The sequence below is a fragment of the Carcharhinus amblyrhynchos genome, chromosome 8, assembly GCF_965287045.1.
Source record: "Carcharhinus amblyrhynchos chromosome 8, sCarAmb.v2.hapA, whole genome shotgun sequence".
NCBI classification, from domain to species: Eukaryota; Metazoa; Chordata; class Chondrichthyes; order Carcharhiniformes; family Carcharhinidae; genus Carcharhinus; species Carcharhinus amblyrhynchos.
In genome coordinates, this window is record NC_137331.1 from 65,208,152 (window position 1) to 65,270,819 (window position 62,668).

At 41.0% G+C, this 62,668-nt stretch overlaps 1 protein-coding gene, 1 non-coding gene and 1 pseudogene across 2 annotated transcripts; all 3 read left to right on the plus strand.

Moving 5' to 3' along the window:
- Window positions 1-20,320: 20,320 nt before the first annotated feature.
- LOC145347020 (large ribosomal subunit protein uL15-like) lies at window positions 20,321-22,395 on the plus strand (annotated as a pseudogene).
- A 1,332-nt stretch (window positions 22,396-23,727) lies between these two features.
- Window positions 23,728-60,275, plus strand: sdr16c5b (short chain dehydrogenase/reductase family 16C, member 5b). Its single transcript, XM_080194204.1, has 6 exons — window positions 23,728-24,235; window positions 30,893-31,024; window positions 43,452-43,551; window positions 44,279-44,423; window positions 48,514-48,639; window positions 58,167-60,275. Exons 1-6 carry the CDS (start codon window positions 23,915-23,917, stop codon window positions 58,258-58,260), a joined length of 918 nt encoding a protein of 305 aa, XP_080050330.1. The 5' UTR covers window positions 23,728-23,914; the 3' UTR covers window positions 58,261-60,275.
- LOC145347111 (U2 spliceosomal RNA) lies at window positions 34,946-35,135 on the plus strand. The gene has a single exon (XR_013887769.1). It is a non-coding gene; the product is annotated as a U2 spliceosomal RNA (small nuclear RNA).
- Window positions 60,276-62,668: the final 2,393 nt, after the last annotated feature.

The following is a 62,668-nucleotide window of genomic DNA, read 5'->3' on the forward strand; positions in this document are numbered from 1 at the left end:
CGGCGAGCAATTACTGAAAAAGCTACATGATGACATCAACAAGTTCCACCCGATTATTAGACTCATCATGGACTACTCTGCAGAATCAGTTGCATTCTTGGACACGTGCATCTCCATCAAGGATGGTCACCTTAGCACTTCACTGTACTGCAAGCCCATGGATAACCTCACAATGTTCCACTTCGCCAGCTTCTACCCTAAACATGTTAAAAAAGCCACATCTATGGGCAAGCCCTCTGTATACACAGGATCTGCTCAAATGAGGAGGATCACAACAGAAACCTCCAGATGCTGAAAGACGCCCTCATAAGAACAAGATATGGTGCTCAGCTGATCAATCAACAGTTCTGATGAGCCACAATGAAAAACTGCACTGACCTCCTCAGAAGACAAACATGGGACACGGTGGACAGAGTCGTCCAGTATTTCCCTGGAGTGGAGAAGCTACGGCATCTTCTCCGGAACCTTCAACATGTTATCGATGAAGATGAACATCTCGCCAAGGCTGTCCCCACACCCCCGTCATGCACATGAGAGCACCATCTACCAGGTACACAGTACATACTCATGTGACTCAGCCAATGTTATCTACCTGATACGCTGCAGTTAAAGCTGTCCCGAGGCATTGTACATCAGGGAGACCACACAGACGCCACGACAATGGATGAATGGACACCACTCATCAATCACCAGGTAGGAGTGTTCCCTTCTTGTTGGGGAACACTTCAGCAGTCAAGGGCATTCAGCCTCTAATCTTCGGGTAAGCATTCTCCAAAGTGCCTTCAAGACACACAATGCAGAATTGCCAAGCAGAAACTGATAGCCAAGTTCCGCACATGAGAACGGCCTCAACCGGGATCTTGGATTCAAGTCACATTTCCTATAACCCCCACGACTTGCCTGAGCTTGCAAAATCTCACTAACTGTTCTGGCTTGAGACAATTCACACCTCATTAACCTGTACTTAACCCTCTCTCCACTTGCAGTATCTGCACCTGTAAAGACTTGATCACCTGTTAAGACTCACATTCCAACCATTATCTTGCCATTGAGTTTGTATCTTTATATGTCCTGTGTGTGAACCCAATTCTCCACTCACTTGATAAAGTGGCTCTGCTCCAAAAGTTCATCCTACCAAATAAACCTGTTGGACTTTAACCTGGTGTTGTGAGACTTTTTACTGTGCCCACCCCATCGCCACATAAATATTATAAAATCATACAAAATTATCTTTTGAAGTCAGTCTAGCTATGCTGAATTTCTACCAAAAAGATCTCAAATAATTTAAATTTGACAAGTTAAAACACATAAGGGTTAAATTTATAATGGATTATTTAGCTTCTTATATCTTTATATGTAAAATCATCCCAGAGTAATTACAATCAAACATAATAACTAAGCAATGGCTTTATGGGAGTGAAAGCATGGTTCCCTTAAAATAAATACTTATTCAAAAATGTAATTGCCTTTGCAACTGCTCAACCACCATTTTCTACTGACCATATTGTAATTGTTCCACTAAGCTTGGGATGGCAGCAAGGTACTGCAACAAAAGACCTGTTTCATCAACAGTACTGTGATACTAATTCAAAAAGTTCTGTGTAGATAGTAAAGTGCAGAATAAGATGAGGATATCCTTCCTTTTGTACGCTGGCTTTTATTGGATTTTAAAATTATTTGTGCAACATTGCATAACTTCTAATATGGAACACAATATTATTAAGAAAGGGGAATAATTTATCTGCCTGTTTATCATAAATATTGTGAATTTAAACACCAAAATCTTAACATTATTTAAGTTCTTTTATTCTTGGTAAATTCAGTGTAACTGAACTGATCTCAAAAGCTTTTCTTATGTATATTTGGTACCCAGAACTTATTGGATACTTACATCAAAGTTCTCCATAGTTCAGTTAATTAGCATGAAATTGATTTTAGCCACCTTATGATACATTTTGTTGCAAATGTTGTTAGATGAAATGAACCTGAATTGAACCACCTCGCTTATGCTCAGTTTGCAATAACAAAACTGCACAATACTAAATTAAATGCAGAGCTTTTATCGTCCACAGTCTGTTTTTGTTATCTTCCAGTTGTGCCAGCAATTTTAACTATTTGACATTGCGTGCAAATCAGATTCCCACAAACACTAGGCATTCAGGCTTTTGTAGAAGATCTATTCTTGATGACAATGGCACTGGGACAAATGCCATGGTGATCTATAAAGATTCAAGGGCACCATCCATTAACATGGATGATGTTTTGATCTGCATGACAGAACTTGGTGGGTACAGCCACCTCATTTCAATAATACAATGCTGCCATTTCTGTATTTCAATATCAGCTATCCAGAATTTTTCTCTGAATAACATGGAATCAACAATTTGCCATTTGTATAGATTATATGAATTGCCCCTTTGGCCCTTGACTAAGACTTTGGAAAGGAAATTCAGAATTTTAATGTAGTTTTTTTAACTAAACAAGAAATAGGGAATGAAATCAATATTTTAATAAAGGACAAGAATATTTTCTGGATGTGTGACAAGTATTAGCCTCCTGTGATCCCATGGGTGGCGCTGTGATACAGCATATTGAAGCTCTAACACTGCAACAAACAAGATAATACCCCTGACAGTTCCATACAGTAAACTTTTAACTCTCAGGTATGTGAATGTTGAAAAGTAATTTCTATTAGAAAGGATGGGAAATTAGACAAGAAATTAGAGAGGAAGTAACATAAGGCAAAATAGTTCCTCTCCCAGTGGCCAGTTTTGACAGGCTGGAAACTGTGTAGAGCTTGGGGAGTCTAATCAAAGAAAAATCACTTTGAATACTTCTTACAAATCTTATTAACTTTTCCCTATCTTTACTTTTTCTTAAGATTGCATGGTGCTCCTATTTATTGTTGCCTGTGTTTATTCGTTTCACAGGTACAACTCTAACAGAAATGCTGGAAGAATGTGGAAATCAGGAGAAATGTGATTATGCTGGTTGCTTTTAAATTACATAAAACTTAATTAATCTTATGTACTTGATGGAAATTGGTTCTTGAATTTACATACAGCAGAAAGTATTCAACATTGTAAATATTAAGAGTTCTATACAAAAACAGCTGAATAATGTAGCTTTGAATAGCAAGAGGAAATCTGTTTGTAAAAGTTTATGGTTCTCATTAAAGCCGTAACTTAATGTCTATAGATGTGCTGCCATGATTAGTGAATTTGGGGATGCCTAAAGAACATTCATTGAATTATATTATTCTTGGACATTTTAAAAATCCTTCTTGATTGTCCATTACTCCTATAACACCCCAACCTGTTTGCAAGAGCCCCAGTAAATTCTGCCCAATTAAACCATTTATCTGCTGTATATGGGAAATATTTCTCCAAAGTTTTCAGTGTAATACTTCATACTAAACTTGAGTGTTCCCCAACCAGAGTAGATAGATCACATACATTTTTGCTTAAAAGGGCCAGCTAACAAGAATCTTCATTAAGGTTGTGACTATAATTAGATATACTTGAAACAGCAGCAGAAAATCAGCACATTGTCTATTCAGTGGCATTGTTGTGCATGAAAACAATTATTGGATTCAACTGCTCTTTCAATGCATAATTCGTGAGGAGTGGCTTAATTTTATCACTGGCTCACAAATAACTCTTTAAAACTGCCAGATATGTTGTCATAGATTGTTTCTTCAAAATGCAACAATACTGCAATAATTGAACTACAGTATGAATGCTATTATTGTATCAATGATACAAACTTGATTGATAGTGAGTAAAACCTCAAAAATGAGCAGAATTATACAGCCTGGTCATCCCAAAACTGTAAAATCCCAACCGAGGTCAATGGACCTTTTCATGGTCCACCCCTCGCCTGCTCTGATTCCTGTGGTGGGTGAAACAGTAAAATTCCAGCCAATATGTCCTCTGAAATAACATAAGATATTAGGAACACATTCTTAACACATAGAGTGGCTCAGTGGTTAGCACTGCTGCCTCACACCCTGAATAAGGCGCTCTTTCAGAGAGTCAATGCAAACCAAATGGCATCCTTCTGCACTGTAAGGATTCACCTGAAATTCACCTCCATACTAATTTTAATCAAACAAATTAATTTGTTTAAAATTAAAGGGTGAATAGCTAAACTAAAATAATGGAAAAATGAACTTGAATGATTATGTTAAGTGTTTATATATTAGTTATCGCTTTGTGTAATTTCAAGACAGGTGGGGGGGAATGGGCTGTCAGCAGGCAGGAATCCACTTCATGATAAATAGGCATTTGTAGCCTGGGAACAAGATAATGGTTACAATTTGCTGAAGCATTGCATGTCAGGATCTTGATTCCATATGAACCCTTCATTAGAAAATTATCATCTCCAAGGATACATTGGACAGAATTGATAGCCTGGCAGCTATGATGACAGTATATTGTGTATTGTATACAAGTACTCAGAGGTACTGCCATCTTAATGTGCCTGCATTGTCTCCTAGATATGGCAGCAGCGTTCATCTCACTAGTCCTGCTGCTCGCTGCCACCATTTGGGCATTCCCACCAGCTTCCATGGCTGTGAAGTCTGTCTGACAGCTTCAAGTGAACTGGCTCTTAGAAGGTCGCATCTTAATTGGCTGCTTTCTCAAAAATTTCTAATAGGGTCGTGCCAGGCCACCTCTGGGTTCCCAACCCAGAATTCAATCCCATGTTGGGATTGGACCCTGGAACTGAAGTTCTCAAGTAAGGGGTCAGTGCACCTGATTTTCATTTCTTTTCGTGCTACAAATAAATGGTCATTCAGAAAATTAAGGGGACACAAAGTAGGCATTATGTTTTCAGTGTCTGATCGTCCAATCTACCCTTAATCAAAAAGGTGCACCCGAGAATGCTAACTTGCCAGCATCATCCAACATCATCATAAAAACTGTTAGACACTTGTTTCAAGCCCCTCTCTTTCTCCAAACAAAAACATTTGGCAAACACTTTTACATGAAGGTAGTGTCTTGGTAAACATTTGCTGCAAAATTTTCTTCTGAAGTAATTTCCAGCTTTTAAGGCTTTGTATTTATTACTATACATAAAAGAGTTTGAGCAACTGACGGGGGAAAAGAACAAAGTAGGTTGCTCTTCCAGACTAGATGATATGTGCACAATAGGCAAAGGGTCTCCTTCCGTGCTACATAATTCTATGGTTCGAAGTAGTGGGGGCGATCCACAAATTTTATGGCAGGTTGGATCGGGAGATGAGCATGTCAGCCATTTTGTGGGTTCCCCACAAATGTGTATGACCCATGCGCATCTCCCAAAATGAAAAAAATGGCATCATCAGGACTGTGCTGAAAACCAGCACACAGTTGATTTGCATTACATAACACACTTTAGCATGCCGTTATCAGGATCGTCACGGCAATCTCCGCCCACGTTAGCACCTTCCACCTCTTTGGCGTGATGTCACTTTAGCGTGAATCAGAGTAGGTATATAGAAGTCTCAACCTAGTATGGCAGCCATGAACTGCATGAGGAGGTAAGTGCTGCTAGTGGAGTGCGATAGATATTGCAGGCAGGCCCTGGAGATGTCTGATGGGTTTCCTCTTACTGTCTTCAGGTGCTGGCCCATGGACCAGTGATATTTGGTGGAGAGGGGGTGGGGGAGAGGGGCTTCTATTTTCTCAGAGCTCTCTGGGTGAGGTTCTGTGAAGGAGTCCTGCTCAGTCCTCCCCTCCAGGGCACTTTGCAGTGGCATTGTGTGATCAGGGACTGCACTGAGTGCTGGGGTTCTGGGGTGGGGGAGGACTGCACCTTGCGCTGACTGAGGCCTAACCAGAAGCAGCTGCTGCTCCAGGCCGGGGTGCAGAAGTTCAGACATGAGCTGCATGGAATCTGCTGTCACTGAGTGCACGTCTGGTGCTGCTTTGCAGAGTGACTCTGCCCTGTGACATGGATCAGTAACACATGCCTGTAATGGATGCTGCTGTTGCACACATAGCAATGGCTCAAGGATGCACATTGCCCATGTCTACACACCGACCTGCATAATCGATGCTGGCATTTGTCATGATGGGAATCTCCCACAGCCTTAATTGGGCCACACATGGCACCATGGATTGTGTGGTGTTACCAGCACTCACAAGTGGAGGTACTGGCCAAGTGAGGGATTGGAGAGGTGCTGGGTCTATGCTGCCAATGAGAATAATCCATCATTCTTTGCTCTTTCCAAACCCCACTGTGCAGATGGATCTCGGACTGATTGATCAGGATCTGGCCATTATGGGGACAGCAGGGGCAGGGGAGGAGGAGGAGGTGGCTCAGAAGGTGGCAGGTGTGGAGAGACCATTACAGGAGCAGCCACGACCCAGTTCCTCAGGAAGGAGGGCAAGGGGCTGCCGCTGAGGGTCAGGAGGTGGATAAGCAAGCTCCCAAGAGGGTGCACAGAAGGCAGAGGGTGCCGAGGGTAAGGAGGTACAGGCCCTGCAATTCATTTGAGACCCTCTCAGAGATGTGCCGTTCACAGTGCGACACCTTGGTGAGATGCTCGCACATCTGGCACCTCAGAGAAGGGGCGGCCACCCGCTCCCTGTTGATGTGAAGGTTACGGCTGCCCTGAATTTTTATGCCTCTGGCTCAATTCAGGCACCCAGTGGTAACCTAGTTGGGATCTCCCAGGCCTCCATGCACAGATGTGTGCAGCAGGTCACAGATGCCCTGTATGCCTGGGCAGGGCAGTTCATCCATTTCAATGTGGGCCGTGCACAGCAGGAGGCCCAGGCTCTCGGCTTCGCTTCCATTGCTGGGATTCCCAATGTCCAAGAAGCAGTGGATGGGACACAAATCGCCTTGCAGGCCCCCCATGCAGAACCGCAGCAATTTGCGAACAAGAAGGTGTTCCACTCCCTGAAAGTCCAAATTGTCTACGACCATCAAATAAGAATCATGCAGGTCGATGCACGCCATCCAGGGAGTGTCTATGGCAGCTTAGTGCTCAGGCAGTTGGACATCCCTGGGCGCTTTGAAGACCAGCCCAGGCTTGTGGGATGGCTACTGGGTGACAAGGGTTACCCACTAAGGTCATGGTTGATGACACCTGTGTGGAGGCCCGAGACTGAGGCAGAGACCTGCTACAACAAGGCCCATGCAGCCACCTGGTCTGTCACTGAGTGGTGCATCATCCTGCTGAAGATGTGGTTCCGTTGCTTGGACCGCTCTGGGGAGGCCCTCCAGCAAGACCCTGTGCGTGCTTCATGCATTGTTATCATTTGCTGCGCTTTTCACAACATTGCCCAGCAGCGGGCAGACCAGCTGGAGCAGGAGGAGGAGGAGGAGGAGGAAGAGGAGGAGGAGTGACAAGGGGGTAGGGTGGGAGTCCTGCCATATAAAGGGCCGGAGGAAAGAGAACGGGGGGGGCGATGGCAAGTATCTGGCAGGGAAGGGCAGCGAGGGACACCTTGATTGCAGCCTGCTTCACCGAGCTGGTGTTACGCTGTGAGGGGGGTGCAACTAACACACCTCCACCACACCCCAGGAGCAAGTGCTATTCCCCTTCCAAACCGACTTGGGCCCTCAAACCACCACATCACATTTGAGGGGATGGGTTACCCCAGGATGCACATTGGAGGTGGAGGTGTGCAGCTATGAGGCATGCCCCGTTGCCTGTGATGCCCTTGACAGATGTCCCCTGGATGGCAAGAGCTTGGAGGGCCCCGGTTGACTTGCGGATGGCACTGTTTCAGTGCCATCCTGTTCATCTCACTGGCCCTGAGATGCTGCACTGTAAGGAAGGGGGGAGTCGCAAGGTCTTGGGATGTCCAGGGTCTCCTGGGTGGAAGATCCTGGCATGAATTCAAGCTCTTCCTCTTCTTTTGTGATGTCCAAAGGTCACAAGGATACTCCACGGGACACCAAGATAGCAGGACCAAGGTCCAGAAGCTCCAGCATCACCTGGCTCTGCCGTTCCTGGAGGCCTAGATGCGTCAGCCCCATGATGAGTGATGCCTCACCCTTGGCCCTCTGAGACTATGCAATGTGCGCATATACAGGTTCCCACTCATCCCGCTGATTTAAGGCTCTTTGGTGTGAATAGGCTCCTGACCTTTTAATAATATTCACCACTGTGACCTCTGCATTGCACAGAGTGTGGAGATTCGAGTCTGAATTAGCACTGAAAAAACAGTCATGATCTAGACCAGTTTTCTTGCCAATTCAGCACTTTTGGGAGAATCACTCCCAGTGCTGTTGTATAAATTCAAAGTTGTCTAACAATTTGTGATTCTCAATATCATTTCTATTTTAACAGTACTACTACATACAGGCTTGAATAAAACAACTGCTATAAAGCCTTTGAAGAAGAGTTGTCTGTGATAAATGCTTCATAACTTATTAATGTTGCTGTTGCATTCTTAAATAATGACCTAAAGTTTAAATAACTATCAGAATTTTATATCCTATATAATAAATACACAGTTTTTGAGGTCGAATACACTAATATTCATTCATTAATCACTGTTAACATAGAACATAGAACATAGAACACTACAGCACAAACAGGCCCTTCGGCCCACGAGTTGTGCCAATCACATCAACACCTACCAACCTACAGACCTATCTATAACCCTCAATCTCATTAAACCCCATATACTCATCCAGAAGTCTTTTAAAAGACCCCAGCGAGTTCGCCTCCACCACCACTGACGGCAGCCGATTCCATTCACTCACCACCCTCTGAGTGAAAAACTTACCCCTAACATCACTTCTGAACCTCCCTCCCCGCACCTTAAATCTGTGTCCTCTCGTAGCAACCATTTCAACCTGGGGAAATAGCCTCTGAGAGTCCACCCTATCTATTCCTCTCAACATTTTGTAAACTTCTATCAGGTCGCCTCTCAACCTTCGTCTCTCCAGGGAAGAGAGTCCCAGCTCCCTCAACCTAACTTCATAAGGCATGCCTCCCAGTCCAGGCAACATCCTTGTAAATCTCCTCTGTACCCTCTCAATAGCTTCTACATCTTTCCTATAGTGAGGCGACCAGAACTGCGCACAATACTCTAAATGAGGCCTGACAAGGGTCTTATAAAGTTGCAGCATTACCTCCTGACTCCTAAACTCAATCCCTCGATTAATGAAGGCCAGTACACCATACGCCTTCTTGACCACCTCCTCCACCTGCGAGGCCGATTTAAGAGTCCTGTGGACCCGGACCCCAAGATCCTTCTGCTCTTCAACACTACTCAGATTGATAGTGTACTCGTTCATCCCGTTGGTTCTGCCAAAATGGACGACTACACATTTATCTGCGTTGAAGTCCATCTGCCACTTCTCCGCCCAGTCCTGCATCCTATCTATGTCCTGCTGCAACTTTTGCCATCCTTCCAGACCATCCACAACACGACCAACCTTCGTGTCATCAGCGAACTTACTTACCCATCCCTCCACTTCCTCATCCAGGTCATTTATGAAAATGACAAACAACAAGGGTCCCAGAACAGATCCTTGAGGCACTCCGCTGGTGACTGACCTCCATTCAGAAAAAGCCCCATCCACAACCACTCTCTGCCTTCTGCAGGCAAGCCAGTTCTGGATCCGCAAGGCCAAAGGCCCTTGGATCCCATGGCCTCTCACCTTCTCAAGAAGTCTTGCATGGGGGACCTTATCAAACGCCTTGCTGAAGTCCATGTACACTACGTCCACGGCACTTCCTTCATCAATGTGTTCAGTCACATTATCGAAGAACTCAACTAGGCTTGTAAGGCACGACCTGCCCTTGACAAATCCATGCTGACTATTCCTGATCATGTCAAACCTCTCCAAATGTTCGTAAATCTTGTCCCTCAGAAGCCTCTCCATCAGCTTACCAACCACTGAGGTTAGACTCACCGGTCGGTAATTTCCCGGGCTATCTCTGTTCCCTTTCTTGAAAATAGGAACTACATCCGCAATCCTCCAATCCTCCGGAACCTCTCCTGTCTCCATTGACGACGCAAAGATCATCGCCAGGGGCTCTGCAATCTCTTCCCTCGCCTCCCACAGTATCCTGGGGTACATCCCATCTGGTCCCGGCGACTTATCTACCTTGATGGAATTCAAAAGTTCCAACACATCCTCCTCCTTAATATTCACGTACTCAATCCTTTCCATCTGCTGGAAATCCATAACAAAATCTCCCAGATCGGCTTCCACTGTGAATACTGAGGCGAAGTACTCGTTAAGCACCTCTGCCACTTCTTCTGGTTCCACACAAACCTTTCCCCCCTCACCTTTTATAGGTCCTATCCCTTCTCTTCTTATCCTTTTACCTTTCACATATTTATAGAAGGCCTTGGGATTCTCCTTAATCTTACCCGCCAAGGTCTTCTCATGACCCCTTCTGGCTCTCCTAATTTCCCTTTTAAGTTCCTTCCTACAGTCCTTATACTCCTCAAGATCTTTAACCTCTCCTAATTCCCTGAACCTCTTGTACACCTTCCTTTTCCTCCTGACTGTTCTATTCAAAACAGTTAAAACTAATGGAAGGATCAAGTTAAGTGTCCATGGTGTTAAGAGTAAGATCCTGACATGGATAGAGGGCTGTTTGACTGGCAGAAGGCTGAGAGTGGGAATAAAGAGGTTTTTCTCAGGGTGACAGCTAGTGACTAGTGGTGTGCCTCAGGGGTCAGCGCTGGGACCACAGTTTTTGACAACATGCATTAATGATTTGGAGGAAAGAACTGAAGGCACTGTTGCTAAGTTTGCAGACGATACAAAGATATGTAGAGGGACAAGTAGTATTGAGGAAACAGGGGGCAGCAGGTTAGGAAAGCGGGCAAAGAAGTAGTATTTAGAATATAATGTGGAAAAGTGTGAGATAATGCACTTTGGAAGGAGGAATGGAGGCATAGGCTATTTTCTAAATGGGAAAATGTTTAGGAAATCAGCAACACAAAGGGACTTGGAAGTCATTGTTCAAGATTCTCTTAAGGTTAACACGCAGGTTCAGTCGACAGTTAGGAAGGCAAATGCAATGTTAGCATTCATGTCAAGAGGGCTAGAATACAAGAGCAGGGATGTACTTCTGAGGCTGTATAAGGCTCTGGTCAGATCCCATTTGGAGTATTATGAGCAGTATTGAACCCCATATCTAAGGAAGGATGTACTGGCCTTGGAAAGGGTCCAGAGGAGGTTCACAAGAATGATCCCTGGAATGAAGAGCTTGTTGTATGAGGAGCTGTTGAGGACACTGAGTCTGTACTTGTTGGAGTTTAGAAGGATGAGAGGGAATCTTATTAAAACTTACAGAATACTGGGAGGCCTGTATAAAGTAGACACGGAAAGGATGTTTCAATTTCAGCCACAGAGTGGTGAATCTGTGGAGCTCTTTGCTGCAGAAGGCTGTGGAGGCCAGGTCATTGAGTGTCTTTAAGATGGAGATAGATAGGTTCTTGATTAATAAGGGGATCAGGGGTTATGGGGAAAAGGCAGGAAAATGGAGATGAGAAAAAAAATTAGCCATGGTTGAATGGTGAAGCAGACTTGATGGCCGAGTGGCTTCATTCTGCTCCTATGTCTTATGGAAAACGGTGAATGGATGTTTTTAAATAATTATGTTTCTTAGTGAAAAGTTTATCAGGTATTGTGCAATTCTGGAAATTGCTTGCCTCTGTGAACATTTGCAATTTTGTAATATTCTTGAACAAATAAAGATTTCTATTAACAACTGCTATGGTTCAGTGGGAGCATTGTGTCTCTTAGTCAGAAGGTTTTCGGTTCAAGTCACACTTCAGAAATTTGAACAGATAATCCAGGCGGTCACTTCAGTGCAGGGTCCATGAGAGTGCTTGTTAAAGGTCTTGTCTTTTGGATGTAAAGACCCCTAGGCACTATTCAAAGAACAAGGGAATTCTCATGATATAATGGGCAATATTAACCTTCAACCAACAATACTAAAAACTGATTATGTGTCCATTCTCAAATTGATAACTTGTATGTGAAAATTGATTGTCATGTTTCCTACATTACAACACTGATGACATTTCAAAATTACTTTAACTATAAGGTACTTTAGTACATTCTGAAGAAAGGAAAGCTTTGGTATAAGCAAGTCTTCTTTTCTTGAGTTAACAAAAGGTAATCTTGCAATTATATTTTCAAGGGCTCTTTCACTCAATAATTAAAACACTTTTAGGAACAATCTTATATATTACTAGATCTACTTAGATAAGAATTAGTTTTATTTAATGATGTAGATGTAACTTTTAACACGTTTTAACTTGTAAAATTAGGGTTAATTATTTATTTAGCTCCTGTTCAAATTCTGTTAGCATTCTGGCATTTATAACATCTGGACCTGATAACTTTCAGTCTGTTAATTTTGTTCAATATTCATCAATGATTATTTATCTTCAGTAAAGACTCTTCAGACACTCCTTCTTTCCCACATCTCTCACCGTACTGAAAATATTGTGCCAAACAATAATTAGAACATCGTCAAAAGTAAACCATATAAAGGTAATTTTTAGAAACATAAGATTAATTTTAGGTCTGAGTAGAACCATTCATTGAACAAACCTTCCGCTTAATTCTTAATTCAATCTGAATGATGCCGCCTTTGAAAATTAAGTAAACAACAGATTTAAACAGTAACCCGATGCTCAAATATTCATAGATAAATCTTAGTTCAATGCAAGGTAATGTGAAATGGTAGAGGCCTTCAGTTAAAATAAAAGCCTTAAAACAACAAAAGTTCAAAGATTTTATTTTACATATATAGTCTCAAACTCAAATCCGACAATACATTGATGTATTTGAAATATTTACTTCTGAAACAATTCCAACAACACAATAACAAACACTTCAACATCACACTATACACAAAAAGTAGTAATACTGCAGTAATAACAGAGTTAACTAATAGTCAAACACTCAAACACAGTTAAACAAGCCAACAACACTTTTAAAGTATCATATCAACAAAGACAAATTCTGTTGTGAACGTCAGACCTTATCAGACCTGAAATTGGCAGACAAACTGAGATTGCAAATACATTTATGTTTGTTCAGCATGCCTTGGCATATGTGGCATAATACTTTGAACTTTGAGATTTGACAGATGGATCACAATAGCCCTTCCTAATCCTTTGTATCCCTTGTTTTGTGCCAACTGATTATATGTGCAAGCACTGTTGAATAGGGCACATTTATCATTGTCAGTCACCTCAATTTCATGTTTAAAAATGCTTCTTTCAACATCAAAAGTATCTACAAGAACGCAAAGTATTGAATATATTTTTGGAATTGTTATGCTCATGTACACAATAATATCAATAGTGAGCTTTGCTCAATGTTCTTCTGGCCAGGATTTATTGAAGTGGTATCTTAGAGCAGAGAGAGTTGCATTATAGATTTAATCTGATGGCTAATCTGATAAATTGTAGTTAATGCTGGATTAAAGATATAGGGAGTGATTCTCCCAACCCTCTGCACTGCTTAAGAAGTGCAACAGGCCAGAAGGCAGCAGCGGAGGCCATTTCACAGGTTTCCTGCTGGGTGTCACAAACTCCGCAAGTCTCCACGACTAAGATTTCCAGAATAATCAGTTCTGTGACGATAGCTGATTACAATATAGAAATTCCTATTTACATTTCATTCGTGGGCCTGGGATTGAAGTCTGGGTCCACTTATATCTTTTGCTCTCTGTTTCTTTAACACACTCGATAAAGCATAATTCTGTTCAAATATTACCAGACTCTGTTTACCAGAATGATAGGGAGTGAGATAGCTTGACCTTGGGTTTGGACATAGCTCGGCACAACATTGAGGGCCAAAGGGCCTGTACTGTGCAGTACTGTTCTATGTTTTATAAATCTTTGTTATCTGTTCTAATACTTCCTTATGTGGTTTGGAGTCATTCTTTTTGAGAATATTCCTTTGATGTGCCTTATTGGGACATTTTACTATGTTAAAGATACCATATAAATACAAATAGCTGTTGTTTCCCATTCCCAGATTATGGAAGTAGTGTTGTTGACCTCCCTTTTCTAATCAACTTACTTTTAACATGCTTTTATAAAATCCCCTAGGTTCAAAGATGAAGGGTGGGATTTTACGGCTTCTCTCATCCCAAAACTGTAAAATCCCACCCGAGGTCAGTGGACCTTCCCATTGTCCGCCCCTCACCCACTCCGAGGAAGAAGCACGTGGAAAAAATAATTGATTTCCAAAGAGACTTGGGGTCCATATATGCATAAATCATAAAAAAAACCATGGATAGGTAGAAAAAAAATCAACTATATTAATGGAATGCTGGCCTGTATACTCAGAGAGCCAGAATTTGCTCAATTAAGAAGTTTTATATCGTGGCTGTGCGTCCACGGTATGTAGAATGGATTGGCTAAAATGTTACATGGACTCTTTAAGTAAGGAAAACTTTCAGGTTTGGTGGTGGTAACACAATGAAATCATTAAGATGTATCGTAATTGTGTGTAAAATAGCAGGGGCAGATCACTTTATCAGTATTTATGCTGTACAGAATGAAATATCTTTACTGTTAAGTAAGCATTTAATAAAAAAGGGCCAAATGAAGTTGGACATGGAGCACGATAAAGTGATTGTTTTTGGGAGATCTGTAGATTTGCAATTTATACAGTATTGTTATTATTGTATTCCTTCAAGTCCTAACATCTCCAGACAAAATGTTAAATAGGTATTAACGGCAGATTGGGATAGTGATTTAGAGATGAAGCAAATTATCATAAAACTGCATCAACAATTTACCATCCCTCTAGCCATAAGTTGAAGATTCTGTTAAAGAATGCAGAGGTATTGGATGAGGAATACACTAGATTTGTCCAGGACGTTAGTGAAAACTGTCATAATTGTAAAAAATAGAGGAGAATGTTATCATAATCAGTAATAAGTCTTCCACTGATGAGAGGCTTAAATGAAACTTAATAAGAGTTGCAAAGTATAAGGTTAGGTAAAAAGATCTTTCTTCCACATTTTGTCAATTTAGCAACTAGATTAAGTCTGTTAATGGTAATGTTAAGACAAAAAAGTAATTTTCAATAAGATGATGGAAAGATGGATAGGAATAGAGCTGGGAACACCAGCTATATTCTTAATGGACAAGGGGAGAGAATTTGCTAACAGTGAATGTGGCAGTATGTGTGAAAATTTGAATATTGCAAATTGGTAGGGGCTGTAGCCCCTACCAATTAGTTCACTGCAGGAATCCAAAGATACCTTCAATAATGTGAATCCATCCCCAAGCTTTGGAGGGATGTTAAATTAGATTTGTTCGATTTTTGCAGAACATGCCATGCGTGCAGAGAGAAGAGCATTTATTAAGGCAGAGGTTTCAGAAAAAATAAGGAGAGCTTTGAGGTATTGAATCAGGCCATCAGAAATTAAGTTTAAGCTTGGGGACATGGTGTATTATAAAAAAGAAGGGCAGAAAGAATTGAAAGTCGAGGAAAAGTTATAGGCACTGATGTCAAAATGATAATCTTGCAACATGGTAACCAAATTGTGAGAATACATTTCACATGGCTTATGGAATTCATTCCATATTGATGGATGATGGAAACTTAAGATGCACCATGCATTTCACTCACATATATGTAAACAACAGATTGTGACAGTTAGTGGGCTAATGGAGAGTCGACCAAGTAATTGTGAGGATTAGGATAGGGTCATTAACCACAAAGATCGACTATTAAAAGTTGGAACTAGAACATATATGCCAGAAGGGGCCAATGAATGGAGGGCAGCCACCATAGTAGGAAGGCAGGAAAGACCACAGGTAAATATACAAATTGGTTGAATATGCAAGGCAAGGGACAAAATGTCAAAAAAATGGATTGGCAGAAAGATGTATAAATGTGGAAAGCCAGAAAACATAGTATAAGTTCAGACACTGGACCTAATGGTGCCCATAGCCCAAGGAAAAGATCAAAAACTGGTGAAAAGAAATTTTTGTCACAGGAGAGACGAGTCAAGTAGTAGTAGTCCAGATAGGAACAAGAAAATCTAGTGGGGAATGCAATTTAACAATGGCAAGGACCAAAGAACTGGTGAGGAGCAACACGAAAAGTAGGCGTCCCTGCGATAGAGAAGCTCTAGTGGTTACTGACAAATTAGATCGTAAAGGAGGCAAAACAAATAGAACTTGATATTTGGAGAATTAACATTGACATGGAAATGTCAGAGAAAGCACAGCTAGCATTCTTCTGCAGATAGGTATATATAGAGCATGTACTCCTCAGTGGTACGTATAAAGCCTTACGTGTAGCTCAGAAATTTGAGGAACAACTGGATGACCAGGCAACTAGAGTGGACTCATCAACAGCAGGAAAATTAAGTTTGAGGATTTTCCTAGCACTTTTCATGACATCTCATTGGAATACAAATCCATTAATGTCAAAGAATCATACTTTCAAGAGAGACATTTCAAAAAGTATTCTTAAAACTTCCAAAAGAAGCTGGAGCTATAGAGGGGAAATTAGGGAGGCTGAATAAATGCGTTCACAGGCTAAACAATGCATCTACGATTTGATATTTTTCAGTTAACTCTATCCTACAAAGCCTGCTTCACTTCAGCTAAAAGCAGATCCGGCAATGTTTTATTGGTACAATGAAGGAAAACCAGCAGGCATTTTCCTAATGCACATAGATGATTTCCAGTCGTTTAGAAATTCTCGTTGATTTGATTTGATTTGTTATTGTCATCTGTACTAACATACAGTGAAAAATATTGTTTCTTGCGCGCTATACAGATAAAACATAACCGTTCATAGATAAAGAAACGAGAGAGTGCAGAATGTAGAGTTACAGTCATAGCTGGGGCCTAGAGAAAGGTTAATGTAAGGTAAGTCCATTCAAAAATCCGACAGCAGAAGGGAAAAGCTGTTCTTGAGTTGAAACCTCAGACTTTTGTATCTTTTTCCCGAAGGAAAAAGGTGCATGGGTTCCTTAATTATGCTGGCTGCTTTGCCGAAACAGCGGGAAGTGTAGACAGAGTCAATGGATGGAAGGCTGGTTTGCGCAATGGATTTGGCTACGTTCATGACCTTTTGTAGTCCCTTTTGTAAAAGTTGGTGAGAGTCATAGCTGACATGCCAAATTTCCTTAATCTTCTGAGAAAGTAGAGGCAATGGTGGACTTTCTTAAGTATAGTGTCGGTATGGGGGGACCAGAACAGGTTGTTGGTGATCTGGACACCTAAAAACGTGAAGCTCTCAACCCTTTCTACTTCGTCCCCATTGATGTAGACAGGGGCATGTTCTCCTTTACGCTTCCTGAAGTCGATGACAACCTCCTTTGTTTTGTTGACATTAAGGGAGAGATTATTGTTGCCACACCAGTTCACCAGATTCTTTATCTCATTCTATTTTAAGACGCGGGTTGATGGGTTTTTGATAAGCGAGGGGATTAAGGGTTATGGGGAGAGGGCGGGAATGTGGAACTGAGACACGACAGATCAGCCATGATCTTATTGAATGGCGGGGCAGGCTCGAAGGGCTGGATGGCCTACTCCTGCTCCTATTTCTTATGTTCTTATGTTCTTGTACTCTGTCTTGTTTTTGTTTGAGATCTGACCCACTATGGTGCTGTCGTCAGCAAATTTGAAAATCAAATTGGAGGGAAATTTGGCTGCACAGTCATAGGTGTGTAAGAAGCATAGTAGGGGGCTAAGAACACAGCCTTGTGAGGCACCGGTGTTCAGGATGATCGTGGAGGAGGTGTTGTTACCTGTCCTTATTGATTGTGGTCTGTGAGTTAGGAAGTTCAGGATCCAGCCACGGAGGGAGCTGCCGAGGCCCAGGCCACAGAGTTTGGAGATAAGTTTCATGGAAATAATAGTGTTGAAGGCTGAGCTGTAATCAATAAATAGGAATCTGACATAGGTGTCCTTATTATCTAGGTGTTCCAGGGTTGAGTGTCAGGCCAGGGAAATGGCGTCTGCTGTGAACCTATTGTGGTGGTAGGCAAATTGTAATTGATCCAGGTAGTCCGGGAGGAGCTGATACATGCCATGGCTAACTTTTCAAAGCACTTCATAATGATGAAGTTGTTCTCTTGTCAAAGACATCAGATTTCTCATTAGTTTAGCTCTTCGATAAATCCAAATTGTTCAGGATGAATCGAATTTTGATCCATGGTTAAATTTCTTAAAGTATAGGTTCACTTTAAGAGCTTTCTGACTTTCAAGACAGCATCATCATTCACATGGAGACAAATAGATTTCCCAATAAAAAAAACGGTGCCAGAGCTGTCTCCAGCATACCTTCTAAATCCATCTTTTACTCACATTCTATGCTCCTAAAATTGAACACCAACTCTTCTAAACTTACGAATAATGTTCTATAACTGCAATACTCCACCCTACACCCTATCCTTTCCTTCTTCCCTATGTACTCTATGAATAGTACATTTGGCCAGGATTCCTCTAAACAAATTCTAAGCACCATTCCTGTTGATTTTTATAGCGGGATTTTCAGAACGAATCTTCCACACTCTTGAGCACTGCGGAGTGTCTTAGCAGGATTCACTCTGAAAATCACTGGGTGGAACCTGTTCCTGCTGGAGAGGCTGGCAGCACAGCACTGAGAGAGCCACTGTGCATGCGGCAATTTGTCAGCACTGAGATGGGTGCGCATGCAGTGGCTCTGCACTGCTGACCTCCCAATCACTGGCCAGCCCAATTGCTGGAAATCCGGATTTAAGTATTGAAATCAGCTTCACACCAATTTCCGATGCAGAGCTGACCACACTACAAATCTTGACCCTAGAGATGTGCAGAGGCTGTGGTGCTCAGCGGCGGCCCACAAAACGACCTCCGCTGATGTCTCCTGACTTGTTGTGCTGCAAGAGCAGTGCAGCAGGTTGGGAGAACGCCTCCTTTGTATGTCTTTATAGTGTGCAAGAAACAATGTTTTTCACTGTATCCCTGTACACGTGAAATAATAAATCAAATCAAATCATACTTGCCAGTTTGCACACAGCTTGAAAAGAAATTCCAACAGTGGCTGCCTGAACAACTGCCTACAGAGCCCTCTTGCTTGCATATACGTTTAAAGTCGTGAATTTATTGAATTATGAGCTTTTCTTGCCAGTGGCTGTGTTTAAAAAGACACAATTCATTTTTAGTGTTCAATTACTTATTCATAAAAATGTTTGGAGCAAGTTCATATGCCATATCGGCTTTTTAGTGACAGGTTTTCGCAAATTGCATTGCTGACTCTGAAATTTTTAATGATTTCTCAGGACATACTGCAGTCTGGAATTTCAAAAGATTTAATTCACCCTTCCTCAGTCTGTTGACTCTGTGCTCTGGGGTTTGAAGCTGGACTTCCAAAGGAGATTCAATGGAGTCTTCTGCTAGAGTAACGAATTTTAAATAAAAACAGGAAATGCTTGAAAAACGTTTCTCTTCACAGATGCTGCCAAACATGCCAAGTTTTTCCTGCATGTTATTTTGTTATTTTTATTTCAGATTTCTAGCATCTGCTGTTTGTTGCTTTTATTTTAAGGAATTTTATATCTTTGCCTTCAGCTTCCAAGTCTTGCTTTAGAGTTTTTTTTCTGGCGATTTTTCCTCTACTTTTGAAGGTTCTTTTCAGGTCAGAATGAGAAAAAAAAAGTCTTCCAGCATTGTAGCTTTTCTCTGAATTTTTTGTAGTGTTGTGTTTTTCCTCAAGCTGGCACCATATTCCAGGGTGTTAGTTTTACAAACTAACAAATTGTTTACAATTTATTTTATTTTTTTTCACTCCATCCTTAAAATTAGAAAGCTAATGCTCAGGACTGAGTAGGCAAATCCAAATCCATTCCTTGCTTGCTCCAAAAACCAACTTTAAAACCCAACTGAATCCAATTCACAATCCCCACAAGAGAGACAAACAAGATCCGAGCTGACAAGATAAGGGCATTGTACCCTGCCTTCAGCTTGATCTGACACTTGTCATGGAATTCTCCCATCCCAACCACCATGGGAATTGTAGCGGGCAGGACATGGATTATGCAAAGGTTCATTGACCTCGGGCAGGATTTTCCAGTCTTGGGGCAAGCGTGGCCAAAATTTCCTGCCCTTGAACTTTAGCCAAAATGCCAAAGAGCACAAGGAAATTGGTCTTTTGTCAAGGAAATCAATCCCATGATTGCTGCTACATTTGATGTGGAGATGCTGGCGTTGAACTGGGTAAACACAGTAAGAAGTCTCAGAACTGAGGCTTCTTACTGCTGCTACTTTTCACAGTGGCTGCATTGCAGTGTTAATGTGAGCTTAATAAATAAATTGTGATACTAATAAATAAATTTTAAATCCATGCCCTGTCTCACACGTCATCAGCCAAGATGCCATCCAGATTGAGAAAAACCAGGAAGCTAAGAGGACACATTAGCCAACTGCTCTCCACGGTGAGCCCTTGGACAATGTGGATAGTTTTCCACATCTAGGGAACTTCCCCTCAGCACAAATAGACATCGATGGTAAAATCTAATATTGACTTCAATGCACCAGTGCAGTCTTTGGATGCCTGGGGAACAGAGCGTTTGAAGACCAAGATCTCAAATCCAGCACCAAGCTCATGATCTACCGAACAGCTGTGGTTCCCACCCTCCTTTATGAATCAGAAACATGGACAATGTACAGCAGACATCTGAAATCCCTGGAGAGATATCACCAACATTGCCTCCACAAAATCCTGCAAATCCACTGGGAGGAAAGCCATACCAACATGAGTGTCCTCTCCCAGGCCAATATCCCCCATATTGACGCACTCATCACCCTTGACCAGCTCAATGAGTGGCCACTTTGTCCCCATGCCTGACACAGGACTCCCTAAACAAGTACTCTATTTCACAATGGCAGGCAGTTACAAAGAGGGCAAAGGAAATGCTACATGGACACACTGAAAGCCTCTCTAAATAAAGGCAGCATCCCCATCAATGTGTGGGAATCGCTTGCCTTAGAATGCACAATTACCTCAAGTGTCACTGGGTGGAGCACACAGAGGCAAAGCATAAATGATGCGATGAGAATGCAGAATCCAGAGCGTCCCACACACCTCATCAAACACCACCTGCTAAATCTGTGGCCAAGTCTGTGGCTCCAGGATTGGAGGCACCGCAAAACCCATCTCTCCAGAGTGGAAGCAAGTCATTCTCGCACTGAGAGACTATCAAAGAAGATTGAAGAGTGTTCTAACTGAAATGTTTAAGATGGTTAATTGAGATGATAAGGTCAATAGAGAGAAACTATTACTCTGGTGGTTCAGTCCAGAACAAGGAGAGCATTAAAAAAAAGGCAGTATGGACAAGTTGGGCTGAAGGGCCTGTTTCCATGGTATAAATCTCTGTGACTCTATAACATTTTATATGGTGCCAGGCCAATTGGCCATGATTTCAGAAGCACTTTTCATACAAACGTTTGTGAAAATTTGCAAAGAACTGTGAATTGAAAATTTCTCTTCAGGTCCTAGAATGGGATTTGACTGAGCCAATGCTGACACCATGAGGAAACAGAGGATGAAAAGCTCTGCAATATACCTGGGCCTAATTCCACCTTGAGAAGGTCATTTTTTTCTCACATGGTAGGGTTGTTGTAGAAGGAATGTTTTCAGCTTCGTTATGGGTGGCTTGCACCCAGGTGAGAGGCTCGAAGAGACATGTTGTTCCATCTCAAAGGATGGGAAGGGGTTTGTGCTCACGGGGTTGAAGGAAGTCACGATCAATTTCTACAGTGTATGTCAGAGGAATTCATGTTCCGTTTGTTTGTCCAAGAGCTATGAGTTTCTTACCTTGATTGTTAGGGAAGATCAGACAGATAGGTTCTTTACTCAGAGGGTAGTAAGGGCGTAGAATGCCCTGCCTGCAGCAGTTATGGACTCGCCAACTTTAAGGGTGTTCAAATGGTCAGTGGATAGGCATATGGATAACATTGGAATAGTTTAGGTTAGAGGGTCATTAGATTCATTCCACTGGTCGGCGCAACATCAAGGGCTGAAGGGCCTGTACTGCACTGTAATGTTCTATAGTCATGGCCATATAGGCAAACACAGGAAGCAAACACAGGTGGTTGTGGCAATGCTGGTGGTATGTATCATCTTTGATAAATATCATCCAGGTTACTTTGGAAAGGTTGGTATGAGACATTCCCATCTCAAGAAGAATCAGTTGTTCTGTCCAACCATAAATCTGGATAAGCTGTGGACACTGGTCAGTGAACAAGCCAGATTGAACTATGCCAAGAAACCTGAAGGACCAGCATCTGTTATTGATGTTGTACACGCTGGTTACTCTTAAGTTCTCAGCAAAGGAAGACTGTCAAAACAGCCAGTCATTGTCAAAGCAAACTTCTTCCGCAGGAAAGCTGAAGAGAAGATAAAGGAAGTTGGTGGAGCCTGTGTATTGATGGCATAAATTTTATAATTGGGTTTACAAATAAAATTACTGTCACTTTAAAAAAAAACAAAAAAAAAGTTCAACTGACTTGAATGTAGGTCACAGGCTGTCTTGCATCACTATGTGGGTGGTACTGGACACAATCCAAAATTAACCCTGTATGTGCCAGACCCTAATAATTACACCCAGCGCCAGCCACGTTTTGAAAGGAACAATGGAGCTGTTAATCTGTTAATACTGATCCCGATGTGGAGATGCCAGCGTTGGACTGGTGTAAACACAGTAAGAAGTCTCACAACACCAGGTTAAAGTCCAACAGGTTTATTTGGTAGTAAACACCTCTAGTTTTCGGAGCACTGCCCCTTTGTCAGGTGAGTGGGGCGTTCTGATCACAAACAGGGCATATAAAGACACACACATTTACAGAATACTGATTAGAATACGAGTCTTTACAGCTAATCAGCTAATCAAATCTTAAAGGCGCAGACAATGTGAGTGGAGATGGCATTAAGCACAGGTTAAAGAGATGTGTATCGTCTCCAGACAGGACAGTAAGTGAGATGTTGCAAGCCCAGGCAAGTCATGGGCGTTACAGAGAGTGTGACATGAACCCAAGACCCCTGTTGAGGCCATCCTCATATGTGCGGAACTTGGCTATCAGTCTCTGCTCAGCGACTCTGTGCTATTGTATGTTGTGAAGGCCGCCTTGGAGAACATTTACCCGAACATCAGAGGCTGAATGGCCGTGACTGCTGAAGTGCTTGCGAAGGGAACAGTCTTGCCTGGTGATTGTCGAGTGGTGTTCATTCATCCGTTGTCATAGCGTCTGCATGGTCTCCCCAGTGTACCACGCCTTGGGACATCTTTTCCTGCAGTGTATCAGGTAGACAACGTTGGCTGAGTTGCAAGAGTATGTGCTGTGTACCTCGTGGATAGTGTTCTCACGTGAGATGATGGCATCCATGCCTATGATTTGGCATGTCTTGCAGAGGTTGCTGTGGCAGGATTGTGTGGTGTTGTGGTCACTGATCTTCTGAAGGCTGGGTCGTTTGTTGCAGACAATGGTCTGTTCAAGGTTGTGTGGTTGTTTGAAGGCAAGAAATGGGGGTGTGGGGATGGCCTTGGCAAGATGTTCATCTTCATCAATGACATGTTGAAGACTCAGGAGAAGATGCTGCAGCTTCTCCACTCCAGGGAAGTACTGGACAAGGAAGGGTACTCTGTCCACGTGTCCTGTGGCAGTAAACCTGTTGGACTTCAACTTGGTGTTGTGAGACTTCTTACACTGATCCCACAGCAGCACTGAACAGCCAGTGTGTGACTGCAGTGCTCCCGAAAGCAGTAGATGGCAGCATTGGGATACTGACAATCGGTGAACTTATTGACAAAGCAAGAACGCGAACTTTAGCTTCTCCGCCCAAGAGAGGCGAATTGCAGCAGCAGAGCGGCTAATTTGCGCAGCCGGGTTTCGAGCAAAGGTCGCTGGCTTTTCCGCCGCGGGTTGCGCGCAGACGCAGCAGACAGGTGGCAAAGAAGGAACCAGACATGAATTTCCTCCTGGATTCGCTGGTCACGCTGTTCATGTCGCTGTACTACATCTTGGAAGCGCTGCTGTTGCTGGTGGTGCCGGTGCGGAGGAAGAATGTGAGCGGGGAGATCGTGCTGGTGAGCGGGGCCGGCAGCGGCATCGGGCGGCTCGTGGCGCTCGAGTTCGCCCGCCTGCACTCCACACTCGTCCTCTGGGACATCAGTGACGAAGGCAACCAGGAGACAGCCCGGCAGGCCCGAGAGAGGGGAGCTTCCAGGGTCTATACCTACACGTGTGACTGCAGCAACAAGGCTTCTGTCTACCAAGTAGCCGACAAGGTAAAAAGGAAGACCTTCCCCCTTTAAACCAAAAAAAAATTGCATTACTTCCTGGAAAGAAGACTAAACAGGTTGTTTTAGATCTAGTATTGCGGTGATGAGAAAGGGTAGATCAATAGCCTTGCTGTAGAGGAGCCTAGAAGAATCACAGCATCCCTTCAGTACAGGAGGCTATTCAGCCTATCGAGTCTGCACCACCCACTCTAACCCCACATTATTTACCCTGTTAATCCCCTTGAAATTAGCATCAGTTTAACATGGCCAATCAATGTAATCCACACACCTTTGGACTGTGGGAGGAAACTGGAGCACCTGGGGGAAACCCAGGCAGATACAGGGAGAAAGTCATCCAAGCTGGCTCAGTAAATGGAAGGTTATTCATTTTGGCCAGAAAACATAAAAGAGCAAATTCTATTTAAATGAGAAAGACATTCAAAATGTGTCTGTGCAAAGGGATCTGGGTGTCCTCATGTGTGAGTCTCAAGAAGTGGGCATGCAGGTACAAAATGTTATAAGGAAGTCAAATGGAACCTTGGCATTTATTTCAAAGGGTCTAAAGTATAAAAGTAGAGAAGTGTTGTTACAATTGTATAAGGCACTGGTGAGGCTACACTTGAAATATTGTGTTCAGGTTTGGTTACCGTCTTTGTGGAAGGATGTCGTGGCACTGGAGGCAGTTCTGAAGAGATTCACTAGATTGACTCCAGGTTCGAAGGAGTGATTGAGTAGCTTGGGCTTGTACTTGCTTGAGTACAGAAGAATGAGGGAGGATTTGATTGTATATAAAATACTCAACAGGATTAATAAAGTAAATGTTTACCAAATGTTCCCTCTCCTAGAACAGTTTAGGAGAAAAGGTCATAGTTAGAGAGTAAGAAGGGGGGGATGTTCGAGACAGATGAGAAGAAGCTACTTCTTACAGAGGGTTGTGAATCCATGGAACTCATTGCCTCAGAGCGAGGTGAGTGCAGAATCAATCAATGGATTCAAGGAAGAGATAGATAAATATCTGATCAAAGTGAGATGAAGGACTTTGGGGAAAAGGGAGGGAAGTGGGATTAAGATGGGATGGAGATTAGCCATGATCATATAGAATGGCGGAGGGGACTCAAAGGCCTGAGTTGCCTACTCTTGCTCCTAATTCCTATGTTCCCTTTAACAAGCAACAAAACTCCAACAAAAAACATTATGCAACCATGGTTAATCGTGTACAATTCTGGTTACCCTATTATAGAAAGGATATTATTAAACTAGAAAGAGTGCAGAAAAGATTTACTAGGATGCTACGGGACTTAATGGTTTGAAGTTATAAGGAGAGACTGGATATACTGAATTTTTTCCTTTGGAGCATAGGAGGCTTAGGGATGATCTTATAGATCTTACATAAAATAATGAGGGGCATAGATCAGCTAGATAGTCAATATCTTTTCCCAAAGGTAGGGGAGTCTAAAACTAAAACTGTGGGTTTAAGGTGAGAGGGAAAAGATACAGAAGGGTCCAGGGGCAATTTTTTCCACGCAGAGGGTGGTGAGTGTCTGGAACAAGCTGCCAGAGGTAGTAGTAGAGGTGGGTACAATTTTGTGTTTTAAAAAGTGTTTGAACAGTTCCATTGGTAAAATGGGTATAGAGGGATATGGGTTAAATGTGGGCATTTGGACCAGCTTAGTGGTTTAAAAAAGGGGCAGCATGGACAAGTTGGGCTGAAGGGCCTGTTTCCATGCTGTAAACTTCAAAGACCCTATGACTATCAACAAGAGAAGTTAAAAGATTGCATCGGTTTGAAGGAGGAGGCTTATGAAGTTATTAAAAAATGTAGTAAACTTGAGAACTGGAATACTTTAGAATTAAACAAAGGAGGATCAGTCCACTAATAAATAGAATACGAGAGTAAACAGGTGATAAACATCTTTTAAAACGGGTGTAAAAGCTTCCATTGATATGTACAAATGAAAAGATTAGCAAAGACAAATGTGGATCAATCACAGGCATAGATAGGCAAATTTATACTGGGGAGAAAGAAAATCCAGTAAGAAGTCTCACAACACCAGGTTAAAGTCCAACAGGTTTATTTGGTAGCAAATGCCACTAGCTTTTGGGGCTTTTCCCCTTTGCCCACTCACCTGACGAAGGGGAAAAACCCCGAAAGTTAGTGGCATTTGCTACCAAATAAGCCTGTTGGACTTTAACCTGGTGTTGTGAGACTTCTTACTGTGTTTACGCCAGTCCAACATCGGCATCTCCACATCAAGAAAGAAACTGACAGAAGCTAAACAAATACTTTGGGGTAAATTTTCCAGAGCTGCCTGCAGTTGGAATTGTTGTGGGTGGGATGGAAAATTTTATGGATTGTTCAAACGTCTTTTGGCCTCAGGTGGGAATTTCTGGTTTCAGGGCAGGCATGACCAGAAAATCCCAGCCTTTGGGCCGATTTTACCATCAAGTTGCTTTTGTTGCAACTTTACTTTTATACTTAAACAACATTTAAAATACAAAGCACTTAAAATTAATGAGAATTCATAATTATTAATATAACAATTCAAATCCTTCTAAGAGCACACTCCCACATGTTTTTCACCACCGCCCCCATCCTCGTCCTCTCCAAAAATTCAACTGCAATTTTCAGCTTTCTATATTTGTGTTTCTTTCCTTGTAGGATTTTTATTTCTCCAAGTGAAGGACTAGTCAGGACACTAGCTCATATTTTAACTATTGTCTTCATCCCTCAGGCCCAAAATTAAATTGTCAGTTTTTGGAGCTGTGCCAGTTTCATTTAAACCTATTCAGCTTTTGCAAATTTTCTAGATTATGTATTGACAATACATAATGAATACTAATTTTCAGAGTAATCCTACATTATATTCAAATAAAATTGCATAGGAATTAACTCATTAAGTTTATAATCAACCAAAAAAATCCGCATTAGCTCCTATGAAAAATTCCTATGAAAAATCAGAAAGTCAAAACAATGGGCAGAATTTTACGGTCTCTCATCCTTGCAGGATCTTCTGGTCCTGCTGAAGTCAGTGGGCTTTTTTTTAACGGCTTGCCACATCTTCCTGTCTGTAAAATTCTGATGTGGATGTGCCAGCGTTGGACTGGGGTAAACACAGTAAAAAGTCTGACAACACCAGGTTTTAGTCCAACCGATTTATTTGATAGTAAACTCACAAGCTTTCAAGGGGATTCCCTCTTTGTCAGGTGAATGGAGAGTTCTGGCCTCGGACAGAGCATATAAAGCACAGACAGTTTATAGAATACTGATTAGAATGCGAATCTTTACACCTAACCTGCTGTTCAAGTCCTAAAGTGGCTGACAATGTGTGTGGAAGGAGCACTGATCACAGGTTAAAGAGATGTGTATTGTCTCCAGACAGTACAGTGAGTGAGGTTTTGCAAACTCAGGCAAGTCACGGGGGTTACAGATAGTGTGACATGAACCCAAGATCCCTGTTGAGACCGTCCTCGTGTGTGGAATTTGGCTATCAGTCTCTGCTCAGCGACTCTGCGCTGTCATGTGTCGTGAAGGCCACCTTGGAGAATGCTTACCCGAAGGTGAGAGGCTGAATGCCCGTGACCACTGAAGTGTTCGCCAACAGGAAGGGAACAGTCTTGCCTGGTGATTGTCGAGCAATGTTCATTCATCCGTTGTCATAGCGTCTGCATGGTCTCCCCAGTGTACCATGCTTCGGGACATCCTTTCTTGCAACGTATCAGGTAGACAATGTTGGCCAAGTTGCAAGAGTATTTACCGTGTGCCTGGTGGATGGTATTCTCACGTGTGATGATGGTGAACAATCACTGAAACAACTATATGATGATACCATCCACCAGAGACTGATAGCCAAGTTCCACACACATGAGGACGGTCTCTGCAGGGATCTTGGGTTCATGTCGCACTATCTGTAACCCCCGTGACTTGCCTGAGTTTGCAAAACCTCACTCACTGTGCTGTCTGGAGACAATACACATCTCTTTAACCTGTGATCGGTGCTCCTTCCGCTCACATTGTCGGCCACTTTAGGACTTGAACAGCAGGTTAGGTGTAAAGATTCGCATTCTAATCAGTATTCTATAAACTGTCTGTGCTTTATATGTTCTGTCCAAGGCCAGAACTCTCCATTCACCTGACGAAGAGGGAATCCCCTCGAAAGCTTGTGAGTTTACTATCAAATAAATCGGTTGGACTAAAACCTGGTGTTGTCAGACTTTTTACTGTAAAATTCTGCCCAGTCCTTGGCTGAATTAAGATCTACACTATGTCTCTGATTGTTAGTTAAGTTAATCTCTACGACCTTTATAATGCCCAAATCTTTATGTAACTCTGGTTTAGGCCCCAACAAGAGTATTCCATCCAGTTCTGATCACCAATCTTAGGAGGGATGTGCGGAGGGGCTGTAGAGGAAATTTACAAGAATTGTTCCAGGGATGGAAGGGTATTAGTTACAAGGTTAGGTTCGTAAGGATGGAGTCACTCTCCAAGGAGGCAAAAGATTGAGAAGAAATTTGTTTGCGATGTATAGGTTTAGATGAGGTAGAAAAGTAAAAGATTACCATTAGCTGATGGTACATGGACTAGGGGGACACAGATTTTAGAGTTTGAGCAAGAGATTCGGGGAGTATGTAAGAAAGAACCTTTATGCAGGGAGTGGCAATCAATTAGAATTCATTGTGTGATGGTGGTGGAATTAGAAATATTGATTTCAAAAGGAAATTGGGTGGGTAATTGTAGAAAATGAATTTGCAGGGCTATGGGAATCGAGCGAGCAAGTGGGACTTACTGGATTGCTCCACAGGGAGCTAGCAAATACTTGAGGGTGTGAGTAGCCTCCTTCTGTAATGTAAATGCCACAAAGGCACTTGTATCTTTAGCGTAGCTGCTTCTCCACAGGCAGAGCTTCAGTAAATTCTTCACAAAGCAAGCTACTATAATTCACTTTGTTCTTTATACTACATAAATGCTTGTATCGTGGTGGAGCAATAAAATGTCAGTATACCACAGACATTTGCAAGAATACAGTGTAAGGAAAATCATCAACACATTTAGACCATATGAGAATTTTTATATTCTTATTATTTAAATGATGTTATATAGATCATTGTTTCTTGAAATTTGGAAGTTGAGAAAATGTTACAATTGATCTTCTGGGTTGAAATGCTGGAAACAAAGGAAATCTCTAAAATTAAATGGGACTGGGGGAAGCCATCAACTGCCTGATTGTTGTACAAGAACTGTGCAACAAAGACATTGTTTGGGCTCCGAGAAGTGGGAGAGGAAAGTTTTCGCAATGTGATTCTTCGTACAAGAGGTTTTTTTATATTTAGTTTGAAATTTTGGTTGTGCATATTACAGGTGCAGTGCCCCAAACCTGCTGTCCAAAAACTAGAGTTGTTTGAAAACCAAATTTTTCATAGTGCGCCAAGCAAAAATTTTAACTGAGTAACATATTAAAAAATTACTTGATCTATTTGACTAGGTACTGCATTACACTGTGTGGCACTGGATCAGTAATCTGTTTTGCATATAGTCAGTTCCCATGCTCCTAGGACTCTTAACCCCACCCAGCCTGGCTTATTTCTCTTGCGTGCTGATTGATTTCCGTGCTTCTAGTGACCTTTAACCCCAGCCAACCTGGTTTAGGCTGAACTGCCCATGGCCTGAATTTCATCAAGACCTGAAATTCGGCATGGCCTCACTCACAAGGTTGACTGTTTTGAGGCACTGTACCTGTAACTCTTGAATTTTATTTGATGAAAAAGAGAGAAATCTCTTGCTATCAATTATGTTTAATTACATGCAGGTGGTAGGCATTAATTTGGGTTTCACTTGAGCACCTATAAAGTTGCGTCATTTGGTTAGAAGAAGTATGCTTGTATTATCTCACTCTGTAAATAAATGTTAGACTGAGTAAAGATTGGCTCCAGTGCTACCCTTCAACTGACTTTCTGGACTGGAGCACAGAATAGATAGAGGGAATCTGTTTATTTTAGTTGAGGACGATAGGAATAAAGGACCTTATCAAGTTAGGGAACACAATTACACTCGAGTAATAGAACTTTAGAATTCTCTTCCATGAATGGCAATTGTAAGCTTTAAATCTGTGAAAGATATTTGTCATCCAAAAGTATTAAAGAATATGAGATAAATGTGGAATTGGGTCACAGATCAGTATGGTCTAATTGAATTACAGAAAAGTCATGAGTTGAATGGCTTACTCCTATTCCTGCGTTTCTCTGTACCTAAATCATATCTTAACAATCAAAGGTTTCATTTTTATCTATTTCAGATTCTTAATCTATTGCCAACATCAAATGATAGTTCAATACCTGGATTCAAGATGATAGGCTGTTAAAGAAGGGCTCTTTGTTTTAATTTTGTTATGTTTCTAATATACAAGATAATATAATTGGAAGTATATTTAATGTACCCCTTAATGAACTTGAGTGCAAATGAGTTAAACGATGGGCACAATCTTACCTGCCATTCACACCATGCTCCCGCTGCAGTGAGGCTGGAGAATTTGGTGGCCAGCCAAATCTCCATTCACTGCAGCAGGATGAGAAAATCCCATTGATGTGAATGGTGATACGATTCTGGCCAATGGGTTATGTGTTTCATTTAATGGTGTATGTGTTCCTATTTGTATATTTTTTTGACAGGTGAAAAGAGAGGTTGGAGATATCAGTATTCTGATTAACAATGCAGGTATTGTCACTGGAAAAAAATTTATGGATTCATCTGATGCCTTGCTGGAGAAAACCATGGAAGTGAACACTCTAGCACATTTTTGGGTAAGCACTTCAGCACTGTTGATTTGCAAATTAGTTGATTTTGAATCAGAAGGTGACAATCTTGTACAGCCTGTTATTAGTGAGTTTCAATAAAATGTAAATTACAGAACAAGCATTATTTGCATTTTATTTTCCTCCTGGCCAGGCCTGTAAAGATTCTTTTAGAACTTTCTGTAATTTTTCTAGCACAATCTAGTTTTAATTTTAAAGAGGAGGTGATGATGGTAAGATGATAGTCGGATTTCATTTTGCCTTTAATTCAAACCTTTCACTTGTGTGTGAATTTCAATTCCTTGGTGTTGAATCAGAGAGGACATCATTGAAAGCTGCAGAGATTTCTCTGTTTGCATCAGTCCTTTTCACATCTGTTCCTGTCAACTGAGATTCTGGTTATGTTGCACCACAAGTCTGAGTTATATTGCTAGTTGTTTATGTATGCAAATCCACATTTCCACTGCAACTGTATATCCTACGCACTAAAACCTGACTTGATACTATGCTGAAATAATTGGATCTCTCCTTGGACCTAAACCAACTTTACCTTTGCTGAAAACTCCATTCTAACTTCCAGGACCATGTCTTTACATATGCAGCCCTCTAACCTTTTGAAAGCTTCTGAATTTATGTAATCAACATCTATTGTTAAACATCTTACACTAATAGAAAATCCAACTTCATGTGACCTGACCAATCGTAGTGATATATTGAATAATAATGATCAATTTCAAAGATGTCAATTAAACAAAAATATCTTAGTAACTATTATTGGCAAATTTACTTTCTTTATTAAACACGCACTTCAATGAATTTTATTTTCATTCTCTCTGTGTTTAAATTTGCCAAGAAGGAATGCAATGCTGATAATATCATCACCTGAACATCACATCATTTTGCCAGGTGAAAGGGCTGACACGCAAGTTTCTCTTTGACCTTGTTAGTATTGATAAGACCACCCTGATACTGGTATAGTAATAGGCAGAAGCTGCTGCACCAAATTATATGAATGTCTTGTTTGAATGAATGGGTTAATTCTCTCATATCTCTTGTGTTTCTCTTCAATGGAGCCGAGACAAGTCCCTACCTTTATTGAAAGAGTTTGTGTCTTTTTTCTTGCACCTTCTCCTTGCACTCTGCTGTCAGATCTGGACTGCCAATCCTCCAGCAGTCATCCCTTTCAGTTCCAGCACTAAACCACAGATGAAAGAGTTGGAAGCTGTCTAGATTCAATTCCTTTAAAAAAAAACTACCAACCAAAGTACTTTATCTGCTGGAAAAGTATTAAACAATCCACATAGTTTTGAGTTTCTGTGGGTACAGATATTGTTGGCATGTATTTCCCATTCCTGTGACTCTGTTGAGACTGTTAGTATATCAGAAAATAAATCTGACCACTCATCTGCCACGAGATTGTGTTTTTCAACAAAAATCAAACATTATTGTACATCAAAAACAATCAAGCAATGCAACCCATTAACTTAATCCTACAGTTAACAACCAGATATATTACATACTCAATTTTACTTTTTACACCCTGCATCAGCCAAGAGTTTCCTTATCTCGTGAAATCTTGAAGGTGCATTTACTTATCCTAGGACCACCAGCTTTCCAGAATTTGCTTTAATTCTCCTTGGTGTTCCAGTTATTTTTCTGAGGCAAGATTCTATGCGAGTTCTTCGATTACTTTTCGACCCTTGACCTTTTCCTTTACAAACCCCTCCATGATAGGTGTCTCAGCTCCATGTTCGGGTTGCCTACAGATATATAGCTGCTTTCCCACAACTTTCCAAGCTAACTTTGCTACTGCTTTCTGTCGTAGGGTTCTGGAAAGTCACTATAGGTATCTTCCTCTAGCTTCGAACCATGCAAATTTCTCAATAGCTTTTCCCTCATGAAGTTCAAACTGAGATAGAGGCCCACCTATCTTCAATGCAGTGAATGATGAAGCTAGTATTTTCTCTGATTAAAATGTAGGCTTCATCATCACTTCCTGTTGACTCTCATCCAGCGATGCAAGTCTTCACCAAAGCACTGAACTGCCTGCTTCTGTCAACTAACACACACAAATAAAACAGCCTTCTATAATCAAGACACTACCCAGTCTGTTTCTAGGTAGAAACACAAATGAACTACCTTTTAAGTCCCAAAGTTTTCCTTCATTCTGGGCAATTATTTGCATAATTTTCTATTTCTAATGGAATTTTGGGGCCCTCTTTCCCAAAATTGCTAACTGTTAGCTTCTTTTATGAAGATGTTAGTGCGAGTGGGCGAAATGACCACTACGGACTCAGGGTGAAGTTCAGTAATGGCACAGCTTTATTTTCTTTACGTCGATGGAGAAGCACAGTCAGTACATACAATCGAACTGTCCCGAAAGCTCTCTGCCCGTCCCTCGCAGCAGGCTATAGTTATACCTGAACTTCGGTGCAGTATGCGATTCAAATGCTAATACTTTATTTACAGTATTCGACCTTAGCCATTCTGTCTCGATGTTTCCAAGTGTTGAGGAAATTGTTTTAGGTGTGTGTTAATTGTTTTGTCTGATTGGTTATTTAATAGTCTAGAATCTCTGGGGTTTGAACCATAGGTGTGTCATTGATCTCAAAAGAGGTTTTGAGGGGCCAGGAATGTTTCCTTAACTATGCGAATTTTAGGTGTCTCCATGGGTTGTTTGACTGTTTTAAAGGTGCTGATTTTGATGGGGTGGAAATTTAGTTCCTGTAAGTGCCATCCTGTCCAGCTTCCCTTATGTGCTGGGCCTCATTTGGATTCTAAGAGCATGCTCTTGCCTACTGATCGGGGTCTGTTACTTTGTGATTCTTAGTGGAGGGGCTGTGAGGGTAGCTTTAGTTTGCTTCCATTTTGTGTGCCTAATTTCATAAAATTTGTTGTCCGATAACAAAGATAATAATAGGCATCCTGGCCAAGAGATCAAGAAATCAACTCCATTCATCGCCACTCCCTCTGACTTTGTAAATTAAACAATGGGCAACTGACGTGAACTCCCAGCTCTTTTGAATTGCATTCACTTCAGGAATATTACCAGTTTCTCAGTCAGAAGTTTCCATTTATTTTACATTTCACAAGCTAAAGACCCAAACCTATGTTAACTTCAAAAGCATATGAATTATGAACTGGATATTCATAAAGCTCTGTAATTAGAAAGGACCTCTGATCACCAGCGTAAGACTCTGACCTAATTTCAAACTGCTTTTAAACTGAGACTGAGCATCCCAAAATTGGCTTCTAACCTCCGAAAGATGGGAAGAAACAACATAAAAAGTCTAGCCCACTTCCCATTGCACAGAATGAATATACTCACTCCAGTGTGTTGATGTCTGCAGGCCGGTGATGGGCAACCTGAGCTAGTGAGTGGGCCGCATGAATGGCCCTCCTTCATCTCAGTGGGCCACAAAGGTCAAAATCAGGCTTATTTACAAATCACGATCCCATAAATAAGATTAAATGCATTTAATACACACTGACTATTTCATAAATTATAGAAAATATTTGATCATTCACATATTAATAGAACTTTCATCAACTTCAAATGGTAAAAATGAAATAAATATTTTTGCTTTGGGTGCAGAAGGGGCGCATGACTGAGTTAATGTTCTGTGCAATCAACAAGCACCTCACTTGCCCTTGCTTTATATGTATGACTTCACACCAGCAGGGAAAAACTATATATTTGAAAATCAGTGGAACGTGGCAATCCTGTGCATGGGTAACAGTCAACAAGGTGTCTTGTGGACTGCAATCAGAAGTCAGATTGGCCCCAAGCCACTGGTCACAGGCTATAGATGTTAGTAAGCTCCATAACGATTCTACAAAAATAGTCCAGTTGTAGGAACCAAGATGGCCTTTTATTTACCCTAGAATTTGCCATGGCAAAATTGCCAGAAATAGAATATTACATCAAAAATCGCTTCTCGGCCTTTTGGCTAAGATCAAGTGTAGTGTCAACATGCTGTACTTGGTTGAAGTCATTAGGTTACATTTTAGCTTCATTTGAAGCAATTTTTAAAAGCGGCATCTCGGCCTTTTGGCTAAGATGCAAATGAGATCAAGGCTTGGAGGAGGAGGAGCTACACCTACTCCAAAGTCAGCGTGAATCATGTAGATCAAGCCTGAGACAGGAGGTGAGAGTCCTGTCTTGTCAGCTTGGATCGGAAATGTCTCAACTTTTTGAGACTCTGAATTGGATTCAATTTGATTGAATTGGAATTTTTAAAAATTATGCATAGGAAATGTAGATGTTGTATTAGAAGTAGCCAATTTTCTCGCCTGTTTGGCAGGCAGCATCTGTGAAATGGTAATTCTGTTTCTTGTCACTGATACTCAGCAGCTGTGGAAGTATTTCCAGTTTTCAGCATCTTCCATATCCTGCCTTTGTGTTACTTGCATGTCTTATAGATTATGCCCTAGAACTGAATTTAAAAAATGACTCTGAAATCCATTGAACCTTGTTCAATCTTCTGCGTGGGTTATGCTGGATGCTGATTCCACCATCAACTTATGAAGAGCGACAAAATTTAACCTTTTGATGTGATGTGATTGATGTGATTAAGTTGGATAGCTTCTTTCATGGGAAATAACTCTTAATGAAAATATATTTAAAATAGAGGAAGATAGAATTCTATTTTACTGTGAATTCTGAGATTCTGTGTCTCTTTAGTTTAAATGTATTTTCTTAGAATGTATAATCCTTAAATAACACCATGAGGAAGTTCTATTTAACTTTCCTCCTCCTTTCTTGATTATGGGAGATTTCTGGCTTTTATTCTGTTCTCCTTGCACAGAATGGCTGAGTGCAGAATCTCAGCTGAGTAAGTATATTGAATTGGATCCTGTTTCTATTTCTAAATAACAGAAGGAGCTAGTCATATGTAAAGAAATATCATTTTACATTTAGAACAGCTAATAGCTTAGCAATTTCAACACCAGATCTTGACAATATGGAAACTTTCTTTAAATTCATAAGAACTAGTAAACTAAATCAGTTTAATTTGCTTTGTCATTTCCTAAATTTGCAGTAACAATTTGGAACTGGCAAGGGTAAGGGATTGTAATTTGTATATTATGTTAAAGATGCTCTTAATGGCTTATGACTTTGTGTTGAAAACAATAGAGGAACACCTTGAAGGGAAGAATAAGACATAAATGACAAAGGTGACAATTTTTCCCAGGCCTGTAAATTTTGTTGTCCTTAGCAACACATCAACAATTTCTATCAATTATATTGTAAGTTTAAATAGAACTTTTATACTATAAGATCCCATTTCATGAGTTGAAGGTGGAATCAACATCCAGCACAACTCATGTGGAAGATTGAACAAGGTTCAACAGACTCCAATGTTTTTAATTTCGTTCCTGAGCATAACCTATGAAACATGCTTGTGACACAAGGAAATTAGGAATAAAAGGTAGGAATAAAAACAGGAAGTGACAGAAATACTCAGCAGGCAGAAGACTTGGTCCACCTTGCTCACAGTATTATTTCCTTGCTACATTTCCAACAACTTTAAATTCTATTTGTTAATAACCCTGTTGAGTGCCTTCTTAAACTCAGTTTCAGTCTTTTTTGTTCCATAACCAGTAATCTGTTCCACATGCTTAAATTCTATAAACAGCAGAAAGGTCTGATTTGTCCAAATTTTTTGCAACTTTAAGAGCAATGAATTAATCAGAGTTAAATTCTTCAATTAACTTTTTTTTGGTAATTTTTTTAATGTGCAGTAATTGCAGAATGTAGCCCCCCCCCCCACCCCCAGCACCACCCTGTCCAGAATGCCCTGATGGATTAAATTAAAGTCTGCCACTTCCAGCTCAGTGGCTCCTGCAGCCCATGTAATTCTTTCATGTTTTCAGCCATAGATTGCTGGCTTCTTTATATTAATCATCAGAAGCTTCTTAAAGTGAAACATATATCGCCAGGTTACAGTGATTTATATTTTTGCTACCTCAACCCTGCTTATTTCTCCCCCACCACTGTGGTAAAACATGAATAAAAGCAGAGAAAATCAGTGAATAAAGTATCAGGAAGGCGAAACTTTGGTCAGTGGGAAGCTAAGTCACCTTGCTCTCTGTTTGAACCACAAGCTGAGTGCCTATTTTTGAAGACTACTTTATCAAAATTCTTTCAACTGCCATTTTCTCAATTTCTAATATGCAGCATAAATTTAGCAATATAGAATTGTGTATTTCACAAAATGACTTTTTTTTTGCATCTGTGTAACTTTGTTAATATTTTTCTTGAAGGCTTCAGCCTCTCTGTAGCCTTGGGTTGAAAGTCATATTGTGGCTCAGAAGTACTGCTTTAGATGCAGTCTGAATTTTTGTAGAAGTTCCCATTACACATTAATTAATGCAGGTGGCAGACTCGAACAACTTTATTCATATATTTTGGCCCCATTCTAGATTATTTCCGATGCTTTAAAAAGGAACCTCAATCTAATATTCTGTCACAGAAACTTTGGCTGTTGGCAAACTTTTCTAATTGCACCTCTAGTGGATTCTCCAAGCACAATAAAGAGAAAAATCCATCCTTATTTCTGAGGGTGGTTCCATGTAGGTATGTATTTAATGTTGGCAAGTGTGAGGTGGTCCACTTTGGTAGGAAGAATGGTAGGAAGGACTATTACTTACGTGGCGAAAAACTGCAGCAGGCGACAGTGCAGAGGGACCTCGGGGTCCTTGTGCATGAGTCGCAAAAACCCAGCTTGCAGGTGCAGCAGGTGGTCAGGAAGGCGAATGGGATGCTGGCCTTCATAGCGAGGGGGATTGAATATAAAAGTAGGGAGGTCTTGCTGCAGCTGTATAGGGCATTGGTGAGGCCGCAGCTGGAGTACTGTGTGCAGTTTTGGGCGCCGCACCTGCGCAAGGATATTTTGGCCCTGGAGGGAGTGCAGAGGAGGTTTACTAGGCTGATACCGGAGTTGAGGGGATTGAGCTATGAGGAGAGGCTGAATAAACTAGGCTTGTACTCGTTAGAGTTTAGAAGAATGAGGGGAGATCTCATTGAGACGTATAAGATGATGAATGGGATGGATAGGATAGAGGTGGAGAGACTTTTCCCGCTCAAAAAAGACAGTAGGACTAGGGGGCACAGCCTCAAGATAAAGGGGAGGCGGTTTAGAACGGAGTTGAGGAGGAACTTCTTCACTCAAAGGGTGGTGAATCTCTGGAATTCTCTGCCCGTTGAAGTGGTGGAGGCTGCCTCGCTAAATATTTTTAAGAAGCGGGTTAATGGGTTCTTGATAAGAGAGGGGATTAAGGGTTATGGGGAGAGGGCGGGAAAGTGGAACTGAGCCACGACAGATCAGCCATGATCTTATTGAATGGCGGGGCAGGCTCGAAGGGCTAGATGGCCTACTCCTGCTCCTATTTCTTATGTTCTTATGTACAGAAGCTGTAACACCCAAAGTATTGTGGAAGAGGCCTTGCTTTTAGCTTGGTTCATGGAAGATCATAGGAAATAGGAGCAGGAGAAGGCAATAGCAATAAGATCATCACTGACCAATCAATTCCACTTTCCCATTCTACCCTTATATCCTTGGTTCAGTTAGTCCCCAAAAATCTATTGATTTTAGACTTAAATATGATGAACAATTGAGAATCTGGAGTTAATATTATTAAACTAGAAAAAGTGCAGAAAAGATTTAGTAGAATGCTACCGGGATTTGGTGGATTGAGTTATAAGGAGAGGCTGAATAGACTGGGACTTTTTTCTCTGGAGTGTAGGAAGCTGAGGGGTGACATTGTAGAGGTCTATAAAGTAATGAGGGGCATACACAAAGTACATAGGTTTAAGGTGAGAGGGGAGAGATATAAAAGTGTCCAGAGAGGCAGTTTTTATGCACAGAGCGTGGTGAGTGTCTGGAACAAGCTGTCAGAGGTAGTAATAGAGGCGGGTACAATTTTATCTTTTAAAAAGCATTTAGATAGTTACATGGGTACGGTGGGTATAGAGGGATATGGGCCAAATTCATAAGAACGTAAGAAATAGGAGCAGGAGTAGGCCATCTAGCCCTTCGAGCCTGCCCCGCCATTCAACAAGATCATGGCTGATCTGAAGTGGATCAGTTCCACTTTCCCGCTTTCTCTCCATAACCCTTAATTCCCTTGTCTATCAGAAAACTATCTACCCGTGACTTAAATATATTCAATTAGGTAGCCTCCACCACTTCAATGGGCAGAGAATTCCAGAGATTCACCACCCTTTGAGTGAAGAAGTTCCTCCTCAACGCCGTTCAAAACTGCCCCACCCCTTTTTTTGTTGAGGCTGTGCCCTCTAGCTCTATTTTCCTTTCTAAGCAGAAAGAATCTTTCTACCTCTACCCTATCTGGCCCCTTCATTATCTTGTAAGTCTCTATAAGATCCCCCCTCAGCCTTCTGAACTTGAACGAATACAGGCCTAGTCTATTCAATCTCTCCTCATAAGCTAACCCCATCTCCGGTATCAGCCTGGTGAACCTTCTCTGTACTCCCTCCAAGGCCAGTATATTCTTTCGCAATTAAGGGGACCAAAACTGCACACAGTACTCTAGTTGCGGCCTCACCAGTGCCTTGTACAGTTGCAGCAAGACCTCCTTGCTTTTATATTCTATCGCCCTCGCTATAAAGCCAACATTCTAATCGCCTTCTTGATCACCTGCTGCACCTGCAGACTGGGTTTTTGCGATTCATGCACAAGGACCCCCCCCCGGGTCCCTCTGCACAGTAGCATCTTGCAAGTTTTCACCATTTAAATAATAATCCCTCCTATTATTATTTCTACCAAAGTGGATAACCTCACATTTGCTAACGTATACTCCATCTGTCAGGTCCTCACCCACTCAGTCAGCCTATCCAGATCTCTCTGCAGATTTTCTGCACCCTCCACACAATTTGCTTTTCCACGTCTTTGTGTCATCAGCAAATTTTGTTACCCTCCACTCAGCCCCCTTCTCCAAATCGTCTATGTAAGTGGTAAACAGTTGAGGCCCCAGCACCGATCTCTGCGGCACTCCACTAGTCACCAACTGCCAACCAGAAAAGCATCCACTGATTCCAAGTCTCTGCTTCCTGTTAGATAACCAATCCTCAATCCATGCTAACACTTTACCCCCAACTCCGTGTACCCTAACCTTCTGCAGCAACCTTTTGTGAGGCACCTTATCAAACGCCTTCTGGAAATCTAAAAACACCACATCCCCTCTGTCTACCGCACTGGTCACATCTTCATAGAAATCCAGTAAATTCATTAAACACAACTTCCCCTTCACGAATCCGTGCTGCGTCTGCTTGATCAAACCGCTCTTTTCTAGGTGTCCTGCTATTTCTTCTTTGCTGATGGATTCAAGCATTTTTCCAACTACGGACGTTAAGCTAACTGGCCTATAATACCCTGCCTTTTGTCTGCTACCTTTGTTAAACAGCAGCGTAACATTAGCTGTTTTCCAATCCTCCGCCACTTCCCCAGACTCCAGCAAATTTTGATAAATAATTACTAAGGTATCTGCTATTACTTCTGCCATTTCTTTCAGAACCCTGGGATGCATTCCATCCAGTCCCGTGGACTTGTCTACCTTCAGTCCCGTTAGTCTATCAAGCAGTACCTCTCTAGTAACAGTAATTGTGTTAAGGACCTCATCTCCTACCATCCCTCTATCTTTAATATTCGGTAAGCTATTCGCGTCCTCCTCCATGAAGACTGACACAAAAAACTTATTTAAAGCCTCAGCCATTTCCTCGTTACCCACTGCTAAATCCCCCCTCTCGTCCTCCAACGGTCCAACATTCACTCTAGCCAGTCTCTTCCTCTTTATATATTTGTAAAAACTTTTACTATCATTTTTTATATTTAGAGCTAGTTTAGCTTCATACTCTTATCTTTCCTTTCTTTATTGCTTTCTTAGTCATTCTTTGTTGTTTTTTAAATCTTTCCCAATCTTCTAATTCCCCACTGTTTTTAGCCGCTCTGTAAGCGTCAGCTTTTAATTTAATACTCTCCTTTATTTCCTTCGATAACCACGGCTGGTTATCCCTTCTCTTACAGTCCTCCTTTACCATCGGAATATATTTCTGCTGAGTACCACAAAAGATCTCCTTAAAAATCCTCCACTGTTCCTGAGCTGTCCCACCAACCAATCTGCACCCTCAATCTACATTAGCCAATTCCGCTCTCATCCTATCACACTCCCCTCTGTTCAAACAAAGGACACTGGTTTGGGACCCTACTTTCTCACCCTCCATCTGCATCAGAAATTCAACCATACTATGATCACTCGTCCAAGAGGACCCCTCATAAGAAGATCACTAATTCTACCTGCCTCGTTACACAGTACCAGACCTAAGGTAACTCGCTCCCTTGTAGGTTCCGTTACATACTGTTCAAGTAAACTATCTCTACAGCATTCCAAGAACTCTTCCTCAAGCCCACCTTGTCCGACTTGAGTCAACCAATGAATATGCAGATTAAAATCCCCCCATAATTATTGCCGTTTCGTTTTTGCACGCAATTCAGGCAATTGGGATTAGCTTAGAGTTTTTTTAAAAAAAAGTGGCATAGACAAGTTGGGCGGAAAGGCCTGTTTCCATGCTGTAAACCTCTATGACTCTGTGCCTCCTCATCTAAGTCAGGTTTAGAAGAAGAAGCTGAGTCTCGAGTACCTGCCCATGCTAAGATGTTACCCGCAATCTCATGAGTCCTAATCATGTTTAGCAACATCTTTGTACCATCTTTAATGCCTTTGAAAATTTAGATTACTGACCTGAATACTACTGGTTTTACAGTATTGTGCATTTTAAATTGCTTTGCAGCAGTGCAAAAATGCAGAACCAACATGTGAATAACTTTAGATTAATTAAATTGTTTTATTTGCAGTGCATTATAGGATAAAAGTTGGATGCTGTTTGATTAAAAGTGCAGATAAAATGTCTATGTTGTAATTCCTGTTTTTCAGTATTGTATGCATTTTTAGAGGATTTCTGTCGTACTGTCAGGTTAACAAAGGTAGTTTTAAGGAATTATATAACTATAATTAAATATTGGAATTAAAGTATAATTTTAGTCTAATGTTGCTGTGGAAGGAAAGGTAAACATGTAGTTAGATTCATGCTAGACAATGGGGTTTGCATTTGGGAAGAGTTTTGATTCAGGAAAAAAACTGTGCTTCTGTTGTGCTTAGAGAGGATTATGGTGTGAAAAATAAACAAGCTGGCAGAAATATAAACACATTGCTCTGCCACCGGGGACACCGTTAGGGAGGAAGGCTTTCTGAGTTTAGTTTTTAGCAGGATATATTGCAGTCCATAGAAGAATCATACAGTGCAGAAGGAGGTCATTTGGCCCATCGAGTCTGCACTGACCACACTCCCCACCCAGCCTCTAACGCATAACTCCATGCATTTATCCTTGCTAGTCTTCCTGACATTAGAGGGCAATTGAGCACGGCCAATCCATCTAACCTGCACATCTTTGGACTGTGGGAGGAAACCAGAACATCCGAAGGAAACCCACACAGACACGGAGAGAACGTGCAAACTCCACACAGACAGTGACCCAAGTTGAACCCAGATACCTGGCACTGAGGCAGGAGTACTCACCACTGTGCCACCATGCCGCCCTTGAACGTAAGTAGCTGGAATATATCCCAGCTCTGTCAGAACCCAGAAGAAAAGATGGACAGGACAAGGGACTGCAAAAAGGCAGACTTCCTAAAGAATCAGATAAAGTCCAGACAACCAGGGAATTAGGACAGAAAGAATATCTTAGAAAGACTGAAGTTAAGGGAACAAATACCAAGAAGTTGAACAAGGTACTGTTCAGAGAGTTCAAGGGAAAAGCAGATAGTGTTCTGAGTTAACAAGACAGTTACAGTAATCAAATTTAGAGTGAGAAAGCATACTTCAGAGGTAAATGAAAAGTTTCACCTTAATACAGTCTGGGAATCTAAATCAAAAGCAATAGCGAAGAGTTTGTATAACAGCGGTTTAAAACCTGGAAGCGAATCCTTGATGGAAGCAGCTGAGCTAAAATGTTGTTTCAATGAAGATTTCAAAGTGTCTTTTGGAAGCAGAACTTGAAGTCACTCAAAGCCGGAGTTCAGTGAATCAAGGTGATTCATTGTTTAAGAATCATCAGGGAGGATTTTGAGGAGAAATCCGCAGAAATTCACTCGAGTTCAGAGTGGAGTGTGTCTGACCATGGATCCATTTTATACTTCTCACTGTGTTAGCCACTGATATTGAATTATTTCATTTAACAGCAATTAATGTAAATAATCTGGAAAAGTTTGCTATTCTGGAGACAGAATAAATTGTCAATGGTCTCTGAAAATGTCTTTATGTTCTCTTCCTCATTTATTTATCCTTGTTGTTTTAAGTGAAAACAGTATGCTACTGACTACAATGCCTTTAATAATTCTGAGAGTTAATTGTTTTTAGACCTATAAAGCCTTCCTGCCTGCAATGATTGCCAGCAACCATGGCCACTTGGTTAGCATTGCCAGTTCAGCAGGATTGTTTCCAGTCAATGGATTAGCAGGTAAGAGTAGCTTCTGTGGTTTCTGGAGATTTTGTGTTCACAATATTTAGACTGAAAATAGTGTTAAAAGCAGCATGATATGTATAGCTTTAAATTGCTATTGTTTTCTATATTTTAATTTGTACTTATTTTTGAAGTATTTAATATCAAAGAGTTAAACTCTTGCTTTCTCAAAGATATGCGGATTATAATTATAGAAGCAATATACCATATAATACACAGGCACAGATTTTATTGTCGACAGTGGAAGATTGACATTTACCATTCACCCTGTTTATAGCTGCCCACAGATTTCCAGGTTTGTCAGTGAAAATTTCCTATAACCTGGCATCTAATAATCTAATATTGAATATCATTGCTATGTGTGTTATCAATAATTAGAACCATCGTAACTTTTTATTCTGAGAGCATAAAATGAATAGTTCTGTTCAGAAACTTTGCATTCTTGCTTATTATGAGGATCCTATAACCATCACTAGGTTTATCGCTGAAGTGTAAAACTCAAGGAAACAAATGTTGAGAGTAAACAATAAAAGTGTGCAAATATTATTATGTATTTATGAAGTAGTCACATTTTACATGAACCAAATCACTCACTGTAACTAATGTTAATCCATTTTAAATTTATTTAAGTTGTCCTATTATTCATATACAACTGACTTCTGTCTGAGTGGAACTGATTCCCATGTATTTTTGGTGAACAATGGGTGTCTTTCATCTTTTGCAGATTATTGTTCAAGCAAGTTTGCAGCAGTTGGCTTTGCTCAGTCTGTTGCACTAGAATTGCTAGTTTCAGGGAAAAATGGCATCAAGACTACAATCGTTTGTCCATACTTCATAAACACTGGCATGTTTGATGGCTGTAAAACCAAGTAGGTAGACTGGTTGATTCAGTACGTTTGTCATCTTTACTTTCAACTTTATTCACTCGAGCTTAAAATACATTGATTGAACATTATTTAAAACTTACAATCTTGAAATTTTAGTGTTGTGGTATTTTGATTAGTTTCTAGTAACATTGTAATAAAAAATTATCAGTCCTACTAATGAATTTGAATTGTACCAAGTGAAAATATACTGGCTGCCTGTGTGTGAAGTAATTCAAAATGCTCAAAGCAAGAGATGTAACCAAGGAATGGCAAAATAAACATATCCCATTCGGTAGAAAATGTGACAAAGGTGGTAGGAAACCAATGTCAGTAATAAAGAGTAATTCTGGTGATGAGGGATTTTCTTTTAAAGTTACATTGTTTAAAATTACATATGATTAAAAGACTGAAATAAGTACAGCAAAACTGAATAAAACATAATACAATGGCGAAGATCATGCGTTTAGGATTTCAATATTTTTTACTCTTTTTAAATGAGAATGCTTAAATATATCGATGAACATCAACTTCTGATGGATCTTCTATTCGAGGGAACTCAACAAATAGGAGCCGGAATAGACCACATGGCCCACCCAGCCTGCTCCACCATTCAGTACAATCTTTGCTGATCTTGAACTTCAACTCAATTTTCCCACGCTCTTCCCGTATCCCTTGATTCCCTAAGATGGAAAAATGGAGTCCACAACCTCTTGGAATAGGAAATTTCAAAACTTCACCACCCTTTGAGATAAATAATTTCTGCTCATCTCAGCCGTAAATGATTGTCCCCTTGCCCCTTATCCTGAGACTGTGTCCCTGTGTTTTCAATTCCCTGACCAGTGGAGATGATCTCTCAGCGAACATCAAGCCCGTTCAGAATCTTGTAGGATTCAACAAGCTTGTCGCTCGTTCTCCTGAACTCCAGACAATATAAGCCCAATTTACACAACCTCTCGTCATAGGACAGCCCTCTAATCCCAAGGATCAATTTAGTTAATCTTCCCTGTTGTATATGCTTTCTTAAATGTGGAAATGAATTTTTCTTGTACTACAATCTTTTTGCAATAAAGACCAAGATGGTCTTTGCATTGCCTAAAATCAAGTGTCAGATCAAGCCCAAGATTGGGTGCAATGCCTTATGTTGTGAGCTTGGATCTTATTTGTCTATCTTGCGGGGACCATGAATTGGATTCAGCTGGAATTTGAATTTGGGTTTTGAAGCAAGCAGAGAGTTTATTTGGGTTAGCCCGGTCCACTCTGAGCATTGGCTTTGCAACTTTAAGGGTGGAGTAGAAATATTTTTAAAAATTGCCTTACTTATTATTTGATGCATCTATGTGCTAGTTTTTGGTGTTTTTTGTATGAGCACAGCAAGTCTCTTTGAACATCAATACTTAGAATTTTTAAAAAAATATTGTTTTTCTATTCTTATGAGCAAAGTCAATAACTTCACCAACTTCATGAACCCTTATCTTCCCAATTAATTTTTGGTGTGGCATCTTATTCAATGCCTTTGGGAAATCCACGTACACTACATCAAGTTGTTTGGTAGTACAGAATAAAGTATTGCTAAAAGAGACTTTTTCTGCCAAAGCTTTTATCTTGCACTCAGGGCCATTCACAAGCATACACAAAGAATACAATATAAAGGAAATCAACAAATTTGTGCTGTATGAGAAGAGAATGTGCCAGTTAACATTGACTGGCCGGTAACTGCCAAGTAATCTGCTCCACAATCTGCTGACAATCAATTTACGATTGTCAGTGGGGCTGACAGCATGATACATTTACATGTACTGCAAGCTACATTTATTAATACATAGGACCCTGTTCTTGGCAGACAGAACATGTACATACTTTAAATCTGATTCTCCTCAAAAACTAAATGACAGCCATTTGCTGGTTCATCTTTCAGGGAATGCCTTGACCAATCTGAGTCAATCTCTCTGCTTTAAATTTCAAACAATGCTTGATATTGTAAGTCACCGTCAGCTGATTCTCCATGGCCACGCCTCTACCAATTAGAGTTCACTTGCCAACCAAGTAGCACCTCTTCTCATCCAGTATAAATTTGTTAATTTTTATTCCAGTGTATTTTTGTGGATATCCTGATGAGTGCAAGCTCAAAAACTTTGACAAAAATGGTTTCTCTTTTAATATTCTGATATATTACATTCCCTGGTTTCCCTCCAGCTACCCAGTTACTTACTTCCTCAAAAAACAGTAATAAATATTTCAAACAAGATTTACTTTCAGTAAAACTATATTATGTTATGTTTTTCTAAATGCATTGTCAAGACTTCTTTAATAATAGATTCCAGCTTTTTCCTAATATCTGATATTAGGTTAACTGGCCTGTAATTTGCTGTTTCTCCCTTACTCCTTTCTTAAAAAAAAACGGTGTAGCAGTTGCCAACTTCCAATCCAATGCGAACATTCCCGAATGTAAGGAATTTTGGAAAATCATAGCTAGCGTATCCTCTATCTCTGCATCTACCTCCAGGGTGTAGACCATTAGGTACCCCCTGTAGGGCAATAATTGCTAGCCAATCCGTGATGTCCACATCCTGTGAAAGACAATCTCCTGGATCTTTTAAGTCAAAAAGATATATCTTCATATGCAAAAATCATTTGGCTGGGGAATAAAAATGCACAGTGGTAATACAGGAAAGATATAGATGTTTTCTTGCTAAATACACCTAACCCACCTTGGCAATCTGGCACCATGTTTTGTGGTGAAAGTAGGATCTTTAAATGTCTAGCGTGGAGGGTATAACACACACTGATTGTCAGTACAAAATGCTGACCCCCTCCTAGCTTAAGCATACTGTATTGCAGGAGAACATTTCGGCCTTATAAGGGAACACCAAGAAAATCAGCTGTGTTGATGAATAGGTTTTAGGGCACTTGGATGTTTTCTTGTGCTGAATTAAGGTGGGGGCGTGGGTGGAGATAAGCGAGTGGGCTTATGGCCTTTTAAGATTATAAAGGCAGAAATACATTTAAAAAATATTTTTAGCATTAAATTCACTTGCAACTTAAAAACACAACTCAATTAATATATAAAAATTACAGCCAGGAAACAATCAGCTGATTAAGCTTGTTTGACACTCATTATGCCTGGGGCATCATGACTAGACTGTTCTTAACTCCCTCAATAGAGGCAAAATAACAGAAAAGCTCCAGAGCAAAAAGGGAAATAAAATCTATAAAATTCGTCTTCAATTCTCTCAAGTGATCAAAATGGTCCAGTTGATCTCATAAGAACATAAGTTTACTGTTAATCCACTTGCAATTATCATGTTTCAATCTATGCATCAGTCAGGGGGAACCAGTCCGGTTCCCTTTTGAAAGCTTACAGGAAGAGCCTTCCTTTGCTGGTGGCATGATAGCTTGCCAAATTTCTCACTTGTTTAAAATGTAATGTGGGAATCACAGCAACTAATTTGCACTCAGCAAACTCCCACAAACAGCAGTGTGACAACCACATAATTTTTTAAAATATATATGTGTAGGCTGATTGAGGGATGGCCAGGACACTGGGGAGAACTACCCTTCTTCAGAATAGTGCTATGAAATCTTTCACATCCACCCAAGCAGGCAGAAAGTACCTCAATTTAAAGTGCTTATTGGAAGGCAGCACCTTGCACAGTGCAGTGCTCCCTCACTGATGCAATAGAGTGCCAGCCTTGATTTTTATTTTGGTGCTCAAGCTCTACACTGGGACTTGAACGCAAAATCTTGAGTGCTACCAGCTGAGCCATGGCTTACACCAGACTCCACCAAGGAGTCTATATTGCATTGACTGAAACTCTGACCTAGTAGCACCACAGATTTATTACTATTTGGCTGCAGCTGATAACTATCACTGGCAAACAAAATCGTCCAACTTTAGGAAAATCCTAAAGAACAATGTTGAAGAAATCCTGTTTTTTTTTTTAACTATGTACCTTAGCAGGATTTCTAATGAACTATTTTCAATGGGGCTAACCACTTTTAGTTCTTGAAAACTTGCACAGTATTCTTTTGATAGACACATTGTGAACAATCAAACTAAGGCATTTACCTCAATTTATATTCTATTTCTGTACAGGTGGCCACATCTTCTTCCCATTTTAGATCCAAACTATGCTGCCAAAAAGATTATTAATGCCATTTTACGGGAACAAATGCTTCTTGTGATGCCACGAAGCCTATGTTTTTTGCTTGCTATTAAAAAGTAAGTACGTCTTATCTCAGTCTATGATGCTGTAGTTCTGCATTTTTTCTTCACTTTTATACGGTCTTTTAAGCAGTCATCATTCTTCAGTATTATGAATGTCTATCATTACACCTGCTTTTATGACATTGTTTTCTACATAAAGGTTCCAGTATGGCAAAGAACTAATGGTTCTTCAAAAAACTAATGGGAAAGAACTTATGTTCTTGTGTTGAATGTTGTATTTGTGCACTGCTGATTGGTCAGGCTTTAATTGCAGTCATAAGAAACAGCTGTAGTTGCAAACCTGATGAACGCAGCAATGAAGATGGAATGAAGCGGAAATTAATTTACTTTGAATGCACGTGCATATAATATGTTTCATAATTGTTTTCCAGATGATGTATGTATGAAATGACTAAATTATTCCAAGGAATTATTTTGCGAGACCAAAAAGAATGGCTGTTAGGCCATTTACTTTATGGACAGGGGGTCATAAGCTTGCTTTCTTCAGTTTTATACTCTTACACTCAGCAAAAAAATGGTTCCTTAAATATAAGAAAAGTCTTAGCATCTAATAACTAAGCAACAAAAAAGTAACTTTTTAAAATTCCTCATGGAATGCAAAACTACCATGCATTGCTGACCACTGAGAAGGTCGTGGTGAGCTGCTTTCTTGAATGGCTGTCCATGTGTTCTAGTTACGTATGCAATGCCACAAGGTGTGGAATTCCAAGATTTTGTTCCAGCAATGAAGCAGCTATGACAAATATATTTTCAAGTCAGGATGGTGTGTCACTTGCATTAGAATATGGAGGTGATGCATCAGCTGCTCGTAACCTGCAAATTAGTAGAAGACGTGGGTTTAGCAGCTGCTGCTGAAGTAGTTTGGGTGAGTTGTTACAGTCCGTTTGTAGGTGCTGAATCCTATGGTCATGGTGGGGGCGGTGGTCTTTCGGGTAAATCCTATGGTCATGGTGCATAGTGGTGGAGGGAATCAATATTTAAAGAACAAAGAAAAGTCCAGCACAGGAACAGCCCCAGAGTCCTTCAAGCCTGCGCCGATCATGATGCCCTAACTAAACTTAAAAAAAACCTTCTGCCCTTACTCATTCCATGTCCCTCTATTCCCTCCCTATTCAAATACCCATCCAGATGCCTCTTAAATGTTGCTTAATGTGCCTGCTTCCACCACCACCTCTGGCAGCGCATTCCAGGCACCCACCGCACTCTGCATGAAAATCTCTTCTTCTCTTCTCTCTCATCACCACCCCCCCCCCCCCCGCCCCCCGGCCCCCATCTCCCTTAAATTCTTGCCTTGAACCTGTGCCTGATTAAATTGGCAGCCCATCCTCTACCTTATCAGGGTGTTTAGTCCTGCATAGTGTCAAGCTTCTCAAGTGTATTTGAAGCTGCAGTCATCCATTTAAATGGAAAGTATTCGATTGTACATGATGAAAAGGCTTTGGGCAGACAGGAAAGGTGTTATTCACTGCAGAATGCCCTGTCTTGAACCTGTAACTTGGTACCACAGTATTTGTGACTGCCAGGATGTTAATGTTGGGATGATAAAACTATTGAGAGAAGGTGATTAGACCTTTGTTGGAGATGGTCACTGCCTAGCACTTCTGCTGCATGACTTTATCAACCTAAGCCTGAATGTTGCATAGACCTTGCTATATGTGGACATGGATGGTTTCATTATCTTGAGAAGTTGTGAATGGAACAAAACATGGTTGAATCTTATGCACACTTGCCCCCTTCTGACCTGAGAGGTCAGTGAGTGAATGGCTTACAATTCTACATTTTTCAAATGAAGTTTAAATTGAAAATTTAAACACGAGAAAAATCAGAATTCAGCATTTATGGTGGATAGTTTTACATTTTTCAATTCTGAATATAGGGCTAATGGAAGGACCCTTGGTAGTGTCGACGAGCAGAGAGATCTCGGTGTACATGTGCATAGCTTCCTGAAAGTTGGCACCCAGGTTGATATGGTTGTTAAGAAGGCATATGGTGTGTTAGCTTTTATTGGTAGAGGGATTGAATTTTGGAGTCGTGAGGTCATGTTGCAACTGTACAAAACTCTGGTGTGGCCGCACTTGGAGTATTGCGTACAGTTCTGGTCGCCACATTATAAGAAGGATGTGGAGGCATTGGAAAGGGTGCAGAGGAGGTTTACCAGAATGTTGCCTGGTATGGTGGGAAAGTCTTATGAGGAAAGGCTGAGGGACTTGAGGTTGTTTTCGTTAGAAAGAAGAAGGTTGGGAGGTGACCTAATTGAGGCATACAAGATGATCAGAGGGTTAGATAGGGTGGATAGTGAGAGCCGTTTTCCTTGGATGGTGATGGCTAACATGAAGGGACATAGCTTTAAATTAAGGGGTGGTAGTTATAGGACGGATGTCAGAGGTAGGCTCTTTACTCAGAGGGTAGTAAGGGCGTGGAACGCCCTGCCTGCAGCAGTTGTGGACTTGCCAACTTTAAGGGCGTTCAAATGGTCAGTGGATAGGCTTATGGATAACATTATGTAGACAGGCCAACTAGAGGTGAGGCTATATTGGATTTGGTGCTGGGAAATGAGCCAGACCAGGTGCTAGACTTGGAAGTTGGTGTGCATTTTGGTGATAGTGACCACAATTCGGTTACGTTCACCTTAGTGATGGGAAGAGATAGGCATGAACCTCGGGTCAGCAATTTTAGCTGGGGTAAGGGCGATTATGAGGCTATCAGGAGTGAATTAGGAAGCATGGATTGGATTAGGGGATTACAGGGACTGGGAACGTCTGAAATGTGGAGTTTTTTCAAGGAGCAGCTACTGCGAGTCCTTGATAGGTATGTCCCTGTCAGGCATGGTGGATTTGGTAGATCTAGGGAACCGTGGTGCACTAAAAGAGTTGAGTCGATGGTTAAAAAGAAAAAGGAGGCTTATGTTAGGATGAGATTGGAGGGCTCAGATAGTGCACTAGAAAGCTTTAGATTGGCTAGGAGGGAGTTGAAGAGTGAGTTGAGAAGGGCTAAAAGAGGACATGAGAAGACTTTGGCTGATAGGATTAAGGAGAATCCTAAGGCGTTCTATAGGTATGTCAAGAACAGAAGGTTGGTCAGGGCAAGATTAGGGCCAGTTACAGACAGCAGGGGGAAGTTGTGTGTGGAACCGGAGGAGATTGGAGAAGTATTGAACCAATATTTCTCTTCGGTGTTCACGCAGGGGGACATGAATATAGCTGAGGAGGACATTGGGTTGCAGGGGTGTAAAATAGACAGTATTACGGTTGATAAAGAGGATGTGCTGGAAATTCTTGAGGGGCTGAAAATAGATAAGTCCCCTGGTCCGGATGGGATCTACCCTAGGATTCTCTGGGAGGCTAGAGAGGTGATTGCAGAGCCTCTGGCTCAGATCTTCAGGTCGTCATTGGTCTCTGGTGTAGTCCCGGAGGATTGGAGGATAGCGAATGTTGTCCCATTGTTTAAGAAGGGGAACAGAGACTTTGCCGGGAATTATAGACCGGTGAGTCTTACTTCTGTTGTGGGCAAGGTTTTAGAAAAAATTATTAGGGATAGGATTTATAGTTATTTGGAGTGTAATGAATTGATTAGAAATAGTCAACATGGTTTTGTAGCGGGTAGGTCGTGCCTTACTAACCTTATTGAGTTTTTTGAGAAGGTGACCAAAGAGGTGGATGGGGGTAAGGCAGTTGACGTGGTATACATGGATTTTAGTAAGGCGTTCGATAAGGTTCACCATGGTAGGCTTCTGCAGAAAATGCAGATGTATGGGATTGTGGGTAATCTAGGAAGTTGGATCAGGAATTGGCTATCAGATAGGAGACAGAGGGTGGTGGTGGATGGTAAATATTCATCATGGAGTACAGTTACGAGTGGTGTGCCTCAGGGATCTGTTTTGGGGCCACTGTTGTTTGTAATTTTTATTAATGATCTGGATGAGGGTATAGTTGGGTGGATTAGTAAATTTGCTGATGACACCAAAATTGGAGGTGTGGTAGATTGTGAGGAAGGGTGTCATAGTCTGCAGGGAGACTTAGATAGGTTGCAGAGCTGGGCCGAGAGGTGGCGGATGGAATTTAATGCGGAGAAGTGTGAGGTAATTCACTTTGGTAGGAGCAACAGATGTGTCGAGTATAGGGCTAACGGGAGGACTTTGAATAGTGTGGATGAACAGAGGGATCTAGGTGTGTGTGTACATAGATCCCTGAAAGTTGGGAATCAAGTAGATAAGGTTGTTAAGAAGGCGTACGGTGTCTTGGCGTTTATTGGTAGGGGGATTGAATTTAGGAGTCGCAGTGTAATGTTGCAACTGTACACTACTCTAGTGCGGCCGCACTTGGAGTACTGTGTGCAGTTCTGGTCCCCGCATTACAAGAAGGATGTGGAGGCGTTGGAGAGGGTGCAGAGGAGGTTTACTAGGATGGTGCCTGGTATGGTGGGGAGGTCCTATGAGGAGAGACTGAGGGATTTAGGGTTGTTTTCGTTGGAAAGAAGGCGGCTAAGAGGGGATCTTATTGAAACATATAAGATGATTAGAGGTTTAGATAGGGTGGATAGTGATAGCCTTTTTCCTCAGATGGAGAAAGCTAGCACGAGGGGGCATGGCTTTAAATTAAGGGGGGGTAGCTACAGGACGGATGTCAGGGGTAGGTTCTTTACCCAGCGGGTGGTGAAGGATTGGAATGCCCTGCCTGCTGCAGTTGTAAATGCGTCTAGTTTGGGGGCGTTTAAGAGATCTCTGGATAGGTTTATGGACGAAAAGGGATTGGTATAGGCTAGTGGGTCATTGTTTTTGTAACTGGTCGGCGCAACATCGTGGGCCGAAGGGCCTGTTCTGCGCTGTAATGTTCTATGTTCTATTGGAATAGATTAGGTTAGAGGGTCATCAGATTGGTTCCACTGGTTGGTGCAACATCGAGGGCCGAAGGGCCTGTACTGTGCTAAAATGTTCTATGTTCTATGAAACTAAATGCTAGGCTACGGAATAAACAGAAAAGAAATCTGAAAATAAGCTCCACTGCCTCTGAATATTTTTGTATTGAAGCTGTTATAGGCTTTTAAAACCCCTAGGCTTTTAATGTCTGGACTGTTAAGTCCGGGGAAGGTTTTCACCATTCTTGGGTAGATTGGAGTATAACAAAAAGCTGTGGTGAGACTACATCAGGTATTGTTTTTTTAATTTCCAGATACAATGCTAGATTCAAACTTGAGAAACAAAATGAGGCCAGTAACTGGAAGCAGCCAGAACTTTCATCAGCTGACAGGCTGTCCAAATATTCAGTGCAGAATACTGGGAATAGACAGTCAGGCTGCAAGCGTCAACACCAATACAAGAACAGGAAGTGATATTGCTCCACATCCATTTTTAATCCGTTATCCTTAATGCATTTACAGTTTACCACTGGAAAAGATTCAAGTGACTAGGTAGTTCCTACCCTCAAATGTTTTTCTGCAACTTAATGACTATTATCTGGGGAACATGATGCATTTAGTCAGATGGAGTTCAGACCCAGAAGCAAGGTAACAACACTTGCTGTTAATCTTGAAGAAAACTATCAAAATAAATGTAGCAACCTCTTTTGTGTGAATTTCCCTTTGCTGCTCTCAGTTTGAATCTGCTGCCAAGTCAAGGGGATTGTTGGGCATCCAGCAATAGTGATATCATCAAGTAACATAAGCAGCCAAAAACCTTGAAATATTTTCTTAGAGACTAGGAAGTAAAACCACTGACTCCTTTCAATTTTAATTTCAAGTTTTATAATGAGTGAAATGAATGATGTGACATGGGATTAAGCTAGGAGCCACAATATCTTAAACTTTTTAAAAAGGTTTAAAAATGTGAATTTTTTAAATCATAGAGACACTTGGCATTCAACAAATGGAAAATTGCTCATTCAAGGCCAATGAGGATGTTTAGCAATAAGTAGGAACTTAGTGCTCCATTAGAGAACCCAGCCAAACCTCATTCAACAGGGTTTCTACATAATGACAAAAAGTATAAAAGTGGAACTTAGCAACAGCTCCTACTGGAGAAACATAGAATCACCCACAGCTTCTGAATTTCCCTGTTTAACTGCAGGATTGTGGATTCCTGAAGTCAGTGTCTGTTTCAGAGGAGTAATGATGCCAAATGTTGACAACTTCACCATCTGTACTAGTATATAATCCAGACCATTTTGCAACATTTCCTAGTCTTTGTTTTATTTAGGATGGTAAGTGGTTAGCAGTGCTGCCTCACAGTGCCAGGGGCCCAGATTCAATTCCTGGTTGGGTCACTGTCTGTGTGGACTTTGCACGCTCTCCCTGTGTCTGTGCGGGTTTCCTCCCACATTCTGAAAAACGTGCTAGATAAGTGCATTGACCCAAACAGGCACCAGACTGTGACGACTAAGGGAATTTCACAGTAACTTCATTGCAGTGTTAATGTAAGCCTTACTTGTGACTAAAGTAAAACTTTTCTTTTATTTGAAGACCCAGAGAGAGCAAATAGGACTACCCTTTACAACATAATTGGAAATAGTACACACTGTCCCCAACCCAGCACTGATAATCTTACAATGGCGCCATTCAAATAAAATTTCCAAGACCAAATGGAAGAAAATAGTCAGTATTTGTTTTGCATTGTTACCCTAATTATGTGTTCTCAACTCTACATCAGTGTTTCCTCTGGTGAAGTGTAGCTGTCTTGCTCTATAATCCAAGGCTGTGTCAAAGTGTCCTCAAGTGGGAGGAATAACTATGATGTGCAGATTGTGTTGGGTGTTGTGATGCTGTTGGGATGGTGATTGCCTTGGACATCTGGCTGAAATGTTCCTGCAACAGCTGGCGCCATGTGCAACAACTCTTTTGAGACGTCTGCTGGTTCTAGTTATCCCAGCTGGTCGACAAATGATCTGTAAAAGAGCTGTCAGAATGTTTCTTCTTCTCATCAACACGCTTTCCAACTGATAATCTAGTCTGTCAAATACACCAATGATATTATGTAACTGGGTACCCATTGTCTCTGTGTTGTCAATTGCATATTTCATGAGAGAAAGTTGTTCAGCACCTGTTTCATTTTGTATTCTGTTCTCAAATGACTGAGGTCTGCATTCAGTCTACTTTGAATTCCCATAAATTCAGCATCATGGTGCATTCTATGTGAGCTGCTGCCGGTCCTTCACAGTAGATTAAAAATGTCTTTTGTTTCTACATGAAGTTTTGTCTAATGCCAGTAGGATATTAGAATAATATCCTACTGGCATTAGACAAAATAATATGTAGGATATTGTTCTTTGCATAAAGAATAGACATACTTTGCCTGTTCCCACCCTCGTACAACTTCCAGTGGTGCAATTTTCTCAAACTCAGTCATTGCATGCTCTAACATGCGAGTATCTTTGCTGGGGGCAGAATTACTGTGGAGCTTGGCTTGATATTCACCTTCAAAAGCGGCTTCTAAATTTCAACAGTGCCTTGGGCTTGCTGTTTGATGGCATCGCTCAAGTGTTTCCAGGGCTATCGTGTCAGAATCTCCAGACTGGCCAGTCTTCTCTCTTTAGTTGCATTGGAGGGCAGCTCATGACCCCAAATGTTAATTCTGTGACCCAAAGGTTGGAACCCCTCCCACTTTTCTCACTGCCCTCACAATATAAAGTGTTGAAATAATTTCCAGACTGTTTTCCTCCATGAATTCTTCCATCAATTTTAATTTATTATGGTGAGCTGTCCACATGGGAGCCAAGAAAGCAAGTTGGGTGGGAAGCAGATCAATGAGAATGCAGTCAAGGAGGCACGAAGTCTGTCTAATGGATGGAATGAGATTGGAGAGAAACCAACCACAAGAGACACCTGCCTGAAATGTACTAAAAGACTGTAAAACATAAAATGTCACCCACACCCCATGAACAAAAAAAAACTCAAGCTCCCAACTGAACAATTAGAAATGCACAAGATTAAAAAGACCTACTTTTGGAGAAATTAAACTCATTGCTTCACAAAGTTCATTATAAAAACAGTGTCCTTGATAAGGGAATGATTCATAGAAAATTATGTGATTACTATTTCACTTGAGAATATTTGACTGTCATTAAAAGTGAAAAACTTTTTTTATTGATTTCATACTGTGACATTTCATGACTGTTTATGGACAAATCATGACAATTTTGTGCACAAGATCCCATAAGTAGAAATGGGGAAAAAATGCCTCATTAGCTTGCCTTTCATAAGGATGTTAATTAGGATATCTGAAGAACTTTGTTTTCCTTGAAGATTGAGATGGATCTTAACATCTACATGAACATCTGAGCAAGTCTCAGTAACTCCTCTGAAGGACAGCACATTGCAATATTTCTTCAATGCTGTAATCTGGGGTCAGCCCAGATTGAGATTGGACCCTAAATATACATTTAAACCAATAACCTTTTGATTATAGAACAGCACAGCAAGCCTGCGGCAATCACATTTACCTATCTAAACCAACCGCTTATATCCCTCTGTTCTCCGTTTGTTCATATGCCTATCAAGATATGTCTTAAATGTGGCTGACGTAACTGCCTTAACCACCTCACTTGGCAGTGCATTCCAGGCCCCCGCCACCCTCTGTAAAAAAAAAAGAAACTTCTCTCGCACATCTCCACTGAACCTTTTCCCCCGATCTTGAACTTTTGCCCCCTTGCAATTGTCATTTCTGCCCTGGGCAAAAGCTTCCAACTGTTCACCCGATCTATACCTGTCATAATTTTATAAACTTCATCAGTTTGCCATCAGCCTCCAGCTTTCCAGGGAGAACAATCCCAGTTTATTCAATCTCTCCTCATAGCTAATACCCTCCATACCAAACAATATCCTGGTAAACCTTTTCTGCACTCTCTCCAAAGCCTCGATGTCCTTGTGGCAGTGTGGTGACCAGAATTGGACACAGTATTTCAAAAGTGACCGAACTATCATTTGATACAACTGTAACGTAAATTTGCCAGCTTTTATACTCGATGCCCTGTCCGATGAAGGCAGGCATGCCATATGCTTTCTTCACCACTTTTTCCACCTATGCTGCCACTTTTAAGTTGTACTCCCAGATCGCTGTGTGTCTATGCTACTGATGGTTCTGCTATTTGTAGCTCTCACCTGAATTGGATCCACCAAAATGCATCACCTCGCATTTGTCCAGATTAAATTCCATTTGCCATTTCTCCGCCCAGTTTTCCAGTGCCACATACTGAGCTAAACTGATATTGTTATTTAGGCAAAACCATTAAGAAATCACATACGTTAGCCAGTAAGAAAGTGAGGTCTATAGCCAGAGCTAATAGATGCTAATGTCTTTAGACCCAAACTCCAATATGGTTAATAGTCAAAGTTAATAATTTAACTTTGACTGCCATTCAAACAAGACAAATTTTGCAAAAATGATTTTACCCAATCATTTTGTATATTTTACTGTTTTAATGATGGCTTTGATAAGAATATTGCAAGTTAGTCATGAAATGTTTTACTTTTTCTTATTTGATTATTGTTCGCATAAAATCTGAATGTAGTCACCGGACTTTTATTTTTAACAGTTTGCTTCCCGTGAAACTTGGAATTCTTCTTGGACAGTATTTTGGTATTTTCAACGCCATGGATGACTTCAAGGGTCGAGTTAAAAAGGATTAACATGATCTGCAGCATTAGTAAAAGCAACTGTTTTGAATATACTTTTTAACAAAAACACATGCAATATAATACATATTTGGTGATAATTTATCTTGCTAGAATCAAGGCATCTGTATCAGGATGTAATATTATCTATATTCCAAAGTTCCTTTCTATTCATAATTTCAAGCTTATGGAAAATGTAATGCTTCATTCCAGGCAATAAAACATATAACAATGCCAGAGTTGCAAGTTAAATTCAGCAGAAAAGATGCGAAAGGCTCATTTTGATAACCATGGAATCTGATGAAATAAAAATGTGACTGCTAAGTTGAAAAAGTGACATGTTTAAAAAGCAATTTCTAAAATCCATATACTGAGTAGACGTAACTTTAACTATTGGCCGGTTTGTTAAATGGTAGACCACTGAGAAGAGGGGTTACATTGTTTAATGATGACAATGACTGACATGCGTGTTAAAAGCTAGGTGTTGAAAAGTGGAATCAGCTGAAAATGTGAGAAACTTCCCTGCATTGCTATTTTCTATGCCCATTCCAACAAAGTGTGTGTGAGTGATGAAAATTGTTTGTTTTTAATCCGTTATTAATGCATTTACACTGGAAAAGATTCAAATAACTAGCAAAGTCAGGGTTAGTAAATGTAATGCATGATTGCGTTACATTTAACCCAGGATGAGATACTGACCACATTTATGCACCATCTCTATAGCCATCTATTAGCATCTCCACAACATCACCTGACGTGACCCTTGCCTCAGCTATCTGCCATGGAAACCCTCAGAAATCTTTGTTATGTCCGTACATGACTGTTCCAACACATTCCTCACTGGCCTCCCATATTCTACCTCTGCAACATTGAGGTTATTTAAAACTGCTGTCCATGTTCCTACTGTCATCAAGACCCGTTGATTTATGAGCAGGGCAAGTATGTTGGGTTATGGGAATAGGGCCTGGGTGGGATTGTGGTCGGTGCAGACTCGATGGGCCGAATCACTTCCTTCTCCTCTGTAGGGATTCTATTCTATGCTCACAGACCTACATGGCCCCAATTGAACAACACCTCGACTTGAAACTTCGCAACCTTCTTTTCAGACCACTTAATGGCTTTACTTCTCGCTCTCACTATAATCCCTTCTAGCTCCACTATCCCCTGAAATATCTATGCTAATCTAATTCTGGCCTCTTTAGCATCCTGATTTTAGCCATGCCTTCAGCTGTGAATGTCTTAAGCTCTGTAATTCCTCAAATATCTCTGTCTCTCTAGATTTGTTTTCCCCTTTTTAAGACATTCCTTAAAACCTACGTTTTAGCCACGCCAAATGCCTTAATGTTTCGTCACATGGCTTTGTGTCAATGTTGCTTCATATAACCCTTCTGTGAGTTGTCTTGGGCCATTTTGTCACATTAAAGGTGCTATGTAAGAACAGCTGTTTGAAAGATAAAAGCAGAATGCAGCTGTCAAGATTCCATTCTATGTTTCCCTATTGCATACAAAAAGTTATTTCAGATGCTTCAGCACAATAGACTCTAAATTGATACCAGTCTCAGTTTTGGACTTGACTAGTTTAATGCTCATCCAAGACTCTGATATTTAATATCTTAATTAACATCAAGTCTCATTCACCCTTTGTTTCTGGCCTACACTGACTCCTGATCCAACAGTTCCTCAATTTTAAAATTATGATTCTTGTTTTTAAATCCTTCCATGGACTACCTTCTTCCAAATCTAATGTCTTGTTCCACCCTGATTTTAATCATTCTATCACTGAAGACTGTGTTCGGTTGCCTTGGCTGTTAGCTCTGAAATTCCCTCCTTAAATGTTTCTAACTTCCTCTCCCCTAAGGTGGTCCTAAAAGTCTTTTTTTTTGAAGAATTGTTTGTTCACCCTCCCTCAGGTATATATCCTTCTGTGACTCCGTGTCAAAAAAGGTTTCCTATTAATGACGTTCTTGTTAAGTGCCTTGGGACGTTTTATGACATAAAGATACTATATAAAGGTAATATTTTGCCCTTGATAGATGAATTTTGAGTTTATTTTTTAATAGCTTGTTTAAACATTCATACCATCTTTATTTCTGCTAAAGTGTGGAGACTGCCATAGTGGTGTTCATTATAATTTTGACAAACAGCAAATTTTCAGCTCAAGTTCTTGTGCCAGATAAATGACTTTGATTACTTAAGTATAAATCTGCAGTTAGCTAAATCGTCTAATCAGATTCAATAATATATTTTTGAAATTCATTGGACGGGGGAAGGTTGGGGTGTGTTGAGTCGTCTACACCAAACATTATCAAGCAGATGCATATGTCTCCTGTCTCGCAGCTGGAGCTGGGTGTCGAGCAGTGGAGTGGTGGGTGAATTGATTAACATATTTAAAACAGCATTCCACAGTGCTAGCCCAAGGGGGTGTTGTAGCAGTCCTATAAAAGTTATATGAAACAGAGCAGCAGACAGTTAGCCAATACACCACAGCATGTTGGGAACTCTCTAATACGGGAGACATAAGACGCAGAATCAGTCCTACCCCCAATACCCCTCTAGCAACTTAATGAAACAGTAGAAGTCAATCAGGCCCTCATTGATGAAGCCAGATCTTTAGATACTGCATCAGGCAACTTCTTCTGACACAAAAACGAGACATACAAGCACCAGGACCAAACAAACAAAGAATCATAGAATCCTACAATGCAGAAGGAGAATGTTCGACCCATCCAGTCTGTACTCTGACCACAATTCCACTCTATCCCCATAACCATTTACCCTAGCTAGACCCCCTGACATAAGGGACAATTTGGCATAGCCAATCCATCTAACCCGCACTTCTTTGGACTGTGAGAGGAAACCGGAGCACCCAACGGAAACACAGGCAAACGTGGGGATGCCACACAAATCGAAACCTGGTCCCTGCTGCTGTCAAAGAAGACAGAGGGTATGTTTCTACATGGAGGGCTGTGACAATAGGTGTTCCTCAGGGATCAATGCTGGAATCTTTGTTGTTTGTAATATATGATTTGGAGGAAAATGAAACTGGTTTGATTAGCAAGTTTGTAGATGACACAAAGGTCGATGGATTTGCGGATAGTGATGAGGACCATCAGAGGATACTGCAGGATATAGATCAGTTGGAGACCTGGGCGGAGAGATGGCAGATGGAGTTTAATCCAGACAAATGTGAGGTAATGCATTTTGGAAGTTCTAATACAGATAGGAAATGTATAGTAAATGGCAGAATCCTTAAGAATATTGACAGGCAAAGGGATCTGGGTGTACAGGTACACAGTTCACTGAAAGTGGCAATGCAGGTGGAGAAAGTAGTCAAGAAGGCATACGGCATGCTTGCCTTCAACGGCTGGGGTATTGAGTGTAAAAATTGGCAAGTCTTGTTGCAGCTTTATAGCACCTTAGTTAGGCCACGCTTGGAATATAATGTTTAATTCTGGTCACCACAGTACCAGAAGGATGTGGAGGCTTTGGAGAGGGTACAGAAAACATTTACTAGGATGTTGCCTGGTGTGGAGGGCGTTAGCTAGGAGAAGAGGTTGGAGAAACTTGGTTTGTTTTCACTGGAAGGACGTGATAGAAGACTACAAGATTGAGCAGCAAGATTGATAGAGTGGATAGTCAGAAGCTTTTTCCTAGGGTGGAAGAGTCAATTATTAATGCGCACAGGTTTAGGGTGTGTGAGCAAGGTTTAAAGGAGATGTACGAGGCAAGATGTTTTACTCAGTGGGTGGTGGGGCCTGGAACTTGTTGCCGGGAGAAGTAGTGGAAGCAGATATGGTAGAGACCTTTAAGGGGCGTCATGACAAATATGTGAATAGGATGGGAATAGAGGGATATGGTCCCCAGAAGGGTAGGGGGTTTTAGTTAAGTCAGTATGGTCGGTGCAGGCTTAGAAGGGCCTGTTCTTGTACTGTAATTTTCTTTGTTCTTTGTACACACTACACTATACACACCATCCCCCATCATAATGAAACCAGATTCAAAGCCCAATACGTGGGAGGAAACTCTGAAACAATATTTGTTTAAAAAATGGCCCCAGTGGGCTGAATTCTCCAGCAAACAAGACTGGCACTGGAATGAACGTTACATGGCTCAAGACCTTTGGCTAGAAGCTCATAAAGAACTGGGTAAGAAAGTCCAAAAATTAGCCCAAATAATTGCAGCTGTCTGCTGCTCAGAGGACTCCTGCGGTACAATGGTGCAATTCCGAGCGGTTTTTGATTTGATTTATTATTGTCACATGTATTAACATACAGTGAAAAGTATTGTTTCTTGCGCGCTGTACAGACAAATCATGCCATTCATAAAGAAGGAAAGGAGGGACTGCAGAATGCCGTGTGACAGTAATAGCTAGGGTGTAGAGAAAAATCAACTTAATGCAAGGAGGTCCATTCAAAAGTCTGGC

Excerpts from the sequence above, each read along its gene's own strand:
- sdr16c5b (XM_080194204.1), top strand. The coding sequence starts at position 23,915 with ATGAATTTCCTCCTGGATTCGCTGGTCACGCTGTTCATGTCGCTGTAC. Across the intron at positions 24,236-30,892 it reads TCTACCAAGTAGCCGACAAG|GTGAAAAGAGAGGTTGGAGA; the intron begins GTAAAAAGGAAG and ends TTTTTTTGACAG. Across the intron at positions 31,025-43,451 it reads ACACTCTAGCACATTTTTGG|ACCTATAAAGCCTTCCTGCC; the intron begins GTAAGCACTTCA and ends AATTGTTTTTAG.